General features: G+C 34.4%; 1 protein-coding gene and 1 pseudogene across 1 annotated transcript; one reads left to right on the top strand and one right to left on the bottom strand.

Annotated features, from left to right (window-relative positions):
* Positions 1-17,873: 17,873 nt before the first annotated feature.
* Positions 17,874-20,435, top strand: LOC143598694 (putative F-box/LRR-repeat/kelch-repeat protein At1g11620). Its single transcript, XM_077076869.1, has 3 exons — positions 17,874-18,989; positions 19,439-19,508; positions 20,278-20,435. Exons 1-3 carry the CDS (start codon positions 17,946-17,948, stop codon positions 20,433-20,435), a joined length of 1,272 nt encoding a protein of 423 aa, XP_076932984.1. The 5' UTR covers positions 17,874-17,945.
* A 9,927-nt stretch (positions 20,436-30,362) lies between these two features.
* On the bottom strand, positions 30,363-71,537 carry LOC143598603 (putative receptor-like protein kinase At2g23200; annotated as a pseudogene).
* Positions 71,538-72,089: the final 552 nt, after the last annotated feature.

Below are 72,089 nucleotides of genomic sequence, written 5' to 3'. Positions count from 1 at the left end.
CTAACATTCAATTTGACATACTAGATTAGATTCAATATACTGTATATATATCATCAAACATACTAGATTATATTCAACACCTTATGTAGGTTCATTGTCTTAAAAACATGAAAAACATAAGAGAATATAAATGGTTTTTTTATGCCTGGTAAGATGAAATGCAGGCCTTTAGGCATGTGGCATCAGTTAGATCATGCCATGCTCCGGGATAAGACTGGTACTCGATCTTGGGAGGAAAACAAGCTGCACTCAACCTTAGGTAAAAGACACTAAAGTGATATTGTTATGGATATAGATAACTTTTATATCAGGACTTGTATATATTTTGGTACTAAATCGGTATTACCGAAAAAAATCGGTACCGGTCCTGATTTTCCCGATCCCGAATTTTGAAAATACTTGGTACCGGTACCGGTATCGAATTTAATCGGTTCGGGATTCTCGGTACCGGTACCGGTACCAAATGCTCATCCCTAATATGGACCATGTTGCATTACATATATGCAATGTTATTGTTTGATGTATTTAATATATGCATTACTTTTGTTTTAATAGGAAAATGACATCTACACAGAATACGATGTGTTTGCTTTTCAAGATATTTTTCTTTTAGGTGTCAACGTATGCAAGCAACGAGTGAAAAAATATGCAAGAAAACACAGAAAATGGAAAATCCAACAACGTAACTAGTTAAAAGGGTGTCTTCTTCGTAGTTTTATATTGTTTTCGTGTATGATGAAATTTGTGCATCGGTTGTTAGAATATGAGATTGAATTTGAATATGAATTTTATGGTATATTTACATGGTGGTCTTAACTGATGTATGGAATTTGTAGCCAAATGTTACAGTTAACACTCATATCCATATATACATGTAATACATATATGCAATACAAAACATACATTACATATATGTAAACAAACATGTAACGTTTAGTGAGCTTTGTATATTATGAGGTTAACAAATATAGTCATTAAGCTGAAACGGGACAAAACACAGTAATACAAAAGGAAACATATTAAAATGTAGCATATAAAATGAAACGGGTCAAAAATATCAGTACAAAATGAAAACGGGCCAAAATTTAGCAATATAAAACGAAACATGCCAAAATGCATCGGTAAAAACTAATGGAACGGTTCTAGATGTAAGAATTTGAACCGAAACGGGCAAAACATATCAATATTAAATAAAACAGATCATAGCATAACACTATAAGATGAAACGAGCCAAAATATAGTAACAAAAATAAAAGGTTTGAGATATATGAATTTGCATCTTGGCTACATTTTTTCATTCATTTTCCAACAATCTAATGTGCAATTTAGCAAGTTTTTGATGTGTATTTTTGCAAAATTTTGGCAACATTTTAACTGCACATTTGCATTCATTTTCCTGCAATCTGATGTGCAAATTTGGCTGCATTTTAGCCCAACTTTCGAGCATTTTTAGTGTGTATTTTGGCAGCAGCATATCCCAATATATAACAACCGTTACTTTAGCTTATTACATCAAAAACTGAATTACAATACATTAATACAAAACTAGTACATCAACATATAAGACCTTTGAAGCCGGTTAAAAAAAATATAAAGCCTTTACAACATTTTAGGTTAATTTGGACAAGAATACAAGCAAAAGAACAACCAACAACCAACTAGAACAACTTCCCCTTTTTTTGTTCTTGCAAATGCTTCATACTTATTCATGGTTCTCGCAACCTAACAAATCCACTGCTATCTGCCAAAATGGGGCATCTCGCCACCCAAAAAATTCACAAATTTACAAAATATAACATTATCTTAGTAAAAAATCATCAACGACATGAAATTAAAGTAGTAATTAACCAGTGAATATGGCATATGATGTAATACAAAACTTAAGCTACAAATCTTAGATGCAAGTAGAGATGGGACCACTTCAAGTTATAGCATATAAGGTTCCAGTTGCATTAGCTTGTACTTCAGGAAACTTATGAAAACATTAAGAACACTAATAGAGCAAGCATTAGGTATAGCTGATAGAGTGAAATAACATTTTTTTTACCGAATTTATGAAGAAAAAACTATACTTACATATTGGTTGAGTTTATTTACAACCCATATCTAACAAATTTTATCAACCAACCATTGCATAACTTCTTCATAATTAGCATACATATGCTCAATAGCACCAGCAAGCCTCACCAAACCTTGTGTATAAAGAAGTAATACAAGTATATAACCAATTATTCACCAAGTAAGAATGATACAAAACCAAAAGGCGTGCTACACATGCCATTAATTCAATTATATAGTCAACAATTAGGCTTGCTGCAAGCTAAATAAGAAATATACTTACCAATTTTATTGAAGGGAACCTTATCAAATCATCGAGCCACTAAAGAACATGCAGCAAGTCATGCAGCATATACAATTATAAATTCAATTCTATATCCAACATGCCACAAGAGATTGTATTGCATATATATTAGTTTCATGTTTATTTTCATATATACTAATCTCATGTAACATTGTATTGCATATATGTAATGTATAAAAATAAGATATTACCTTGTTGTTCAACACCAAAAAATTGCAAAATATTATAACTACAATTGCAAAAACTTGAAGCAACATCAATATAGGAGGTCGATTAGTCAATCTGATCCAATAAATCATATATAGTTTATATTACATATATGCAATACGTAACATTATATTGCATATATGCAGTATATAATTAATATGCTACCTTTGTTGGTTACAACCAGTTTCTTGCAATAGTATATAATTATATTTTCAGAGTTTTAATCAACATCAACTGATTAACTCATTTGGGCGCTCTGATCAAACAAATTAGGGTATTTTCCATCAAATAGCACATGTTCTAACCTAGAATCGCATAAATCTGGAAATACAATGTCAATTTTGCTAGTAAAACTTTAATATGAAGCAACACATGCTTAATTTACCTAGAAAACGAATGAAACACCTTCAATTCTCATATGTAACGATTGAATTCATGGCTAGAGAGTCGATCTTCAACGATATATAGATGTAACGTCACATAAAGAATCGATCTTCAATATTTATCAACGATTAGGTTTTAGAATCGACGATTATGCTTCAATTGATCTTCAATAGTAATCAGGGAGATGGGGAAGTGGAAACACAGGGGTTCTCACGCGATGTGTGATGTTTTAGATCTAATTGGGATGCAATTTTACAAAAATAACCCCCTAATTAGGAGTTTTCTAGTTCTCTCCCTAATGATAAGTTCTCTCTTGATCCTTTCCCATATATATATATATATACATATATATATATATATGTAATACATATTAAGTAGTAAATTGATATATATTTTATTATTGAAGATTTATAAGAGATTTTTAATTGAAATATGTCTAGTCAAAATAATTATTGGTAAAATATTCTCTAAACAAATATATTCTTATAAACAAATATTTATCTTAATTACAACTTTAATATTTGTAAGTTAAATGATTGTAAACAAATAAAATGATATAAATACATTAACGGTATTTTTGTTTAAAATAACATTTAAAACAAATCTCTTTGTATAGACTATAAAGTTTTTATAAATATTTATTTAAGTATTTATATAATTAAAATCATATTATTTATGATAAAACTTTGATAAATAAAAGTGATATTACAAAATAATAAATTAAAGTGATAAATAATTTTCACAAGAACACACCCGATCATTATCAAATATTTGAATTTCTATCTAGTTTTAGATTCATTATTCAATTCGTATTTATTTTCTAAAATTACTGTAATTAGGATTTCTCGTCAGTAAATCCCGAAGAGGGTGATTTATCTCTTTCTTAACAAACAATCATGCTTTGCTTATTTGATAAGGTGAGTATTCACTCCTATTTTTACTTATTTTAAACGTTTTGGGGACATATGCGTATCGTATTATATTTATTTATTATTTACTATTCACGTTAGCGAACTATTAACCTTGTGTGCATATCAATTATTTGCCTAACTTGCTATATGTTTATTTGCTTAATTGTCTGCATTTGGAGATGTCCATCATAATCGCAGTAATAGTATAATCATACGCCCGTCTTAGTGGCCAATGCCCACTTCGCAAGGCAACAGTTTTATCGACACCCTTATTTTCTTATTAGCTTAACTATTTATCTCACAGGAACACTTTTACATTTTTTATATATTATATTATATCTTTAATTAGCTGATGTTATTCTCACTCAACCTTATGTTGACAAAACTATTTTATTTTATACGCATATGCATGTTATTGTTTGATTTGATATCAAGACTTGGTGAAGAACTTAGAGTATTAAAGTTAGAAGAATAAATCAATACTTAGTTTTAGGTTTTGAATTATTAATTATCTTGTTGCCTTATTTTTAAGTTTATGTACTTTGTTTTATTTGAATTTGTTGAATGTTTAATTTAAATAAATAGATATTGCCACTTTTAATAATTGCATGATAGTACATTGAGAGCTATGAGCAATCAGCAACCCCTAGTCATTTCCGTCTTAGCTTGGGATGTGACAAATCTCAAAATAGTCTAAAAGTTTTGTAAATTCCAATTTCAGTCCATAAAAATCATCTCCGTCGACACATTTGGAATTGTGCCGACAGATTTTGATAACCAGTGAGGTATTGACATGTGTAAAGGTGACTACATTTTTTAGTTGAAATCCGTGTGGGCCGTTATTTTTTAATCCAAATTCATCTCCTAAAATCTATGGTTTTCCACTTAAATGTGTCTGGCCGGTGAGTTTTCAAAAAATAATGATATTTGTGTTTTATTGAAATGCATATGCCCGGATGCGTTTCAGGTGAATTTAATCTCCTTAGCTGATTTTCAAAAAAAGTATGAAAAAAACGATAATTTTCCAGTCAATTTAGTCTACTCAGATGATTTTCAAAAAAGTTTGAAAAAACCCATAATTTTTCAGTGAATTTTATCTCCTTAGATGATTTTCAAAAAAGTTTTAAAAACCGATAATTTTGTAATGCTAAACATCATACAAAAGTTCAACTATACATAATTTGAACATATAAATAGAAAATATGAAAATTAGTGTGGTTGAAGGTGGTTGCCAGATCTGAACTTGCAAGTGCTTTCATGGTGGTTGACGATGGTGGCCGGAGGAGGTTGAAGATGGGGTAGTGGAGGTGCGGCGGTTGTTTCCATCATAAAAAACCAGGGAAACGAGGACCCAGGACCCATATCAACCACTTTTATCCGATCACCTCTCTTAAATTTCATTCTTGTAGTTGAAAGCAACAAACCAAGATTCTTGTTAACTTATGAGAAATGTAATTAATGAAGATGACTGATAACTGAAGAGAAAAATAAGAGAAATAATAGATCTGGTTGCATGCTTTTTCGAAAATCATCTTGGAAGTCCAAATTCACTTAAAATTCATCTGAGAAGATGAATTTAAAAAAAACGTGGAATTCGAGGTTTTTTGAAAACTTATGGCGCAAATAAATTTGACTTGAAAACTCATGGCCCAGTCTAAATTCGTGGAGATGGATTTTAGTCCAAAACAACTGGACAAGATAGACTTGAGAAGAAAACCCACGGGTAATGTTTCAGTGCTTCTGAAGCTGTTGAAGAAGCACATGGACTAGTTTTGCATATTTAGAATATGATTTTCAATAAGGGTAAAAATTATGCAAAACTAGTCCATGTTTTTGAAGTTGTGAAAGAATCTGAAGCTGTTGAAGAAGTCAAGATTGAAAAATCTGAATCTGAGCATAGTCATGTTCAAGAAGTTGCTAATGAATCTGAAATTGTACAAGCTGTTTCAGTTTTAAATGTGAAGGTTGATGTTGGTGCACCAAATGAACAGATTCAGGACAATGTGAATGATCTCAATAGAACAAATTCAAGAAGCTGTTGAAGTTTCGATCGAAAAAGAGGATCTTGGTGGACCCCAGTTGGAAAAACAATCGATCGAATACACCCATGAAGTTGTAGAAAAGTCCGACTCTATTTTGACCAAAAAAGATCTTGGTACACCAGAATTAGAGGAAAACTTAAAAGAACAGATTAAAGAAGTTGTGAAGGAACCATAACATGGTTTTGACTAAAAAGAGGATCTTGGTTGACCCCACTTGGAAAAGCAATCGAACAAGCCCTTGGTTCAAAAAGACGAAGCTGGTCAATGATGAGGCCTCGTCGCCACTCGCCACCAAAGCTGATTGAGGATGGTAAGAAAGTGAAGAAGGGTAGAAGCTCATGGGTTCCGTTCGTATGCTGTTCTTCGGTAAATGCTGTTAAGTAGATCGAATATAATGCACACACAATTACACTATTGGATAGTTTGATTGATCTTTGATTTGTTGAATTTGGGTGATGAAATTGTTCCTAGTTTTGATTTGTATTTTTTTATTATGCAGAATCCTGATCAAGATTGCTTTTTTTTAAGTGATATAGAATGGTTGGTTTGTGCTTGGACTGTGTTGCTCGTTTTGACCAATTTATGATAGTAGTTAAAATAAGATATATCTTCATGTACTCTTAAAACATAATTCAAAGAAAACATGACATTATTGTTCATGGGTCAAGTTATTCTATAAGGGTAACAAAAATGAGAAGTGTGAGAAGCCATAAATAATGTCAAGTGTGGACCAAAAGAAAAAGGGTATAAAGGTAATTGTACACATTTTCTCTCTCCACATGCAAGACATATGTTAATACCCTCATTATTTTAGAATGTTTATAACTTTTTCGTATGATATTTTTTTAAAAAAAAATCATCATAATAACAAGCGTTTTTTTTATCTTTAATATGAGTATGATTTTTGTTATATAAAATTTAAAACAAAAATCACGTCATTGTGTCTTTTCGCACACCATTGTGTCTTTTCGATTATCATTGTGTCTTTTTTCGTCATTGTGTATTTTCGTATTTTCGCACACCATTGTGTCTTTTCGCCTATCATTGTGTCTTTTTTCGTCATTGTGTCTTTTCGCACACCATTGTGCCTTTTCGCTTATCATTGTGTCTTTTTTCGTCATTGTGTCTTTTCGCACACCATTGTGTCTTTTCGCTTATCATTGTGTCTTTTTTAGTCATTGTGTCTTTTCGCACACCATTGTGTCTTTTCGCCTATCATTGTGTCTTTTCGCACACCATTGTGTCTTTTCACTTATCATTGTGTCTTTTTTCGTCATTGTGTCTTTTTCGTCATTGTGTCTTTTCGCACACCATTGTGTCTTTTCGCTTATCATTGTGTCTTTTTTCGTCATTGTGTCTTTTCGCACACCATTGTGTCTTTTCGCTTATCATTATGTCTTTTTTCGTCCTTTTGTTTTTTCATAATTTTGTCTTTCAACTCATCATTATGTTTTTTTAAATACTAATAACACCGTTGTGTAATAATAATATGTAAAAATCATGATAAAATAACAACAAATTATCTAATACATAAAACGCAATGATTAATACATGTTACACAATAACTTGAAACGTAAAACACAATGGTGAATACGTATAATACAATGACCTAAAACGTAAGACACAATGGTGAATACGTATAACACAATGACCTAAAACGTAAGATACAGTGGTGAATATATATAACACAATGACTTGAAACGTAAAACACAATAGAAACAACATATTACACAATGACACAATGAACAACAAAAAAACACAATTAAAAAACCCATTAATGATACTCAAATTAAAGATAAAAAAACGATTATCATTATGATGAATTTTTTTTTAAATAATGTCGTATGAAAAAGTTATGGACATTTTAAAATGATAGGGGAATTGACATGTGCCTTGCATGTGGAGAGAGAAAGTTAACAAATGTGAGTTATTACCTTCATGCCCTTTCCATTGATTTTTATTTATTAAATTAATCTCAACCATTCAAATATAAGATCAATGGACTGGATTATTTCTCATCCTTCTCATTTTTGTTGTCCTTTCCATATGCTATTTAAAACAAGTATGTACCCTTGTGCGAGATTATATTAATTAATAAACCTAAGAGAGTAAAACTTAACTAACTATTAAAAGTTTAAAACTACTGATAAGTGGCCCAAGCCCAACAATTATTCTGGGTCTTTCTCAAATTCTCAGTAGTTTCCATAAATAATTCACTTTCCAAATCCAATGTTGTGCCTACCTCGAGCTTCGCTTAAAACCAACAGTTTCGTTTGAAAGGTGGAAAAGGATAGGATCTCGATGCTTGTTGGTTTATCGAAGTGAAATGTTAGTGTGGGTCTAGCTCTTTGGGGAAGCAGAAGAAACTCCTACTCATCTAGTGCTACCTCCCCACATTGGTTTCGCAATTTATTAGCATTTGGTGCAAAATCTCACCTCAGGGCAGCCCAACTTTTTGTAGACCCAAAGCGAACTCCAAAATTGGGGCCTTTCTTAGATTCCCTTACATGGGTCGGTTGGGTAATAGTAATATGTTTGGTTAGGATTTGAGTAATTATCATATATCATATCCTTAGCAATAAGGATGACAATGAAACCCAAATCCGATGGGAAAACCCGAAACCTGACATAAATGGGACGGGTAATACCTGACCCATTAGGGTTTGGGACATGTTTAGGATTAGTTTGAAATTTTTCGCGGGTTTGGGACAGGTTTGGGATTTTTAATATACCCGATTACCCGATAACATAAACTCATTTACTCAATTATATACCTGATATAGCTTATTATATTATATATATACTATATTCCAAATATATTATTTGTGGGAACTTGTTTATGTCATATATTTGAGACATTTTATCTTTATGGTAACCATATTTGTAATAGTTTTTTTTTTTGCAAAACCCAGTAGAAACCTATCGGGTTTTGAGCCGGGTATACCCGACAGGTATTTTATCAAAACCCGATGGGAAAACCCGAAACCCGACAGGTAATTAACCGAGTAAATCCCAATGGGTTTGGGACGGGTTTGGGACGAAATTTCATAACCCGGTATGGGTTTAAGAATACCTAACCCGACCCATCGCCATCCCTAATTAGCAACATCAAAAGAATAAGTTCGGACTCAACTTCATCATAAATCTAAAGTAACAAACTTCTAAAACAAAATTTCTAAAGCAACCAAACCATAGTCATTTTTGTTTTATTTAAAACTGTTGCTTTAGCTTTCAATTTGATTTATATTATAAATTTTTGTCATTGCCTAATTGTTATTCTCGAAACTTGAGTGGAGTCCCAAGCACCGGCTTTGGTTTAAACAAACGACATGCCGACCCTGAGTTTTGCTATTTGGGTGTGAGATCTTGCTCAACTTAGGCTTTTCATGGGATTATTCTCACGGCTTGCTGGTGTATTTGGAAGAAGAGAAATGAAGCAATCTTTAACAACTATCCTATGAATTTAACCAAAAAATAAATGGAATACATAAAGTCTCTACACTATGTTTGGATTAAAAATAAATAGGTCTTTGTTAAGGAGTTTTTCTTGGATAGATTGGCGAATGTTTTCGTTTTCATTGTAAGTTTCGTTTGGTTTATGGTCCAATGAAATATAAACAAGTAAATTTTAAAATGAAATAAAACTTGAAACTGGGCTTCACCAGCCCATCGTAGACTCACCCCATTGCCAATGATAACTTGCTCAGTCCAAACCTATATAAGAAGCGAATTTAGGGTTACCGGTTCAAAATTGTTTTTGGAAGAATATAACCTTTGAATTTAGTCGGTCCATATAATTGTTATTCTTTTAGTTAATTAATTTCAATGTCAGAGGTTGTTGATGACGATGTGCTTGAGGAGATACTGATTTGATTGGATGTTAAGGATCTAAAGCGTTACAAGTGTGTGTGTAAGTCATGGCTTTTTTTAATCACAAGTCCATGTTTCGTTAGTCGTCATCTGAACCTTAGTTATGACAAAGATCGCTACAACAATGAACTTGGCCATAGAAGAATTATTGTGTTCCATCGTCCTTGTTTAGTTGATCATTATGTTCTTGTTGGCTCTTTCAATGGCCTCGTTTGCATCTTCTATGATATTAATTTTAAGCTTATAGTACGCGATCCGTTGACTAGAGAGGTAAGACAACTGACATATCCCACCACCGGTGTACCCATATGTTGGGGTTTTGGTTATGATTTATCCACAGATGATTACAAGGTCATTCTAGGGGTTCGGCAAAGCGTGAATCAAACATGCTTTCTGATGCAGCCGTAAAACGATAATGAAGATCGAATCACGTTAATTCTAAGAATACCCGTGATGAACTTTTCAAAACCCGAAAATCCCACCTAAAGGTCATGGAAATTGAAGAGAAAAATAATTATTGATAATATTCAAGTCTAACTTTTCATATTACATTACCAGCATATAAAAAAGACTTCCAAATATGAAATGGGCATAAAAAAGGTCATGGGCCAAACACAAACCCAAACAATAAAAACGTAAAAACTGACCGAAAAACATTAAAAGACCCATAACTTTATTTAGAAGGCATTTTTGGGCTTCGGACATGGGCAAAACCGCCATAGGCGCTTGCCATAACGTGCTCCTCATCTCAAACTTCGATTTGACTAGTAATGGGCTTGAAACGGAGCTTCGTGGGCAAATATAAGCCCGTTTTCGTGGGCCATCTTTGGAAACACGATCATGGGCCTCCAAATATAATATGACACGTTCTTCAATACTTGGGCCTCCATCACTTTCGAACATTGTGTTTGAAATCAAATGTGTGGAAAGATATTGGAGAAGAGAACTATAGAATGTTTACGAGCGTGTTGGCATCTTATATAATGATGCAATTCACTAGATTGTAGAAGATCAAAATAAAAATATGTTAATAATTTCTTACGATCATGGGCCTTCAAATATAATATGACACGTTCTTCAATACTTGGGCCTCCATCATTCCCTCCTGGATAGACAAAATTCGACCTCGAATCTGCAGTGACCTCATCATCAGACGAATCCCCATGAAACGGCAGCAAATGTTTGACATTGAAAACATTCGAACAACGAATATGGTTTGGTAACTTCAGACGGTAAGCATTAGAATTTATCTTCTGCACAATCTCCACAGGCTCGATTTTCTTTGCTGACAATTTATTATACTCCTCAACTAAAAAACGATCTTTAGTCAAAACAGCCCAAACAAAGTCACCAACTTCAAAATCAACTTGCCTACGCTTTCGATCTACAGCTTGCTTGTACTTTAAATTAGCGTGGGCCAAGTTTTCTTGCACAGCTGCATGAACTTCATGTAACCCCATCACAAAATCTTGTACCTTCTTGGGAACAGAACCCGGAACAGGAAGTGACATCAAATCGAGAGGACCCCGGGGCTTAGCAGAATAGATCACCTCAAACGGGCTAAAACCAGTTGTCCGATTAACCGCGTGATTATGAGCAAACTCTGCCTGACATGACTTTTGATCCCAAGACTTCACATAATCACCCACAAGACATCATAAAAGATTACCAAGTAACCGATTAATAACCTCCGTTTCCCATTCGTTTGAAGGTGATAGGCACTACTGAAGTTAAGCTGAGTGTTCACCATTTTCCATAGGCTGCGCCAAAAATGACTCTAGAAACGGGTGTCCCGATCAAAAACAATGGAAGATGGTAAACCATGAAAACGATAGACATCCCGAAAGAATAACTGAGCCACGTTAACTGCATCTGTCTTCTTCTTGTAAGGAATAAAGTGCACAATTTTAGAAAACCGATCAACAACAACAAAGATCGAATTGTTTCCCCTCTGAGTCCGAGGTAACCCCAGCACAAAATCCATACTAATATCAGTCCAAGGCTGTGAAGGAACAGGCAAAAGAATATAAAGACCCGCATTAGTAGCCGCGCCCTTTGAGACTTGGCAAATTCGACACCTTTTAACATAACGATTTACCTATTTCCTCATAGTAGACCAGGAGTAAGAAGACTGCACCAACTATAAAGTACGATCACGACCAAGTACCAACACGACCCTCCCCATGTAACTCAAGAATAATTTTCAACAGAAGACTGGATTCAAGATTGCATAGCTGATTCCCCTTGAACAAAGACCCGTCATGCAACATAAAGTCTGATTTCTGACCCGCTTACACAACCGAAAAATATGGTTCAATGGTTAACTTCTCAAGAATAACATCCAACCCCGTCACATTGACGCTCATGGATACAAGCAGATTTCCCCTTCGGCTTAAGGCATCAGCAACTCGGTTTGAAACACCAGTTTTGTGTTTGACCACAAAAGTAAACTTTTCAATAAATGCTAACCAACGTCTATGTTTATGAGATATCTTTTCGTGTGTGCGAATATGCCTTAAAGAATCGTGATCAGTGAATAAAACAAACTCTTTATGAAACAAATAGTGACAACAATGCTTTATAGCCTGAACCACTGCATAAAAATCCAGGTCATAAGTACTATATCTCAACTTTGCCCCTGTTAACTTCTCGCTGAAATAAGCAGTAGGTCGACCCCCTTGACTTAGAACCCCGCCAATCCCAACCTTCGAGGCATCAGTATGAAGTTCAAAAACTTGCGAAAAGTCAGGCAATACCAGAATTGGTGCGGTAGTGAGCTTTTCCTTTATAACTTGAAAAGCTAACTCTACCCCCTCTTTCCATACAAACGTCTTTTCCTTCATGCAATCTGTAATAGGGGCCATAATGGAACTGAAGTGTGGAATAAATCGTCTATACAAAGAAGCAAGCCCATGAAAACTTCGGACTTCAGTAATGGTGGTAGGAGTTGGCCAGTTTTGAACAGCTGCTACTTTAGACTCACTCATCCACATGTATCCCATCACCAGAAATAAAATACCCCAATAACAAAACCTTAGGGGTCATGAACACACATTTCTTTGTTGTTGCATAGAAATTGTCTCTGCAAAGTAAGGCCAAAACCTTCCTGATATTTAGACCAGTTTGCAAAAACCAAACATTTTCTGGCTATAATTCCGGCCACAGATTCAGCCTCTGTATGAGAAAAGGCATAGAAGTCCGAAGAAGATGAAGATAGTGGGATGATTGAGTCATAAACTCTCATGTGATGAAGATAGGCGGCGGCGCGACCTGTGATGAAGATAGGCGGCGGTGATGATGGTGTATCTTAGGGTTAGGGTTTAATAGAGATGGGAATATGAGAAGATGGAGAGCAGGTTGAAATGTTGACTGCCTTTAGGTTATTAGTTATTTAATTTATTTTTTAAGTTACATTTTTTAACCTTGAAAGTTATAGTTTTATAAATTTAACCTTAAACTTGTTCTAATAGTGTGGGTATTTGTTTTATTTTTATTGTTTTTTAAGTTAAATATATATATATATATATATATATATATATATATATATATATATATATTATTTATTACATCATCCAGGTCAAAGACCGGTTCGACCTCCCGGGTCGGTCCGACCTGTGACCCAGTAAGGTGTCCGGGTCGATGTCCGGTCCGGGTCTGAAAACATTGGCTCATACTTTCACGAACATGATCCTTAGAAATCAACTCCTCAACCTATCTACGCAACTCTTCATGCTCTCTAGGGCTCATCTTGTAATGTGGCCTATTGGGCAATTGTGAACCAGGCACCAAATCAATATGGTGTTGGATGTCACGCAAAGGTGGTAGCCCATCCGGCAATTCAACAGGGAAAACATCATAAAATTCGTCAAGTAAAGGAATCACAACTTCAGGAATCTCAACCTCCTCAGGCACCGGTTTAACTATCAAAATAAAAACATTGTCTGTCTCCACCAACTCTTCTTCAAACTAACTAATGGTCAACAGGTTACCCGAATGATTTGTGGTTACCTGCTTGGGCTTTCTAGGAACAAGCGTTATCTTCACCCCACCAAACAGGAAGCTATAAGAATTGGACCGCCCGTCATGTTCTATACTTCGATCATACTCCCAAGGTCTACCCAACAACAAGTGACACGCATCCATAGGAACCACATCACACACAATAGCATCTTTATATGTGGCCCCGGTAGAAAAAGAAACAAGGGCCTTCTTAGAGACCGTTACCTCTCCCCTTTTATTAAGCCATTGAAGCTTTTAAGGCTTGGGGTGACTCTCCGTCTTCAAGGCCAACTTTTGGACTGCCCCTTCAGAAATCAGATTGTCATAACTTCCAGAATCGATAACAAATGTGCAAACCTTCCACATAATGGTACATGTGAAGTGGAATATGTTATGCTTAAGACATTCGTCCCCATCAACCTTTGGTGTATAGCAAGAACGCCTAACCACCAAGTTCACCCCAACATCACCGGTCACAACCTCCTACTCATATTCGGGTTCTTCATCATACTCTGGGGCCTTTTCATACTGCTCATCCTCATATTCAACAAACAAATGCCTCTTACCCGCTTGTTTACAATCGACTAGTCGATGGCCTGACTCGCCACACTTGAAAAACTTCACCTCGCTACTACTAGCCCCCTTAGAAGATGAACCGGCATTGTTAAACCCCGGCCTCTGTTGAGTAGGCATGATACGAGGTCCTCCACCACCCGACCCCGAACCTCCTCCAGTAGGGGCTAGTGAATATGAACCGCCCACCCGACGATTTTGTTTTTCAAAAGCCAGTGCTCGTTGGTGTGCCTCGGGGATTTTTAACGGATCAAAAAGATTTACCGAGTCCAAGATCTAAACCCTTAAACCCCCAATATACCAAGCAACGAGTTGTTCATCTGTTTCTTGAATATCGTTACGAGCCACCAATTGGTAAAACTCGGTTGTATAATCATCAACTAATCTGGATCCCTACTTCAGATTCTGCAAACGTTGATACATCAACCGTTGAAACTTGTGAGGCAAAAGGCTAGACCGCAAACATTTTTTCATCTTGGGCCATGTCACAATCCTTGACTTCCCAAGCCTGTTTCGTGTCACCTTCAATTGTTGCCACTATGTTGATGCCCTCCCACGTAGCCTGGTAGTGATCAAAGGCACCCACTTATTTTTAGGCACCTCCTTGAATTCAAACACCTCCTCTACTGTGGCCGGTCAATCATTGAACCCTTTCGAATCCAAACTAGTCCCATCAAATTATGGAATATTGATTCGTATTCCAGCATCCCAACGTTGGTTGCCATCTCTATGTTCTCGCCTTGGTTCCCACTCATGAACCTCATCGGTAAACGAACCATCATCACAAAAAAAGGATTATCAAAGACATGCCCATCCTTGTTTTTAGGTGCCTGCCTTCTACGATTCATCAAGTCAGCTATTCGATCAGTCAGTTGATCGACCACTTGATCCAATCGTTGTTCCACCCGTGTCATAAACTGTTGTTCCAATTCTCGTTCATAAACCTCATCGATTGGTTTCCTATTTCTCCTTGGAGGCATTTTGAGCCAGGAACCTGGATCTGATACCAGCTGATGCATCGGTTAAATGATAATGAAGATCGAATCACGTTGATTCTAAGAATACATGTGATGAACTTCCCAAAACCCCCCAAATCCCACCCAAAGGTCATGGAAATTGAAGAGAAAAATAATTATTGATAATATTCAAGTCTAACTTTTCAGATTACATTACCAGCGTATAAAAAGACTTCTAAATATGAAATGGGCCCAAAAAAGGCCATAGGCCAAACAAAAACCCAAAAATAAAAACGTAAAAACTGACGAAAAAACATTAAAAGGCCCACAACTTTATTTAGGAGGTGTTTTTATACTTCGGACAGGGGCCAAACCTCCGTACGCATTTACCACAACGTGCTCCTCGTCTCAATCTTCGATTTGACTAGTAATGGGCTTGAAACGGAGCTTCGTGGGCCAAGTTATGCCCGTTTTCGTGGGCCACCTTTGGAAGCACGATCATGGGCCTCCACATATAATATGGTACGTTCTTCAATACTTGGGCCTCCATCACTTTCGGATATTGTGTTTGAAATCAAATGTGTGGAGAGATATTGGAGAAGAGAACTCTAGAGTGTTTACGAGACGTGTTGGCATATTATACAATGGTGCACTTCACTAGATTGTAGAAGATCAAAATAAAATGATGTTAATTATTTCTTATGATCTATGTAAAGAGGAATTTAAAGAGATACCCAACCTGATTATGATGCAAGATATAAATGTACTTGGGGTAGCCACATGGGTTTATGAAAGAATGTTTGTTCATAGTTGGATATTCTGGCGATACATGGTTGATGAAAAAGTACCATGTAAAAGAGTCGTGGGAACTAGTAGAAATCCTGTATGATGATATAAAGTATAATATTTTACACTTGTTGAGATTCGGATCACCCAAGAATGATGCATTATGCTTTAAAATATCACTATGTGATGTATAATGCTGCACCTGTATTTGTGGAGAGTCTTGTGTCTCCCCATAATAATGTTAGAGGAGTGCCAAGGTATATTTTTTTTTCTTTGATTATATATAATATTAGAGGTTTGCCTTGACTTTTATTATTTATTATCATAATTCACTTACTTTTTGGTATGTTCTTCAGCTTCTGGACCAAATGCCCTAGTTTGATGCCGTTGAAGGAATCCGACAAGGTTTTGACTGAAAAAGGGGATCTTGGTGAACCCCAGTTGGTAAAACAATCAAACGAACCTCGCTTGGAAAAACATTCAAATGAGCCCGGTGTTCAGAAAGATGAAGACGTCGTCAATGATGAGCCGCACTCGACACCAAAGTTGATTGAGGATGGTAAGAAAGGGAGGAAGAAGGGTACAAGCTCATGGGTTCGTTTTGTATGTTGTTCTTCGATAAATGATGTTAAGATTTATCATGTTTCGTATGTTGCTCATGCAGTAAGACTACTGGATCATTTGATTCGTTAAATTTGGGTGATGAAATTGTTGGTAGTCTCGTATTTGTATATTTTCAAACAAAAGATTGATCAAGATTGTTTCTTTTTAAGTGATACAGAATGGTTGGTTTATACACAGGGGTGGACTCCACCCTTCAACAGACGTTTGGGGTGCTAATGTGTTAACGAGAAAGGGGAAAGAGGGGTGGCGTCCACCCTATGGCGCCCAATTTTGAATCACCTGGCGTGGTGTTGGGCAGTAAAGCATCTGATGTTGCCTCTTGACGCCTGTACGTGGCATGTGACCACAACAAACAGTCTTAGAACGAGCTTTCTGATCCAACCTCCGGACCAAGCTCTGAATAGGCGCCTCTTAACCGAATCATCAACACCTTCAAACTTATAGAGCAAAGCTTGCATACCCTTGTGAGGTTGCACATTCTTCTTGTGTGAAACACGTTTTTTAATCCATTTCTCACAGCCGTTTTAATTAGTTAAAAAGTATAAAAATGACACTTATAAATATAAGGTTGTATGTATTCAGTTGGTTCATGTATGAATGCCAAAATCTAACTCTTAATCAACTCCCAATCAGCATATATATATGTTAAAAATTGACAAACAGCCAAGAGTGCGTGTGTATGGCCCATGAACTAACAAGGATATATACAAGGCTTAAACCTGCTGCTTGAAACTAATTCACTAAAAGTTCCAATCATGTCGAGCTTAAACAGCTTGAGTCGTCGAGCTCAACCCTTCGTTTAAATTCATCTGATTCACTCCAATCACTCTAGATGCTTCCCTCTTCAATCTTCCCTTTCACTTCAACTTCATGGATGTGGTGTCAAAACCTTATGAGGTGCGTTCAGGATTAAATTTCACATATACTGAGAAAATAAAACTTTAAGTACCCCATCAGATCAACCTAGGCCGGCGATTGTGGTGGCCATAATGATAGATTTCTCTTTATTTATGATTGCTTTGTCACTCAAATAATTTTACATCCTTTCAGAATCCGGGATCTATGTCTAAGTAGTCTGACAAGACAAATATAAGAATTCCCGGAAAGACCAAAATGGTTCAAACCTCCTGGACCAAAGCCCATAAACGTAATTACTGGATTAGACTGTGGTGTTGGGCTTGAACCCAAAAAACACGCGGGACATTTATAAATCAGCGAGCGAACTAGGGTTATGATTCCTGTTATGGATTCAATGGCAGAGATTGATGTTCATGACGATATACTTGAGGAGATACTGGTAACGTTGGATGTTAAGGATCTGAAGCGTTACAAGTGCGTGTGTAAGTCATGGTTTTCTTTAATCACAAGCCCTCGTTTCGTTAGACGTCATATGAACCATAGTTGTAACAAAGATCACTACAACAATGGATTTGGCCAGAGAAGAGTTACTTTGTTCAAAAGTTTAGATTTCTTTAATCGTCCTCGTCTTGTTGGTTCTTCCAACGGCCTCGTTTGCATCGAGTCTAAGTGTAAGCTTACGCTATGCAATCCGTTGACTAGAGAAGTAAGACAACTGCCGTCTCCCCCTATTTTCGGTTTAACATCATGTTGGGGTTTTGGTTATGATTCATCCGTAGATGATTACAAGGTTGTTATAGGGACCTGGAACTGCCTGGATAAAAGAGATTTTATTTTATTGAGTTTGAAATCAAATAAGTGGAGATTTGTTGGAGAAGCCAAGTTTAAGCGGTTTGATGATCCGGCCGGTGTCTTATGCAATGGCGCACTTCACTGGATGATTAGCAACGATGATGGAAACACGAAGACATCAATTATTTCTTATGATTTATCTAAAGAGGAAGTTAAAGATATCCACCTACCTAATGATGAAAAATACATACGTTGCCACCTCGGAATTTTTAAAGAATGTCTGTGCATGTTTGGAAATTATTCTTTTTCTCCTGCATACGTATGGTTGATGAAAAAGTACAATGTAAAAGAGTTGTGGGAGCTGGTAAAGATTTGGCATGATGATGAGACAAAATATGATATTGTACACACTTTGGGATTGAGATTGCCCACGGGTGATGATGCATCGTGGTATTATAGTGCCTCTAAACGTTTCTGTTTGGAATATATGGCTGCCCCTGTATTTGTGGAGAGTCTTGTATCTCCGCATGATATTGCAAGAGGAGACCCAAAGCTGATTGAGGATGGCAAGAAAGGGAGGAAGAAAGGTAGAAGCTCATGGCTTCATTTTTCATGCTGTTCTTCGGTAATTATTTGTATATATATTTTTTTTTTCAGAATATTGATCAAGATTGTTTCTTTTGAGGGATAATGGTTTGTTTGTACTTGCAACCGTTTTACCTGTTTTGATCAACTTAAGATATTTGTTGTTAAAATATGATATATCTTCATGTGCTAATAACTTATAAGATCTTCAAAAATAATACAAATAGGACATGAAATTAGATATCATAACTAAGCTAACTGTTGAAAAATTGGCATATGTGGGTAATGCACGATAACACGTCTAACGACTGCATAACGCCATAACCAAACAACCACACAAGAAAGGAATAAATACAAACCAATATATCACAACACACAATTCAACAATTTTTCAAATATTTGAATAGAAACATCAATTATCAAAACTAGAGAATCAAGTTATGATCCCAAACACAGTAACTTTTTATGTAGTCATGATGTGTTGGTTAGATGAAACCAAAATGCATAGGAGCGTCTTTAACCATATGGGATGAACAAAGGAATGAATCTTTGGCATACAGTTTGTTCTAACGAGTGGTGTAAAGCTGAAAGCAGAATTGCTCCTCTTGAGTTAGACATCAATTGACCATAATGTGGTCAATGGTTTGGACCATATTGATGAAATAAAGTTGAATTGTACAGGGGGGCGGTTGAAAATTTTATTGGAAAGGAGTTCACATGTACAGTTGCTTGATTTTGTGTTTATATATTGTGGAACTTGACAGCAGGGCAAAAACAGCCATCTTGTTGAGATGTCCTCGTTCACATTGCGTGTTTTGAGTTTTGCATACAAGGAGGACGCATCATGGTAAGATGTAAAAGCAAACAGAAAAACTCCTCTTATATATACAGCGTGTCAAGAATAACTTTTTGTCTCAAAACGGTATTGTGGGATTTTTCATATCGTGGCAATACCGACAATGTGGTTTCACAAACTGTTGGATTCGTGAACAATACCGGATATGCTAACAAAATTCTGATACAGAAACTGTTTTTTTTTATCATTTAAAGATGTTGGTGAGCATTTGTTTTCACTTGATAATTCTTATCAAACTACAGTTTTTATTTTCCGTTGAATGTTTGCAAAAAGCTTTAACATCAAACTAGCATTTACATTTTTATTCTCTAATGCTAGTTTTATTCCTAATCTACACGTACTAATTAATTAATATGCTCCAACTGAGATCAATACTAGTATTGAAGTTTCTGAAACTACAGATCCTCGTGTAGAAACACTTTAAGAAATTAGTTAATTTGTTATGAGTCAAACGTTGAGTTGACCGGTACAGGTGATCTGGTCAAAGATGGAGTTGTGGGACCCACACTTGAGCCGGGCCATGTTTTCCGGTTACAAGAGGCTATGCTATATCTATTGATTGATGTCATGGACGAAAAGGGTCAAGTAAATTACACCTCTGAAAACAACCCTGCAATTGTTGGTGGATAATGTTAATTAGGAAAACTTGGATCGAGAAGCTTCACAAGCCGGTCGGTTCCAAATTTGAAGGATGTCAACAATGAATATGAAGGAAGAAAGAGATATGAAGAAGCCGTGGTAAATGTTACATACTGGAGAGCACTGGGAAACACTCTACACATCTAAAAAACTTGCTCGGTGAAGCCGGATCACCAAGTGGCAAACAACTTGATCGCATGGGTCAGAAATTAACGGTTAATGATGTTTCGTGGTTTCCCTGTTAAGTAGAATGGTTAATTTCAACCATTCAATTTGTTACACAACAAATCAAGTTCTTCTAAGCTGCAACAGTAATACTATTGGATTGTTTAATTGATCTTACTGAATTAGGATGGTGAAAGCGTTGCTAGTTTTGTATTTGTATATTTTTATACAAAAATATTGATGAAGATTGTGTCATTAAGTGATACAGAATGGTTGATTTGTACTTAGCATATATTGTATTACATATTTATTTTTACTATGAGTGTTCGCTACTTGAAAAGTCACAATACCCGATCATTAATTTGCTAACCAATAAGATAAGGTAGTAAAACATACTCATACTACCAAAATATTTCTTAGGAACATTTTTATGTTCTTGGTTGAGCTTTCTATTTTTGAAAAAAGGTTATTTGTGAGTCTTGGACTAAATAATTTATATTTAAAATATAGGTGAAAGGCAATATCAAAACCAAATCTTGATTCTTAATAAAAATACTTGACTATCTATGAAAAAAATTATTGAATGTATGATGCACAAAGGTTATACGAAAGGAGGGCGGTGAAAGACAAAAAATTATCATTAAATACCTATGAATTGGAGAGTATTTTAAGAGAATACTGACTGAAAACAAAAATTAAAAAGTTTGTTTCAATTTCAAAACATACATTGTTAGAAGAGTAGATAAAAGCGTAGTAAGTTAAAATAAAAGTATGATCTTTTAGGAAAAACAAGAAGTAATCTAAATTATTAATTTTGAATTTGAAGGGTTAAGATTAGTTTGGGAAAAAATTAAGTATAAAACAAGAAAAATGATAAAAAAGAATAACACATAATTGTTAACTTTCTCTCCCCGCATACAAAGCGCATGACAATACCCCATCGTTTTAAAACGTCAATAATTTTTATATACATCTTTTTTTTCTTAAATCACCTTATTAATAATAAGTGTTTTTTAACTTTAATACGAGTATCATATTTTTATAAAAAAAAATAAAAGAATTTAGTGGGCTTTTTATACATTGTATTATAGGTTATAGGCATTGTGTTTTTTATTCATTGTGTTTTATCCAATTATGTTTTAGCATGGTGTTTTTTTTCCATCGTGTTATACAATTGTGTTTTTGTTAATGTGTTTTTTTTCATAGTATTTTTTCCATTGTGTTTTTTACATTATGTTTTTTTTTCATAGTGTTTTCCATTGTGTTTTTTCCGGGGGCCGTTTTCCAATGACCTTTTCCGGTGATTGTTTTCGGTGATTTTTCCGGCGAAATTTCTCGGAGATTTTTTACCGATGACTTAATGGACAACTTTTCCGGTGAAATTTTCCGGATACTTTTCTAGCGAGGTGGTGGTGGTGGTTGTAGGAAATGAGTGAAGATGTAAGTGCGTTTTTGAGATTAATGTAAGTGGGTTTTCAATTTAAAGTAGCAGACTAAAATACTCTTCTTCCTAGCCTTCTTAGGAAAATCAAACTTCTTATTTGAACATAACCTACAAAAGCAATTAATTACAACTAAATAGACGAACATTGTTAGAAGAGTATATAAAAACCCACTTTTCAATGCCATGGTTTGTTTTTAGGCATACGTGATTTATTAAATAAATGAACTTCCCATCTAAATGTTGGACGATATTTCCGTTGGGCCGACTCATCAAGCCTATGATAAGTTGAGCACATAACTTGGTTTACCTAGAATAAATTACTTGGTAAACAAGTTGAGCCAATGACTTGGATAACAAGAAATTTATTTATTAATTATTATTTATTTGTTTATACTAACTAGTATTTGAATATGATTATGGTTTTTTTATTCTAGTCTAGTTGGGTTTATATACCCGAGCTTGTGGGTTATATAATGAAGATTGATTATTGTAATTTTCGAGGTAATGAGAATTACAAAGATTGAGCTTATGATCTAAATATTTTTTTGCTCATCGATTTTGGTTACCAAACTTCATCAAAGCTCATAAACGTAAGTGGATTAGGCTGTGATGTTGGGCTTGAACTCAAAATACATTGGGGTGAAATTATATGAAGATGATTTGGGCCTGAGTAATTAACTCACATCAGTTGGGCCACAACAAACCCGGTTCCTGTTAGTTTCAATGGCAGATGCTGTTCATGACGATGTACTTGAGGAGATACTGATGCGATTCAATGCAGAGGATCTGAACCGTTACAAGCGAGTGTGTAAGTCATGGCCTTCTTTAATCACAATTTGTCTTTTCGTTAAACGTCATCTGAATCTTAGTTATAACAAAGATCGCTACAACAATGAACTTGGCCTTAGAATAGTTAGTTTATTCAAAATTTCTGTTTTCTTTAATCCCCATACTCTTGTTGGTTCTTCCAATGGCCTTGTTTGCATATGTACTTTTAGCTATAAGCTTATAGCTGGCAATCCGTTGACTAAAGAGATAAGACAACTCTCATATCCCCTACATATCGGTCTACCATTGTGTTGGGGTTTCGGTTATGATTCATCCACAGATGATTACAAGGTCTTTATAGGGACTCAGGAAGATGGGAATAATACGTGTTTTCAATTATTGAATTTAAAATCAAATGTGTGGAGAGACATTGGAGAAAGGAGGTATAGATTTTTTGATAATTATAAGGTTGGTATCTTATGCAATGGTGCACTTCATTGGATTATTAAAAACCTCGATGAAAAAAAGATTATTTCTTATGATTTATCCAAAGAGGAATTTAAAGAAATCCCTCAACCTAGTGATGCAAGTTATAAATATATTTATGGTAGCCACTTGGGAATTTTAAAAGAATGTTTATGCATAGTTGAAAATTTTTCCGATGTTTGGTTGATGAAAAAGTATAATCATGTAAAAGAGTCGTGGGAGCTGGTAAGGATTTTACATAAGATAAAATATGATATTCTACACTTCTTGCGTTTGAGACCCAAGGATGATGATGCATCATGGTTTTGCCGTGTTTCCGAACATCTCTGTTGGGAATATATCGATGCTTCTATATATGTCAAGAGCCTTGTATCTCCCCATAATGCAAGAGGAGTTCTAACATCGGTTCTATTTTATATTCTTATTTTCTTGGATCACATAAGTTACTTATCTTCTCGTGTCCTTAGTTTGATGACGACACCTCATGCTGTGGTATGAATCTATTTTCAAATTACTTGTGAATGATGATTATTTAAGGAATTCTTATCATTATATGAGGTTCTCTAGCAACTTTATTCTTTGGTGGCAAAACTGAAGGTCTGTAGCAACTTTGTTCTTCAATATCAAATTTGTTCAACCTCTGCAATATGCTAGAAAATTTGTTCTTCCGTTGCAATATGTTCATTGTTAGCAAATTTGTTCACTAATAGCATTTTTGTTAATTAGTGGCATAACTGATCGATAGTTAACGTGATATAGCTGTCAGGTGTCAACTAACAATTATAACCGTCGATGGTCATGAGGTTTTATAAAGCGTTGGATGATTCATTGCATCTATCTATTTTAATAATCATTGCATCTATCTATTTTAATAAAAGCCTATCATTTTTGCCACTTGTCAATCCTATAGCCATCCTCATCTTTTTTTTCAACCAAGTTTCATATATGGTCTTTATTTTTTAAGTCATTTCAATACATAACATTAAAGTTATAGGTTTATTCCAACTAAATCTATCATCTATTACTACATATAATAAATATTCTCCATATGGTTTGACAGTAGATGATTAGTGAATTTTGAAGTGTTAACTAAAGTGTTTATTATGGTTTATATTCAAAATAATAAACAATAAACATTCGACTCATAATATGTGGAATGAGAACAATTGACTTGGACTAAATCCTGATAACATCAGCGGCTAAGGCTTAGCCTTTAATACCTAAAAATACATATGATTTAAAAACTAAAAGTTTCCGGGTTGACCCGAAACCTAGAATTCGGACCCAAGAACCAAACCGAATTACTTCGGTTCAGGTTCGGGTTAGTATTTTCTTGGGTTCGAGTTTCTCAGGTCGGGTTAGTTTTGGTTCAGGTACATGGTTTCATGGGTTGAGTTTCTGGTTACAGGTAAAAGTGACAGCTATACTTCAAGTTTAGGTCATAAACTTGGTGTTTTTGATCTGTTTGTGGTTAGCGGGACCATAGGAATCTTGAGTGCGATTAATTATTAAAATTCAATAGTTTCACCTTCCTTGCGACCGAGAGGTAATAGGGAGTCGGTTTGTCTCGTATCTTTATTCGGTTAGGTTAGAATTGCGCGAAAGCAAGTTTTGGTCTTATCCGGTTTAATTTTGCGTGCAAATAAGTGTCTTAGATCGAATTAGATTTTGTTACCCCTTTATCTCTATAATTGCTAGTACCAGTTTTAAGCGGGTTTTGTGTCGTTGAGTCCGAGAGGAGATGCGTCATTAGGGTACCTTAGTAATCTTTTTCCGGTGCATTTATCCAATCTTCTTAGATTTGTGAGGTTAGTTGGTGAGACCGAGAGGTGATCTAGCGAACTTTAATGAGCCTTTGTTGGTTATTTTAAGATCCCGGTGTCGTGTGATTTGTTAATTCCGTTAGCCGTTAAACTGTCAGTAGGATTTTTTACTTAGGTAGTCGTTTCTCCATATTCGTTAAGAGTTCCGTTAGTGCCGTTAAGTTTTCTTGTTATTGTTAAGTTTCACCGTTAGTTAAGTTTCACCATAAGTTAAATTAGTTTTAAATAAATAAAATAAACAAATATATTATTTAGGCAGGACTTAGATTAGGGTTAATTATCTGAGCCGTTTTCACGTGTCTTTGTATTCGACGTCCGAACTTCCATTAAACTGCGCTGCTACGCGACCGGTACACTTGCCATTTGTGTAAAGCTTAGTTAGGATTTTTGATTTTATAAATTTAAGACTTAGTGTTACTGATATTTATATACAGCTTTTCGCACGTCAATATGCTTTACACGCGTCATGTGTGTCTCCCAACTGCATTTGCTTTTGACTCATCACCCACTTTCTCTTATAACGAGTATTCTTCAGATTCCGTTGCTGTAAATTGTCTCAGATTTTGATCCTTCCCAGGTGTGTTAACATTTGGAATTACGTTTAATTATTTAGGGATTTGTTTGGATTTACCTACTTTTACCTGATCTCTTATGCAGAGAACTCAAACGGAAGCACGATTGCTGCTTGCATCTTTGCTGTAGTTTGCTCTCTGATCTCGATTTTAATAGGGTTTGTCTGTTGTGTAGTCGTTACCGGCATGAATCTAATTTGTTTCTGTATTCTTTCTAATTAGATTGGCCTAAATGCAATTCTTTTAGTTTTGCTCATAAGGTGTTTAATGAAATGCTTATAGCTAATTTCCACATAAAAATTGGAGTTGGGTCGGCTTAATATTAGGTTTCTAGCGACCAACAGGTATATAGAATGACTCTACTAGATTGTGCATCCTGAGACAAGTTGAATTGGTTATCAACTACAAAATTTTATAAACAACTTTACTTGGCATGTTCAACACTTGTCGGGTCAAACCCGACACGAAACCGAACCCAAAGATCATGTGTGTGTGGGTGTGTATAACCTGAACACACCGATCCAGAACCCGAAATGGACACGCATATTTAGGAGATGACCACAGCCCGTTTGATCTATTTTTTTTAATAATTCACGTATAAATATACTTCAATAGCATCATAACAACTTGCATACTAATTTGAATTCAAAATTGAAAGGAAAGCAAAAGATAATTGAGAGATTCACATTTCTTCTATAAAAAAAATATATAATATCAGGTTGCAACATATTTCAAAAGGATCACTAACTAATTTAAAACTTTATTCTACAGCTGATATTTCTCAAAAATGTAAATATATCTATTTCTTAGCTGCATTATAGTGTGTTTTGTCCTATGTTTCTAAATGATAGGTGTGGTTATGTAACAGTTTTTCGACGTTCTTGGTGTTATATGATGTGCGGTTATGGTAGAAGATGGTTGCTGTCTTTGTCATATAAGGTATGTATTATGTGGTTTCAGTTACTACATGCGCACGTTGTTATGTTATCGTTCTTGGTTAGTATAGTGTCGACTTTGCTTTTGCTTTCTTCGTTTAATACGCATTGGTGTTTTCAAACTTTTGTTGTCAGGTGTGGTTTCATTTGTTTATAATAGTGTCAGCTCCTAACTGCATGTATTGATATGTTAGTGTTTTATTTTAGGTGTAGTGTCCACTTTTCTTTAGCTTGCTTCATTAGGTACACGTTGTCTTTTATAAACTTTTATTGTGAATTTTCGTCTTCGTTTATAAAAAGACCTTTATTTTGCAACGTGAAACACAACATTCTTATTCTGTTGAGACGCCACAACGTAAGAGACGACACTCTGACTGTGATACCTCATATACATTACTCTTACATCATTCTGTATCACACATTCACTAATAATGGCCGTATTGTTAATAAACACATGGCTCTTACATACGCTTACATGAGTGACACTTATGCAGATACCACAACTGATATACATGCTTTCAGTCGACCTCGCATTTATACTGACTTTTGCCTCTAATCCGCGAATTGTGTATGATGTTTGTAAACAGTCACAAATAATCACAAAGCAGGTGTAATTCACATTGTAGGTAACCGTCTTCTCCAATTATTTGATTTCGTCCTTTTTCCAATGTGATATTTTGATATGTTTGGTAGTATTTGGGGGTTACTACTGATTCTACTTATAAATTGATGTGAAAATTGTATCATATTAGTTCAACCATTTAGAGAAATGTGGAAATTGAGAAGGAGAAGGTTATGCAGATCCCTCACACCTCCTATTAAACTATCATTGATCAAATAAAGGTAAGAAGTATATATTATTTGGTTTTAGTCTTTTAGAACCCTTCTGTTTATTTGACTACAAACTCAATGAATATGTTTTGCAAAACGTTGGATTAGGCCGTCACCAAAGGGAATCAATTAATTTCCGAAACTATGATACAGTGGGAAGGGCTTCTTATTGATGCAGGCACTTGGGAAGATAATTAGGCAATAACATCTCCAAAGAGTCATGTTAGGTAATGTTAACTTGTCGGAACAAAAACACAACATTCTTAACATAAACTTGACCACATCACTTTCTAAAAGCACATTAAAACCTTCGTTTGGAGTTTGTTTGTTAAAAAGATTTTGCCATGGTCAAAATTTTAATTGCAGATCATGACTAGAAGCAAACGGTCAATTGTGTAGTTGTGGAGCTAACCAATAATTTTGTCGGGTCTCTTGCATGTGCGCTGTTTGGGATTTGGGATTTTCTTAGCGATCGCTTTGAGATTTTGCTAAAGACAGTTAGTTTAGTGGTATTCAACATACTCTAGAAATGGAAATAATGTGTGTATTTATTTGAATCTTATATAGAAAAATGGTTTCTGTTATTTGACTGAATGTGCAACACCATTATATTAATTCTTTTTGTCATATTGAACAATGTAAGATATTGGCAAGCTTCGGTTACAGTCACTCCCCTCCCCCGCAACGCGGGGGGGGGGGGGGGGGGGGGTTAAAATACTAGTTATAAATAAGAATCACTAGTTACATTCACTTTATGCAACTTTAAATCTTATAATATTCTTCTAACTTAGAATAATCACTATTATTTGAATATGATTTTAATGTTAGTATGTATTTATCATTTTCATGACAATTACATTCATATGAAATAAACAAATCATTTTGTTATTTAAATTTTCAGTTTTTATGTTGTTTGATTATACAAATTTTAATTTTAAAATATAAAGGCAATTAAAAATATGCCATGTATATTAATGACAGCAAATTTATCATGATCAATAAATTTCTAACTGTAAAGATTCTAGGAATGATTATATCATTAGAGTTTAGGTATATTGGTTTCTGGGATAATCATGTTTTTTTTATAAACATGAGCAGATGTTCTCAAATGACATCATATTAATTAATTAAAAGCTATGATATTTTTATATATTATATCAAAAATGTAGTGTAAAACGTAGTTTTTACCTATTTGTAACATATTTGTGTAATCTTAGTTATGCAATTTCTATAATTTTAATTTAATTGTAATTGTATTAACAATATATGATCAATATGTTGACTGTATTTCAGTTAATGGTCGAAGTTTAAAATTTTCAACAATTATCCGTGTAATAAACGAGCCCAAACTAGTTAGCTTATAAATAGAAATCGATTTGGTTAAATTAGATTCGAAAATCTTAACAAATTTCACACTCATTCTTTCTATCTTTGAAAATTATCTAGCGAAATAATTCAACCGAAAAGTGTTCACAAAGATTTTCAAAAATAAGTCATGTAATAATAAAGGTGCTGCTAAACGTACCTCTCTCTATATGATTTTTACTAAATATACACCCCCTTGAACTTTGTAAATCAATTACCATTTACTCATAACATTATTTACATACATATTAGTCTCTCCAACATTTTGTGTCACTTAATAGTCTTCACTAAATATATCAAATTTAAAACTATTTTTTTATTATTAATTATTTTTATTATTATCATTGTTAATATTATCATTATACATATTTTTTATTTTAATGGTATCAATTTTAGTACCAGTCTCTCTCTCTCTCTCTCTCACACACATATATATATATATAAAAGTGTATTGACAATGATATTAATAAATAGTATTATGATCAAGGACAATAAACACAAAAGATAAGAAATAAAAAAAATAAAACTTTTAAAGAGAGGCCACAAAATTTAAAAATTGTTAGAGGGTAGTAATATGCCAAATAAAATTGTCAAATTAAATCAAGGTTCAGGGAGGGGGGAGTATGACAAGTAAGAGAGGTGGGTACGTTTAGTCTGACCCTATAATAATTGTACACCTAGTTTTTTAAATGACAAGCTTGACCAATTAGTAACAATCAAGAACTGTTCCTTCTACTTAGGCTATGCGTAGTGAAGGGGCTACAAATTGGGCGTTTTGCGTCGTGTGGCGCCCAGTTAACAAGGGACGAGAACATATTAATAAAATAATAACATTTTTCTTCTTCTGGCGATAAAAACAATCCCCCCCCCCCCGCCGCCCCTTTTCGCCCCAATATCGCTGGGGGAAGGGGGGGTGTTCCTCAATATTGTCACCCTTTCTCGCCCTTTTCCTCGCTCTATTACGGATGACCTTATCAGACAGACATACTGCTATTTTATAGAAACGGTTCTGAATTTGTAGATGTTATAGTCAGAGCCGCCCCAATGGAGGGACGATGTCGGTGATTGCGGCCCAAGTTTTTTTTTTAAAACTTATATATTTTAAATATTATACATGGTTTTTACATAGACCCATTAATTATTGATCAAAATTTTGTTAGTGCAATTGGGAAAACCATCTCAAGGCGATGCAGAGGTCTCGAGTTCAGGACATGGCAGCGACGCCCATTAATCTTTTAGGTGCGCTATTTCTTCTCTTCTTTACTTTTCTATCTTTACAACGTTGCCCCAAATCGCTCAGGTAAGTAAATCCACCATTCTAAATTCCTTGTAAATAGCTGTTTCAAGTTTTATTTTGTGACTGAAAAGTTAGTAGTTGGAACTTTTATAGTAGAATTTCTATAATTAGAGTAACTTATTATACATTTCTATGTATTAACTTAACTAGTATGAGAGGAAATCTGTTCCCATCTAGTTTATATAATTTCCTTTTCGCTGGACCAAAAAAATCAACGAAACGTGTAAAGTTTGTTCAAATCAGCATACATTGACATTTAAAAAATAATAATACTATCTATACAAAGTTTCACATAAACACATTATCCTGAATTAGAGCTATGAGTACAGTTCTTACCTTTGGTATTTCACATTTACTTGTACCCCAAAAACACCATCTGCAACATATCACATGTATAAAAAATAAAAGGTACTAATAATTACAAATGACCACCAACATTTTGTAACGCACCTCTATTATATACTCACATGTCCTATCTAGCTTCATCCATGTTCAACTGAGAAAATACTTGGCTTTCGCTCATATAATTCATGGCCCGGCTATGACCATTCACGTCCGAGTCATCGTCGATAGTATTAGACGGCAAGTGATGAATCATCGACATTGGCAACTGCAACGACGTGTTCATTGTGCTATCTTCGTACGGCTCTTTCTCCACAAACATTTGTTGAAGCTTCAACGAATATTCTAAGTCCCATAGCACATCAATCATGCTCGGCCTCTCATCTCCGGTGTCTTTCAAACACCTCTCGACCGTCTCCAAAAAACTTTCTTAATGAATTCGGGTTTATTGTACCTACAAGATACGGATCCATTATTGCCTCCACCTTCCCGTTCTGTATATGTTTGATCCCCCAGTCGGCCAAATTTGCTTCCTTTTGAGGAAGCGTGTTATCCAGTGCTGGCCTAGCGCATAGTACTTCAAGTAATACGACTCCAAAAGAGTAAACGCCTGATTTTTGTGTCAGTTTCATGCAGCTAATGTATTCAGGATCCAAATACCCAAAACTGCCTTTGATATACGAAATCTCGGTTTCATCAACATTATCTAACCTCGATATCCCAAAATCGGCCACTTTTGCAACGTACTTTTCGTTAAGCAAAATGTTTGTTGACTTGACGTCTCGGTGGATTATTCCTCCATCTGACCCCGTGTGAAGGTAATGCAATCCTCTAGTCGCGCTAATGCAAATCTCGAGTCTCTGTTTCCATGAGAGTTTCGGGTGCGCTTTGTTCTCGTATAAGTGATCTTGAAGTGTCCCCTTTTCCATAAACTCATACACGAGAATCATCTCGGACTTCTTGTCACAATACCCTATCAATGTAACAAGATGACGGTGTCGTATTTTCGACAGCACCAAAATTTCTGTCACGAACTCAGGTCGACCCTGCCCGTGTCCTTTTTCGCCCCGTTTCACTGCAACTACCATACCATCAGGAAGAGTTCCTTTATACACCTTCCCGAACCCGCCTCTTCCGATCAACAACTTCTCGTCGAAACCATTCGTTGCGTGCAAGATATCGGCAAAGGGAAACCGAAGGCTAAGATTCAAATTAGGTATCGGTGACGGGTGATTAATAGTAAAGTCCATATTTATGCTCGTGTACGAACTCCGACCGTAAGAAGGCACCACGTTAGATTCCGGTTTTGCTCCAACCACTGGCTTCGCCCTGCCACATCTCGACCCGATGAAAATACCAACCAACAACACCAACACAAAAGCCACACCTCCAAGAACACATCCAACCACAATAAACACATTCTTAGTCTTCTTCCCACTGCCTCCATGATCAACCACACCCGAATTTGACACTAACTCCATGATCTCGAGCCCGTTCAAGAACGGGGCTAGATTCGCACCATCAACCGCACCAATACTAATATTCACCAACTCCGAATCACCCGAACTCACCACAAAATCATTATAAAACGGAACTTGAACCTTGTTCATTTTTGCGGGTTGAATCGTCTTCTTGTACTGGCTGTAGACGAACAGATTAAAGCCTGCATCAACGGGGACCGAGCTATTAATGTCACAAAAATGAGCTCGAACAAGGTATATGGTGCTGTTATTAACCCCAAAATTCCATGTTATATTAACCGAAGAGTCTATCAGTTGCTGCGCGGTTTATAAACATCATCCGGAGCATCGAATGGGGTAGAACCCTCAATATTATACTCCGGCTTGCCCTCGATTGATATGTTTCTTGCTGGTTCACTCCTGAATATGTAACCATCATCAGGTATCCAGTTTCTTCTTAAAGTGTCACGTTCTGTATCAATACTATGTCCACCAACATTAATCCTATAAACTGGGATGAACGCATATGATGTTGCTAAGTTATCCATATCACCATCATCACCCGCAGGTGAAACACGCTTTACACTCACACCATGCCGAAACAGTTCGGGCGGTGTTGTGAAAGCTTCAATGGCGGATACGAAAGCCGGAGACGAATCACTGGTGGGTGTGAATTCAATATCGAAATTCTTTTTGGGTCCAATTGGGATAATGAACTACTGGTTTGAAATGGATAATTATTTATTGGTTTAAGTGGGAGGAAGAAGACGATGTGGGACAAGGAGTTGACGAAGACGAGTGTGTAGTGGTTCTAAATGGATTATTGACTTGTTCTTTGTGTTTTTCATACGCGACATTAGATATTCGAAATATTATCATTTTTAATTTGCATAATTTTATGGAGATGTACGTTATCCTAAACACACTCGTGGCAATTAAGTGATTTGGAATAGAGATGAGTAATGAGTTTTATTTTTTCTCCATCAATACCCATTTATCTTAAATTTGATATCCGTACCAGTTCAAAAATATAGTTATTACTTTTTTTATAATGGTACATATATACACACCTTATTTTTTTTCTTGTTATTATGTAGAAATTGATACAGTTTTTTGGAACATTTTTTATTTTTTAGTTTTGATATTAGGGTTTCTTAATTACAATGGATATGACTAGATTTATTATTTCTTAATTACCCACAGTTACAAATAAATTTAATATGCTTATAAGAGATTAGAAAAATAAACTAAAGTAGGTACCATACCGATACCAAGCAGTTTTGTTTAAAATCTGTATCGATATCGATTTTTCGACACCGTTAGGACATCAATTGTTAGGTTCCCGTGGTGATCAGTCAACGGTTTAACAATTAAAACCGGTTTAATTAAATTGGTTTCATAATTATTAATCAATACGCAGCGGAATATAAAAATCGAGTAATCATCATTTAACGGAACTGTACAGGATCCGGTTACATTCGATACGAGTATGAGTCAAAACAACCAAGTTAAATATAAATCAACAACGACAATATTTAAGTTTACCTCGGTTAATGAATAACCGGTTGAGACACCGAGAGTTAACGAGCGATGCTAGGTGACGAGACGAGACCGGTGGTGGCAGCGGTGCTCAGAGACGGTGACGGCTGGTCAGCAGCAACAGCAAAAGACGGCATAGACTTCGCGGCGGCGTTCGGTGGTGCCCGATGACTTGTAGTGGTGGTGTTCCGGTGGCTTGAACTTGCTACGGGTTCCGATGACCGTGTAACTTTGAGTGCTTTCCAAGTTTCTGTTTGGCGGCTGAGGTTTTTACAAAAGAGAATTAATTATGATTCATCTAACAATACTATTAAAGCAATACATATTGTCCACATGGCATTCAACTAGACTCTTCACATCAATTGTCCACATGTCATTCAACTAGCATCTTCACATCAATGCCACATCATTGCCAAGTCATATATTTCCTTTCCTATCTTGTATATTATTAAATCAGAAATGATGTTAATGATGGGAATCGAACCCTGGCACTAACCCGAGATGGAAACTTAACAAATGCAACAATGGCCAACCAACCAAGTACTACTGATGTTCAATTATTTGAAATACAAATCCTATATATTGAAAGAACCATTGTAAATGGAAGGTTTTTGTAATTATGGCAATGGCTGAATTTCTCAATACATTATCAATAATCATTTGAAATTTGAACTATTAAACGACATTATTTATTATATATATATATATATATTAATTATGACGTCATCCGGGTTAATGTCCGGTCCAACCTCTCGGGTCGATGTTCGGTCTAGGTCTGAAAACATTGATTTAAACCTGGAGATTTTCCACCCTAATCATTTTAATCTCTCTCTCTCTCTCTCTCTGTAACATCCCGAAATTTCCAAGTAATATTAATCATATTACTTAATATTAGGGAGAAAGTTTACCCGGGTTATTAGGAAATAAATAATAGAATATGAGTTGGTATGGGTCGGGCTAGTGTTGGGTAATGGATGTGGGCTGTGGACTTGGATTAATTGAGATGGGTTAAATAAGAATGGGATTTCAGGGATATAAATACCCCCAAAATCCCAAAAATATCTTCATTTACATCTATTTCTTCACACACTCAAAACACACACATTCTAACCGATCAAGATTCGAAGCCGAGACCCGAGATTTTGTTGATAGATCTGAGTTGGTGAGGTAAGAACAAATCCAACAAAGCTAATATTACTGAAAATGGTTAGGATTGGATGGGTTAACCGGACCCGAAACCCAAACTGCCCAAATCGGACCCCTAAAACGTCGATTTTAGGCCGATTTGATGGTTGGGATTTGTAGGCGCCGATCATACGATTCCGTGGGTACCAAAATCGAGTTATTTGGCTAAGAAACGAAGGACTTATGGGCAAACAGATCTGCAGCGCGATAACTTCGCCTGCAAGATTAAGTTCGCCTGATGAACTTCGCCTTCAAGCGTAACTTCGCCTTCAAGCGTAACTTCGCCTTCAAGCGTAACTTCGCCTAAGGATAACTTCGCCTACGGCCAAGTTCGCCTAAGGTTTAACTTCGCCTACGGCCAAGTTCGCCTAAGGATAACTTCGCCTGAAGCCAAGTTCGCCTAAGGTTTAACTTCGCCTGAAGCCAAGTTCGCCTAAGGTTTAACTTCGCCTGAAGCCAAGTTCGCCTAAGGTTTAACTTCGCCTGAAGTGAAGTTCGTTTAGAAAATAAATTAAAAGCGATAAGTTAAAGTAAGCTAATACTAGGCCACCAGATTAGGTCAGGCGAGTATTGATATGTGTAACTTGTACAGTTAGCCGAGCTCAGTTAAAGAAGGGATTTACAGCTACCAGAGGAAGAAGCAGAGTCCAGGTGAGTTTCTAGCCCCATTCTTTGTTATGTTTTCGGGGCTGTGTGCATACTCGATGTGAAGTGTGAATACACTTACCTTAAGTGGTAAGTGTATGCTATAGATGTTATACGAGGTATATATTTTATAATGCTTGTCGGTACGTGAACGATCTTCGGATATTGCACGTATCGCCAAGGATAGTAAATTCCAAGTGGTTGATAGTGTGTACGAATGTTATGATATGACTGGGTTATTACGTAAATACCGAACTGATATGAAGTGTGATATAGGCAGGTAGAGGTAGAGTGTGTTAAAAGTGGCAAGAGTCTAGCAAGGGTGTTAGTGGCATAACGTGAGCGCGTGATAGGGAAAGCCTGTACGTGCCATCGTTATTATGTGTGTATGATTGTTGATGTGACTTGCTTATTATGTAAATGATATGAAGCGTGTTGTAGACAAGTAGAGGTAGAGCGTGTTAGAAGTGGCAAGAGTCTAGTAAGAGTGTTAGTGGCATAACGATAGTACGTGGTAGGGTAAGCCTATACGTGCCTTCGTTATTAAAGTGGCAAAGTGGCATAACGTTTTACGTTATTAAAGTGGCAAAGTGGCATAACGTTATACGTTATTAAAGTGGCAAAGTGGCATAACGATAGTACGTGGTAGGGTAAGCCTATACGTGCCTTCGTTATTAATGTGGCAAAGTGGCAAAGTGGCATAACGATAGTACGTGGTAGGGTAAGCCTATACGTGCCTTCGTTATTAAAGTGGCAAAGTGGCATAACGTTATACGTTATTAAAGTGGCAAAGTGGCAAAGTGGCATAACGATAGTACGTGGTAGGGTAAGCCTATACGTGCCTTCGTTATTAATGTGGCAAAGTGGCAAAGTGGCATAACGATAGTACGTGGTAGGGTAAGCCTATACGTGCCTTCGTTATTAAAGTGGCAAAGTGGCATAACGTTATACGTTATTAAAGTGGCAAAGTGGCATAACGTTATACGTTATTAAAGTGGCAAAGTGGCAAGGTGGTAGGTGTAAATAAGAGGCTAAGTGGTAAGTTAAGCAGGTTAGATGCGAAAGTGTGAATACACTTACCTTAAGTGGTAAGTGTATAAATGTTATACAAGTAGCTATTATGTAATGCTTGTCGGTACGTGAACGATCTTCGGATATTGCACGTATCGTCAAGAAGAGTGATTGTCAAGTGGTTGTTAGTGAGTATGTATTCTATGATGCGACTTGCTTATTATGTAAATATTGTATTGGTATAAAGAGTGCTGTAGACAAGTAGAGGTAGAGTGCGATAGAATTGGCAGAGTCTAGTAAGAGCGTTAGTGGCATGACGATAGTACGTGGTAGAGTAAGTCTATACGTGACTTCGTTATTAAAGTGGCATAAGTGGCTAAGCTGTAGGGGTAATTAAGAGGCTAAGCTATAGGGGTAATTAAGTGGTTAAACAGTGGCATGTTAGACAGTGGACTATGTGTCTTCGGATACGTATATATTGTATGAAATGGTTGTATGATAAGTTGCTTGATTAACTAGAACTCACTCAGCGTAGCTGACTTTTAGTATGCACGCAGGTGAGCTGATTAGAGAGTTAGCATGAGGATGACACACGGCATGGATTGAACGGCTAGCATCTGAAGAAAGAAGTAAAGATGTTTTAAATATAAAGTTTTGTGTTATGGTATCAAAGAAAAGATTTAATGTTTTGTAACAAATGATTGATGTTTTATATTCCGCGAAAAGTTTTAATAAACTCTGATTTGAAGGACTGTGTTTATGAGTAAATCCGACACGAAAGTAGGGCCACCGGGTTCGGGGCCTTACACACACTCTCTCTCTCTCTCTCTCTCTCTCTCTCTCTCTCTCTCTTTCTGCTTACTAACTCCACCATCCATCATCTTCTATATTACGGTAATGTAGATCGTGATTAATCGTTTTCGGTAAGGTTATATATTATACTCTAATGGTCAACAATGTTATATGATTTTTCGGCAAGGTTATATCTTTTTCCTGTAAGGTTTTCCGATATGATTTTTTATTTATTTTAATTGTTATATGATTTTATAATAATCTCTTTAGGTTGTATATCAAAATCCAATATTGAATTGATATTTTGAAGTTATTACGGTTTTCCGGTAAGGTTTTCCGGTAAAGTTTACGGTAAGATTTTTGTTTGTATTTATATTAATTATTATATGATTTTCTTATAATCTCTTTAGATTCTATATCAAAATCGAAGATACAATGGAGATTTTCCCTATTTCGTTTTTCCGATAACACGATTCAAATATTATGGTTATCAATTAGAACATCAATTTTACATTTGTTTACATAATTCAAATATTCCATAATTGGTAATTTGTTTATTATGTGATATTAATATTAATATTTAATTTTCTCATTTCAAGTTATGTTCCGAACTTGATATAGCTAATTACGTGGGTTGAAGATTTGTTGATAAGATATCTTATTTTTTTGTTTAATATTGATGTATATTTTTGTTATTATTCATGGATTGTGAAAAATGACAAGGTTTTGTTGTCCAACTCTATAGGTAGATATGTATGTTTATTTAAACTTTTGTAATTGTTTATAACATATGAATCCAATTTGTTTATAACATATTAATTGTATTAGAGTTATACTTTTAATTCCAAATGATGCAGTCATCATTTAATTAATATTTGAATAATTTTTAATTACACATAAATATCAAGATTAATGTATACAATTAAAAAAAGAATTATATAATGAAGTTGATTTTAAATAAAGCAATGATGTTAACTCTTCCTTAATTTAAACTCAAAATAAAATAACATTGATCTTAAAATTAATTAGCATTTATACCTATTTTTATTTAAATGAAAATTAACAAAAATAACCTTATAATATTTAATGACTATATAAGCAACATATCAGTCATACATTCTTTGAATTGCTCAAATCATCTATATCTTCACAATTTCTCTACAACTAATTTAACTTTTGTATGATATATATTTTTTTTGTTTCCCAACTTATTAATTTATTTCCAACTTATCAACGATGAAATTCGAAAGTTTGACCATTCTTATATATTAATATTTAAGTAATAACAATAATGTTAAAACCATGAATTCTAAATGTTCCAACTTATGATAATTTAAAGAAAACAATATCTGATGGTGATACATGTGCATAAAATTATTTTTCACAAGACATTGTGATGAAGGTTCTGTTGCAAATTGTTATGGCTATTATATTACTGAATGTTAATATTACTTTTATTACCTAAATATTAAATATATAATTATGGTCAAACTTTGGAATTTCAAGTTAGATCAAATTAAATTCTTGATTGTGTTTATAAACTTATTTTTGTTAAATGTTTGAATCATTTATAATTACAATAATTTGTTTCCAAAATGTCCACATTTAAGTTATTCATTCACGTTTATATTTATATTGTGTATATATTATTTTGTTGTATTTTGTTTAAGCAATTTTACTATGTTTTAATTTGTGGTTAAAATTTTGAAATTCAAATAAGAACAAATTAAATTCTTGATTGTTTTTACAAACTATTTTTGTTAAGCAGTTAATAAATTAGTTTAAAATGGATTTGACATTTCCATAATAACAAATTATATTTCAAAACTTTTTAGAGTTAAATACATATTTTTTAATGGGTATATATATACACTTATTTAGCAATCGATTTTATGATAAAGACACGAAAATACTATTATCACCCCCTATATTTACTAATATGTTTTGTAATTTTTCAGGTCTCGAACTTCTTGTATGTTGAAGTATTCCTTATAGATTGCAATTTTTGGATGTTGATTTAATTAGATGCTTAATTTTTAATTAATATGTGTTTTTTCCTCATGTTATAAGTTATACAAGTGTTTTAACTTTTTGTTTATCTTTGTTAGTGTTTGTGTGTGTTTGTATTTGAATTTACATAACAATTTAATGTCTCATAATTTATGTTAAATTATTCTTTTTTTATATAAATATGACATTTGCATTTTACTAAATTTATAATATATACATTAACCTAAAATATTTTCCAGTTTAAGGTTAAACATCCATTATAATACAAATTAATGGTTACATATGTTATTTGAAGTTAAAAATCCGTCATTAAAAATATTCCAATATCAAAATACTATCAATATTTTTTTTAAATTCCATTAAAATACCAATTAATGGTTACACGATTCTAATTGAATTTGACTTCAATATTATATTATAATAATATGTTAATTATGTCAAAATGGATGCTTAAAAGAAAACTCGCATTAAAAGTTTTTAAATCTCAAAATACTTTCTAGGTTAATGTTTTTTTAATAATTCAATATTATATTAAAGTATTTTAATTATGTCAAAAATGTTGCTTAAAATAAAACTCTCGGATCCTTAATTTATGCATAGTTATGAGCATAATAGTAGTAAAATGATAATATGATGACTATCTTTATATAATTGTTATCATTAAATTCATTCTTTCATTCCAATGATGTACATAGAGATTTATGATTTGTTTATAAGTTTGTGAATTGTATTTGTACCTTTATTTCTCTTATTAACAATGCATTGAATTGATTTTGTAGTGATTTTAGTTTTCTTCTTAGTAAGTATAAAAAATTACAACACATTTCTTTCTATTTCGATGATTGTTTAATAAACAAGACTTTATGACTTCATATATCATGATGTAGTTTTTATTGATATATCTTTTTGGCTTCAAGGATTAAGTTAAAAGATGTTTTAAGTTGGTATTTTACGTTATTTGTTGTTGTATGTAATTTTATTTCAATAAAAACAACAATGTAATACCTTATAATGAATGTAAAATTATTTGTTCTTATAAATATTACACTATCAATTCATTATTATTATTATTATTATTATCATTGTCGCTATATATATATATATATATATATATATATATATATATATATATATATAATTTCACGCGCATGATTGAGGTTACTAACCATTGAAAGATATTGAAATTTTACATTGTTGTTTAAGTCTTCGTCTACAATTCTTCAAACGTTATAAAAATACATTTTTTAATATGTGACAACATTTTGTTCTAAAAGTTATTTTTAGACATTAAATGTATAATGATATCGGTATTAATGTTTTGTTTTAAAATAAATCAAACACCGATATTTGGTTTGCAAATCATACTTTATAATTAATAGTGTATAAATATATCAAAACCTTATTATAAAAGTCATAAATAAAAATCATTATATAATATAAATCAATTTACGTATTACATGATATATTTTTTTTACTTTTATTATAACTTCCATCCGTGTGTAACACGGGCTTTCATTATTAAACATGTTATTATTTTAATAATATATTTAATTTGGATAATATTGTTTTTTTAAATTTTCAGGTGGTGAAACAAAATGAGTTTTTTTTGTTAGAATATTTGAAGAAGTTGATGGTGGTTTAATATGAAAGAACATATTTAGATCTTTTTGTTGATGGTTTTTTGTGGTTTGGTGTATACTAACTTATTGTAACTTAAAATTTTTAATATCTAAACATTGTGAATGATTAACGTTTTGATCCGAAAGTTGAAGAAGTTTTGTGTGCTTGAATTTGTTATATAAATTTATTATGTTTAGTGACATGTTATTTCACCCGCGTGTTTCGCGGGTATATACCCTAGTTAATCATAATAATTCATCTTATATAATATGTTTCCGAACTCCATATTCGATCAAGCCCGACACACGTTTAAAAGCCCGTCTCAAGTTTATTTAACTAGTAAATAAGCAATATCAATATTATTATTTATATCCAATATAGATAATAATCCCGTTAATTAGTCGTCAATGCCGGTTAACTAATTTAAGCGGATTTTGCTCGTTACCCAAGGTGTAACTCTTTACGGGTCATAACCCGGTCGGTCATGTTGACTTAAGCGGACCGGTTCATATTTCCAACACCAATCTCATCCTTATTTATTGAACCAAGGTTGAAACGCCTCACATTTTAGTCTCTCTGCATCAATTAAGTCGTGGTCGAACAACCCCCCTCTTCACAACTAGGACCACCGAACATTGTTAAAGGATCTTTCAGACTTACCTATAAAGGCTTGAGTGCATGTGGATCTATCAAGATGGCAACGGGGCATGTATTCATAGTTATCGTCTCATACATGATTATGCATGTCTCATACCTGGTTTGATACTCGTCTGATATTTTTCGGATACCATGTATAGTCACTGGAATCAGATATACCATTTAGTTTGTACAACGAAAACAGTTAATTCCATGTACATTCCTTTTCTTATCATACTAATGTTACATAATTTTATATTTAACAGCTATAACCAAAATTGAAAGAGTAAATTGCTTGCATATTATTTACACCATAAATTGTTTGAAACATTTAAATTTAGAAAAAGTAAATAACTTGCATACTATTTACACCCTAAATTGTTTGAACATATAAACTTAATCACTGGATCTGAATATATATATATATATATATATATATATATATATATATATATAACTTAATACTCATAGGATACAATGTATATATATGATCAATTCAATTGAAATTGCAACACCCTTTTTTGCAATTCAATTGTTGATTCTTTGTTCAGTTCATCTTGTGAATAATTATAGGGCTAATATTCTATATTATTAATAGGATTGTGTATGTCTTTCTATTTGCTTATAGTCGGTGTATTATGTACTCAGTTGGTTTATTTTGTACCCATGTGAGAAACCTATTACGGACGAATCGATTTAAATACATAACTACGGATCTAGTTCTATGATTTGCTATAGGTGATTTGAGTGTGTAATACGTTATATGTGAAGTGTGTCAGTGTGTTGAGAGAGCAATTCTGCAGAGTAATGACACTCAGAGAATAATTAATCCACACTTGTTAAATTAACATCTGCATACAGACTATATATAGAAGATGGAGTCACATTCGTTATACATGCCATAACGAATGGGGATCATTCGTCTTCAAACTCTAACTTAACTTAATAGTATAGCGAATGACTCATTCGCTATACCTCATTCGTTAACATTCCATAACGAATGGTACATTAATAATAACGATTAGGCTCATTGGTTAAACATCCTTCACGAATGGCCATTTAACCTAATGTATGGGTTCATTCGTTAAACATACTTAACGAATGACCACATATACATAACGAATGGACTGGTGAATTACCAAAATGCGCTTTTACATTAATATGAATAAATTTAAGATAAACAAAGATCGAGACGACAAAACAATGCACTAACAAACTCCCCCTCGTCTCATGCTCTTTGTCTTCGATCATTTGAACCTCTTTGTCTTCCAGTCTGCCCAGCTATGAACTCCAAACGCGTTGCAAACACGCACGACACGTTGGAATTTAATAGCACTCTCATAATCTTTAACATTAGCAAAAAGGATCACATTCTTAAATAGCACGTCGTTGTCCGACTCTGATAAATTAACCAACCACATCGAATCGATCACCCGTATGAACTCCGTCTTTAATCCTGTACCTAGTACGATAACGGCTTCACCGGTGCGGTTGTCATAATACCACTAGTTGAATGTATTGTAAAGACTTTGGGGGGAAGGCTTTACAGGCACTCGTTTCATCGTTCGAGGCAGCTTTACCGTCAACACAAGCTTCCTCCAACATGTTTTTGGATCGATCTCGTCAATGTACTTTCTTGTCGGAACATGTGGCTTATAGAATTAAAAACCGTGATTTACCTCAAATAGCATGTGCTGACGAAACCATACTGCCAATTGATTATCACCACGTTTCACGAACGACCGGTTTGCTAGTGTTCATATGTAACATTTCGGGTTTTTCTCATTTATGAATTCTTATAATTATACCTGACCCATTTAAGATTTCGGGTCACTCTTTTAATAAAAACGTCGCATTTATTGAGTATTTAGTTTGTTATAGCTTTACTATTTATTAAATTTACAAAACTTGTCAATTTTCACCCAACACCAAGCTTTAGCCCAAAACTGATTCCATCCTTATACTTCTGGGACTAATATTGTAACTATATTATTATATTATTAATATTTAATAAAAACCAAACTCTAACCCACCTCCCAGGTCCGACCAGTTGACCCAAACCCGACCCAACGGCCCCAAACCATTCAAAAACCTTCAAATTTCCGCCCGTTATAATCTATTAAGTTAGGCAATTGGCATATTCCACCAAATAAATGCGTAACCGACACTTAATTATAGTAAACACGCGTTAATTCGTCCGTAATTTGATCAATTAACCATTTTAAGCCAAACCGAACCCTAATTTTGTGATCTTATATAATCCCTTCGTTATGGATCAATTAAACTTGCAAGAACCTTCTCCTCCTTGTCGCCAACCTTTCCCTCATATCAGTTCAAGCTTACAATCTCATCCCGTCACCTAAATTAACCCACTTCTGGCCGCAACTCTCTTGTCAAGTTCACCATCTTACCGGTTGTTATAATCCAATTAATAGGTATGACTTGAATCACGATATCTAGTAGATTAAAAGCCCCTTATTGAATTTAACAAACTTGGATCCAAAATCGTGATTGAAACCTAGGGTTCATATGCTCATATTTTATTGTGTTTATATTTTTTTTCCAAAACTGTTTAATAACCAAAGAATCATGTAGTCCAGTTGGTTATGTGTGTGTGCCTCAAAACGTAAGGTCGCGTGTTCGAAACCCGGCAGACCCTTTTTTTATTTCTTGTTCTTCTTGATGTTTATGTAATAAAATATTTTTTTTAATCATTTAATTAAATACTTAAACCTATAAAACCGACAACCTTAAGTCGTGTTCTCGTCATCTAAAACCCGGTTTTGATTAACTATTATTATTACTATTACTGTTAATATTTATTATTATTATTATTATTATTATTTCCACAATTATCATTATTATTAATAATAATAGGGATAACAACAACATTAATAAATGCTCTTATAATTAACGAGAATGTATCTAGTAATATTTTAATGTTACACAACCATATCGAATATCAAAACCCGTCATAAATCTTAGTATTTCGCTATGAGTATATTTAATTCTTGTTATCATTAACATCTAGGAATATTTTTCGGTGAACCTCGAGGAGCTTGACTGCTTTCATTCTAGTTCTTTTATTATCTCGTCCTTAATCACTTGTTAAGGTAAGTAAATTCACATCCCCTTTTTACCGCTTTACAAATTTTGGGCGCGTTATGCGTTCAAAATCAACTTCTTGTTTTCACTACAATTCCGTTATATGCATAATTGTAATTGCTATATTAGTTGTTATGTGCGAATATGACTATGTGTTTATTTTATGTTGGTTGGTACCTCATCCTAATCCTCATCCTCATCCTCATTAGTATGATCACACGCCATCGGAGTAAACCTTTATCTATGTGATTCGGTTGAAAAGACAACTTTTATTTATTGTTACACTAATTGAAGTGATTTGCGATTATCGCATGGAATTGTCATTTTATTATTATATATACTCAAAACCGTGGTTTACTTGCTCAACTTTATGTTGACAAATATATATATTTTCACGCATGGCGCAGGTAGCTGTCTTGGATGATTTCAAGAATGTCGAAGTAGATGATACCATAGGTTGCTCGATGATTTGAAGAACATTAATATATTTTAAGTTTAATAATGTTGAATATTTTGTTTGAGAACAATGTATGATTGTGCGTTGATGTATGGTTTAATTGAAAGAATAATTTAGATATTGACACGTGTAAATGCATATTGTCTTCTGAGTTATGATACAATCAATGTTGTTCCCCCGTATGTTCTGCTGTAGGTTGGGGTGTGACAGATTGGTATCAGAGCCGAAGGCTATAAGATAGGTGGTTAGACGTAACGACCTAGTAGCATGCTTAGGGTCCCGATACGTGTTCCTATACGTACACTCTACTTGTTTAAATTTTTGTACATAGCTTATCATATTTATATTGTTCATCATATACAATTGTACACAAAAGCACACACCTAATCCGAGGCTATGCCTCACTCTCAAAATTGTTTTCAAACTTTAGGACGATTTTTAAAAAAATGGGAAATTCCTTAAGAAATCCCGCCTTTTCACTCCCCTCTCCTTGAGGAATATTCATGTGACGGATATGTAGTAAACTGTAAGAGTGACACATTTGTTTACTGAACACTTGACACCAAGGCTTGCGAGCCTAAGAAAGTGCAATGCGCATAAATCTCAATCAACCACGAGACCCGGTTTCCTTCCTGGAGTGTTCGGTAAGGGTGTGAAACTTATTAAGCCAAAGCATATCACACCAAACGAAATCGAATCTACTACCCTCATTGTATCAAATGTGGTCATGTGACGATCACACTCTCAAATTATAAACCGAATTCACGGTGACACGTGGCTAAAGTCGGTTTTTTTCCATATTGTGTTTTGTTGAAGGTGACGGGAGAAGTATGTAAATACGGGGTGGTTCCCGAATTACTTCAACCATCTACCTCAACACCCCCTCAATTCGATTTTAAATGATTTTATCTGAGTTTTCAATGTTTTTCATTTTGTTGGAAGGACCCATGGTGGTTTATGCAGCCCTAACCAACAAATGAACCCATTTACATTTTAAGATATGTTTTCATAATATTATAAATGACAAGACTTGTATAATCACAACTATCCCTAAGTAATGAAATCCAAACCTCAAACTACTATTATAATATACGAGTATTAATTTACATCAAATACTTATTTACTAAATCACTTTTGAATCAAGATCTATTGATTCGACCTATTCTTACACTTAGAAATATTTTTTTTCGTCCACATAATTAGATACAAATTCCTCATTCATTGAGACTTGACTATCACGAGTCAATCAAACAATTTAGACTCTATTATTGAGTTGATCTACATCTATTTATTTTATCACATTATTAAAACATCAACAACATTATTGCATAATTTAATAATCGAATGACTTTCTCATACTCATGGTATCACACACATAAACTATTTTCAAGTATTCAACCTGAGATTTTTTTAAAAAAATTTGTTAAAACTTATCAATTTATCAAACTTTGATAAAATCCATTCATCAAAATTATCCGATTAATTCTCCATATAGATTCTAACTTATCCTTAAGTTAAGAGTAAACGCTAGCTCAACATATTTCAAAATTCAGTTTTCTTAATAGTTCATTTGTGGTTTACACAACTCATCAACTCATTTCTTGAAATTCGTGTCATTATTAATCATAAAAGGTTTTAAGCAAGAAATCCTTGTACTAAAAACTAATCAACTGTTCTTCTATGGTCACTCACATAGTAACTTCAATTTAAAATTTTGAAAGCAATCAAACCCAATCTTGTGCGTTAAGCTATTTTGGAAATATTGACTCATTTACCCACTGCTTATCCTCACCACCAACATTGGCAAACATCATTAAGCTATACTGTTTATCGACAACCCACCCCAATCTTAGTGTCTTAAACGAGAAGATTTTATGTCAAAATTCACCGATATGCTCCTTTTGTATCTACCATCATCCCATTTCATCTTATGTTCTTATATGATACTTTCACTAAGAAAGCCAACGTTTCATCGTCGTTTGTCAGATTCGCGAGACCGCCTTATGGCTGCTATGATCACTAAAGAGCTTGCAGCTACTATACTAGAAATCGTGACACGATTTCAGAGCCTCAACTCTAATTGTGCTGCTAAATCATGTGTTCCCGAAAGGACCAAAACCGACTCATCCGCTAACGCTAAAGCCGAACCAAAATCTGCTTCAATTAACAACAACCACAACAACAAGCGTAAAGTCAATCGCGAAAATCTTGTTATAAATCAAACAAACCCTCAACCTTGACAACAACCGAATCGCATTCAAAAAGGAAACCGTACATCGGTACTCACCCGTCATCACCCTGCTCAATCCCTGTGCCAGCTATGCACAAATTTCAATCATTATGGCCATTTTGCTAGCTTTTTTCGTGCCCTGCCTAGTGCACGAGCCATCCCACAACAACCTACCGCTCATACTCAAACCGGTGTTCTTGACACCCGCACTTGTTACCAATGTGGAGACCCAAATCATCTTCGTAATATGTGTCCCCAACTTGCCATTGCTCATCAAGTTCAAACCTATCAACCCCGCATCCTTCAAGTACCTTTAGTAAATCAAGATCCTCATTACCTAATCCAACCCTACCAAATTCCATACCCGCAAGCTCAAGTTCACCGATTATAATCTATTGGAATTCCAAATTGCGCAACCCCTTCGAGCTCAACCTATTCAAGCTATTCCGAGATAATTAACCTACCCCGACTGCTCAAGCTTTTATGAATTCAATTTCTCTTGGTGCTTCACATCACATCAGCTAAGCTACTCAAGAAATCCAAAGACTTGTGTTGTGTCCCTTAGTCGGTCTTAGTTATTTTGGTCTTTTTTTTTCAATTATGAATTAGTACCGCCTGTTTATGGCATCGAATTATTTCAGTTTGAACTAATGATCCTTCGCGTATCGTATAAATAAAGTTCCTTTTATTTAAGTAGATTGCTTATTAAAGCCTGCATTTGCCTTATTTTATCATCCTCAATCATCATAATCCATTTTTTTGTATCTTAACTACTAATAAGTTATTCCTTAACAACTTTAAGGACTTATATTTAAATAATGTCTTAGAAACTTCTGTACTTTTTCCTAGTTTATAGTTAAACATTTTAAAACTTAAGTCCTTTCATGAAATAATGTTTTCAAATGCTTGGTAACCCACACGATGGGGAGTATTACGTGGACCATTCGACGACCTAAGTAATTATGGATGCATACATAATTACCCAAGTCCTCACATGGAAATCATGATGCGTACAATCGTGTGTCATAATCCTAGAACCGATGGTAGTTTGGGATAACGGTACAATGTTGAGATGATAAGAACATGGTGGATACGCCGTTGGTACATCCTATATATTTGTAGCGTTATTTCTATTACTTTAAGTTCCAGGTTATGATAAATTTTAGTTTTTCCTTCCGTATTACGATTAGTTTTAGATTTCAACTATTCAAAGTTCTGCATTATTTTAAATCATAATAAAAAAAAATCTTTTATGGTGTAGATATATTATTCCTTAATTTCGGGACTAGTCGTAAGAGTCACATTAAATCCATTTTGCTCAAACTGTGTCACCATCCAATCTGACCTTCAATACTGCATCCTCGACGCACAACACGTCTTCGTCACCGAGGATTAACTACATGAAGAGATGTCGTGTGGCGTCGAACTCCAACTTGAAACCAAACGTAATGGCTTACTTTATTATTTGGACAATTTATGGGTACCCGTATTGATCTAAGCACCGCTTATCACCCGTAAGCTGATGGTCAATCCGAGAGAACAATTCAAACTCTTGAAGATATGCTCCGCTCTTGAATACAAGATTTTCGTGGAAATTGGGATACTCACTTACCACTTGTAGAGTTTTCTTACAATAATAGTTTCCACACTAGTACTAGCATGGCACCATTTGAAGCTCTCTACGGCTGAAAATGTCGTTCCCCAATTAGTTGGAACGAGGTTGGTGAATCGCAAATCATCGGTCCCGAGCTTGTTCAAGAAACTTCCGATCGAATCGCTCTCATTCGTAAAAATCTTCTTGCCGCTCGTAGCCGTCAAAAGAGCTATGCCGATAAGAGTCGTAAGCCTCTCGAGTTCAATGTTGGTGATCGAGTTCTCTTTAAAGAATCTCCTTGGAAATGAGTAGTTCGTTTTGGCAAAAGGAATAAACTATCTCCTCGTTTTGTTGGCTCGTTTGAGATCGTTGAAAGGGTTAGTAGAGTTGCTTATCGTCTCGATCTACCCGATGAGCTTTCCAATTTTCATCCAACTTTTCATGTTTACAATCTTAAGAAGTGCTTAGCCGAGGGGAATCTCCACATACCCCTCAATGAAGTACAAGTTGATGAATCTATGCGTGCTATCGAGAAACCGGATGAAATCGTGGATCATATGGACAAAGAAACCATACGTAGCCATATTCTGCTTGTCACCGTTCGTTGAGAATCTAATCGTGGTTCCCGAGTTCACTTGGGAACATAAAGACCAAATGGAGTCCAAGTACCTGCACCTTTTCGTTACGGCTTAATTTCTAATTTCTGGACGAAATTTCCTAAAGTAGTAAATGCTGTAACATTTCGGGTTTTTTTCATTTATGTATTCTTATAATTATACCCGACCCGTTAAGATTTCGGGTCACTCTTTTAATAAAAATGTCACATTTATTGAGTATTTAGTTTGTTATGGCTTTACTATTTATTAAATTTACAAAACTTGACAATTTTCACCCAACACCAAGCTTTAGCCCAAAACTGATTCCATCCTTATACCTCAGGGACTAATCTTGTAACTATGTTATAATATAATTAATATTTAATAAAAACCAAACTCTAACGCACTTCCGTGGTCCAACCAGTTGATCCAAACCCGACCTGACGGCCCCAAACATTCAAAAACCTTCAAATTCCCGCTCGTTATTATCTATTAAGTTAGGAAATTGGCATATTCCACCAAATAAACGCGTAACCGACACTTAATTATAGTAAACACGCGTTAATTCGTCCGTATTTGATTAATTAACCATTTTAAGCCAAACCGAACCCTAATTTTGTGATCTTATATAATCCCTTCGTTATTGTTGGGTCCATATTTGGTGGTTTGTACTTAGTTCTATGCTTGTTGGGTTTCTTGTTGGACTATGTGTGTAAACCGAGATCACTAAGGGATCTCGGTGGGATTTGGGCTTTACTTTGGGCTTGATAGTTGGCTACCTATAAATAGATCTTAATGTATAGGGTTTAAGTGTTGAACACTTTGAGAGCCACCACCTAGAGAGCATTCTATGGTTTAGCAAAGTGGTTTATGATCTGACGATTGATAATATAATCGTATGCATTGAAACCATATTACGTGTTTATTATATTCATACTGTTCATCATTGTTCTTGAATCACCACGTTAACTAGATTCCACATATTTGACGTGTGTTGGTTGATATCATATTGTAGTGATCCAGATTCGGGACTTACAATTGGTATCAGAGCCTTAGACCTTATTCAGGCTCGTTATTGTGATATCAAAGATTCGAGAATAAGTTTTTCCGGTGGTTTTTGCGTTTTTCCGGCGAGTGATTGATCGGAGAAGAAGATTGCTACTATTTTGGTTATTAATCTGTTAATCTTGGAAATAATTTGAATTCCATAAATATCAGGTTAATTTGTTACCAAATCTGACTGATCAGACTTACTTTTGGGAGTTCTCGGCGGATCCTTTGTGTTTTATGCCTTAAAAAAAGGAGTTCTCGGTCCTCTGGTTCTCGGCCAAACATTGTTCTCAGTTACTGATCGTTCTCGGCTAAGTTGTGTTCTCGGTTCTTGCAGTTCTCGGTCAACTAAGTTTTTGCCAACTTTTGTTCTCTGTCAACAATTGTTCTCGGTCAAAGTTTAAGTGTTCTCGGTCTAGCTTTGGGTCTTCGGTCAAGTGCTTGAGTTCTCTGTCTAGTGTTCGGCCAGAAGTGCAACAAGGGTTTTCGGTAAAAAAAAAATCCATCCTTGAAAATTTTGGCGAAAACATTTTTTTCGAGTGAATTTCGGTGAAATTTTGGCGGGGAAATTCCGAAAAATTTGTCTTGAACGAAATTTTCCCTAGACACTCTCTTTATTGGGACATTCTTCTTGAGAATTTTGGCGATCATATTTTTTTTTGAAAAATTTGGCGGGAAAATGAGTTCGTCTGAGATAAGGTTTCAACCATGTTCTTTAAATTGTTGTGAAGAAATAGAAATGTTTAAGCTTCATAACGATAGCCTAATTAGAGACATGGAAAGAATAAAATCTGAAAACTTTAAACTTAAGAAAAATGAAAAAAGTTTTCTAGATAAAATAGAAGCTCAGAACAAGGACATTAAAAAGCTTAAGTCTGATTTTAGTGTAAAGTCTTGTCATCATCTTGATACCAAACAGGAAATCGTTGAATTGACTCTTAAACTGGAATCCTCCAAGTTAGAAATTTTAAATTTAACTAGTAAATTTGAAAGGGCTGAACTAGATTTTAAAAAATTCGATGGCTCCAGTAAAGTTGTCAACTCAATGATTGAAAATCAATTGTGGTGAAAAGAGAATGAAGGTGAGGGAATAGGATTCAGTCAAGTTCCCCCACCCTACAATCACAATTATCTCCCTACCCCTGTTACCAAAGAACATGAGGAAAAGATAAAAGACATGAAGTATGGTAAACAGGTTCAATCTTAAACTGTTGGATCAGGATCCCTAGAGGAAATCAAGCCTGTTTTTAAATGTGTGAACAATTTTAATGCTTCTACTTCATGTGCAGATATTGTAAATGATGTTACTTCTGATAGTAAAGGGGTTCAGGCTAGTGAAAATGAATCTCATTCTAACGTGTCATCAAACTCAGATGACACCACAACACAAAATTGTACTAATAATAATACACAGAGTTGTGGCAACAAAGGGAAGGAACATAAGAAATCAGCACAACAAGGACAGTCTCGTCCTCATAGATCCTCCGGATGTCCATGTGTTGATAAATCATTGGGTGCTTTTTCTATCAAGAGGCAAACATGTTACCACTGTGCCGCGCCAGGACATATAGCAACAAATTGTGTTCATCGTCTATATGTTCCCTATTACAAGCAAAATCAGAAGGATGTGCCAAGGGGCAAGAAGAATGGAAAAACCTTTCCTAAGAAGGAATTCCAACATGAAGCAAGTGCTTCCATTGACATTAGAAGAAGGATGAAGGCGTGTTTCGTCTACGGGAACGACGGGCACTTGGTAAAGGAGTGTCACTACCGTGTTGTTAATAGACAAGCTCCTCAGGTGAAAGGTAACAGGTTTCAACCGAATCCAGTGGTTAAACAAAATGTTTATTTTACAAAACCACAAGTATCTGTACAACAGGTCACAGATACTCAAGGATTCAAAGTTAATATGACAAGTTTGAACTCAAATGATTTAGAAACTGTTAAAAGAAAAATAAATTTTCAGAAATCAAAGAGTGTTGAGAGTTCTAAGAATTCGAATTCGAATTGCTCCACTCCAAAGTATGCTATTTCCAATTTCACTAAGCCAAGACAGACTTGGAAACTTAAAACTCAGCAAACAGAATCTGTATTAACAAATGATTTTGTTAAAGATGGGAAAGATATGAGTTGGCAAGAGGTCACATATGTTGATGCTCAAGGGAACCCCAAGACATTTATGACTTGGGTTCCTATGTCCAACTAATCCCGCTATGCGTGTAGGAATAACCACAAATTCATTGTTTATTAAATGGGTTGTTCCAGGCACACAACAGGGAAAATATCCATTGTTTTTAAATCTTTAAATCATGAAATGGATTATTTGTTGCCTGGACGAGATTTTAGGGTGATAGAACGTTTTTAATCTGCTCTTTAAGTGTGTAGGAACAAATCAGGGAATACATTGCATATTAAAAGGCTTGTTCCAGACATTCAACTCGCAAGGATGCAGAATCTCAAAACAAGCTTATTCCTAGGGGGAGATTTTCACAAATGAAAAATGATGTCTTGAAGATAAAAGGTAACCGTATCACTTTGGTATGAAAGATTAATCAATCAGAAAGATTTTAAAATTTTAAATTTTTTTCTAAATACTTAGTTTTTTATTAGATACTTCGTTTCAACGATTGAGTCTTTTTAGGTTAAATTTGTACATAAAAGTTTTTGCACAAATTTAGGGGGAGAAAATTAAAAAGGATTCAAAAAGAGTGTGTGTGCGTTTAATAAAAAAATCTTATCTATGTCTTTCAAACTTCACTCTCGCTTAAAATTATGTCAGCTGCTCAAGTTTGAAGAACATATACTTGTATATGTTTGGTCCGGTGATCTACTCGTAGATTCACAGGATAGCCATTTATCTAAAGACTGAAAGCATCTGGGGCGATTGTGATGTGTTTTTGTGTTATTGAATTCTTTCACTTAAAATTATGTCGGTAATTCCAAGTTGGAGGGACACGTATTCTCATATGTGTTTGGTCTGGTTAACCACTAGTGGTCATACGGGATAGCCATTTACCTGAAAACTGAAGAGTGACCGGGGTGACTGAGTTCTTAACATGTGTGTCTTCTATAACTCCCTGGGAAGTGATATATTTATTCAGTTAACAGGTTTTCAGAAGCTTCAAAACATTTTCAAATGAAAATTGATCCAACCTTTGGAAAATGATAGATAAATTGTTTCTGTGTGCCTAACGGGTGAAGTTATTAAGCTTAAAAGGCTCTAGAACAGTCATTGATCTGTATGGTAGCTTTCCATGATGCGTAAAGTTGAAGTGATATAAACTAAATATGCTAAACTTACTGTGGAGAGTCATTTTGAAGACAGGTGCATGTCTCCAGATACATCTCTCCGAATGATAGGTAGAAAAGCAATTACCCAGTCATACACGAGTCCGATAGTGTCTTGATCACCAAAACTATTGTGCTATTATGTTTATTATTATAAAATAAACTTATTATGAGTATGTATATAATTTGTGTTGTTAAAAACTTGGTATTTCAAAAGCTTACAGGGTCAAACTAGAACTACAGAGATGGGGGCACACAAGTAAGTCCTGTCATGTATCGAATTAAAGGCTTGTCAGTTTACTGGCATTCGAATACATGTCACTTGGTAGATTGATTGTAGTCTAATCAAATGGTCATTCGATCACATGGTCCTTAATCAATATTGATATTATTTCTAATTGAATGGTTCATTCGATTAAATGGTCCTTAAGATATTTTCCCAACTTGACTCTTCCAATCGAATGGTCATTCGATTACTTTTCCCTGAACCCTTTTCAACATTTCTTTAATCGAATATTTATTCGTTTACTCAGTTCAAACATTCACATCATCCATTCATTAACCCCTTCACAATTTTCTGGGTTCGTGCCCTCCAAATATGAAGTAATGGGCAATCATAACAGTGGCATTCGTCATTTTCCGATTCGATTGGTATTCACCCTTGTATTTGTTTTTCTTATAAAAACAGACCTGTTTTGTATCCCGAACCTTTAAGTAATTTAAAAATGATGAATTTTATGATTTTATGTTACATATTTGTTTTATGGTTGTCGGATCTCAAAAACCTCTTTTACAACCCTTAAAATGGCCCTAAAACGCTCAAAACGAACTTCAGGGACTAAAACTGCCAAAGTTGAAAAATCATATTTTTCCCTCCGCGACCTTAGCGCCGCGCTAAGGTCAAGGGCAGAGACCTTAGCGCCGCGCTAAGGGACTCTGCAGCAACAATAATGTTTTTTGTTGTTTAATTTATTGCATTGTTTGACATGTTTAACCAATTAAAACACATGCAAGCTTGATAATAAACCATAGAAATAAACCTTGACCATTACCCTATATAAACAAGCTTATCTCCTTCATTACAACTTGTTCATTCACTTCTTTCTCTCTCAAACAAAGTTCTAAGCTCCAACTTTCAAGTTCTTACTTGTTTGACTTTCAAGAGTCAAACAAGAGTTTCTTTTGATTTCTAATAACTCCTTATGATTAAGCTTGATGTTGCAACATATATATATAATATATACCCTTGTTTCCTTCAGTTTTCACTTCTTCCGGTCATTGGTCGGTTGTGGTGGGATACTATAAGGCAAGGCTACATGGAGGACTATTATAGTCCTTGTTTATATATATTTCATTAAAGCTTACTAATCTTGTGTAGTTTCAGTTTATTTAAGTTTGTAAGCTCATTTATGTAAGTTCCATGGTATTGGGTATGTGATAACTAGCCTCGGCCTCGTCCCGAGTCGATAGCCGAACCAAAACCGAACTTTCTTTTAAATGCTTTATTGTTGACTTATTGTTTGCATAACTTGAACATTATCATTTCTAAGTTTATTTAATAAGTTCTATGGTATTGGATATGTGGCAACCATCCTCGGTTTCACTCCGAGTCAAGGACCGAACCAAAATCGAACTCTTGTTTAAACTCTTTATTATGTCTTTGTTAACACTTTAAATTATGTTTAGCTTATTATTATTGTTTAGTTCCTAACCATTTTAGTTTCCAAATCATTTTAAATAGTTCAACGGTATTTTGGTATGTGGCAACCATCCTCGGTCTTATACCGAGTCAAGGACCGAACCAAGACCGAACTAAACCGAGTTCACCCGCTTAAGACACACCAGTTGTGTTTTGGGCCACCAACACTCGTAGTTTTCTTTAAACTAAATTATAAACCCATTTTAGCTATTTCTTAACATTCTCGGCATGTCGGCTCCAACTTGATCTTATAACAAGTTTGGATCGATAAAACCGAACACTCGCTTAACGGACGTTAAGGTTCTTCTCAATAGAAATACAAACTTGGTTAAGTTTACTTTTGATTTTATTGAGTTATATCATAACATTTATCACTTTGGAATGTCGGCTTCGGACTTGACTTATTATTCAAGACCCGAACCGACTAATCTGAACGCTCATTAAATCCCGTTTTGGTATCTATATAACAAAGGGTCTTGCAATATTGCATTCTTACCCACATAGTTACTTAACATAGGTTAAGTAAAATTAATGAATAGAATACCAAGACTCGATCTCGAGCAAACTTACTTTTAAAAAACCGTTACTTCAAGTTCCTAAATATTTACGTTTTAAACCTAAAACTTTGATTAATTATTTAACTTGTCATTTTATTTTACTTTAAAGTCTTTCAATACCATCTTTTAAACCGAAACCCTTTTAACCTGGACCTCACTCGTTGAACTTATTATCCCGGTCTATCTCAAACAACCCTCCAAGTTATTTATTTCATGTGAGTACTTTTTCATCCCCCGTTTTCCATCTTACGTTTTGGGGGTGACATTGCTAACTTATTGAAATACAAATGATTTGTACTTGTTTCTCAAACCACAAACTCTTTAGTATATTTTACTTAAATAAATGCTCGATTTGGTATTATATGCTTTACATGATTACATGCTATATGTTTATTGCTTTAGACGGGTTGGCCTCTATGAAACTATTAAGTATGATCATACGCTCCCCTAACTATTTTAGCTTAATTGCTTGTAGCATAAGGCAACTATTATCTGAGTATATTTGGTTGTTACCATATAGAAAGGTGTCTCAAACTATTTACTATTTGCATAGCTAAATTGTTGTTATTATTTATTGTTCCATATACGATTTGTGGATTTCATCTATTATATACTTATAGTTAAAAATTATGAAAATTGCCCACCAACATTCGTGTTGACAAAGTTTATTTTTTGCAATGTTACAGGTTATTTATTGCTTGAATGAAGAATCTAGGAACGTAGCTTGTTTTAAGACCATTAAGTTATTAGTCGAATGAACAATATATATTTATATACTTGTACTTAATTTTTTTGTACAAACAAGATGTGTTGTTTATTGATTTATGAAATTAATGAGTTAATTAAATATTGTCACTTAATAGTGTCATAGTGTTCTTGAGCAATCCGTTGCACCCCGGCATGTTCCGCCGCCTTTGGTCGGGTGTGATAGATTGGTATCAGAGCCATGACTATAGGATAGGTGGTTAGACGTAACGACCTAGTATAGTTTATGCTTTAGGATCCTTATACGTGTTGCCTATACGTGTTTACCCTACTCGATTGTTTATTACTCTTATTTATTTATATACTTATTTCATCAAATCGTAAATACACACCTACACACACTCTCATAATAATCTAAGGTATCCTTACCTTACCGCAAAAACATTAGTTTTTATATTGTGTTTTATGGATCACAAGCTTAACTTGGATCCCGTTGTTTTTGATCTCCGTAAAGATTGTCCATATGAGACGACCATTTTAAGTTGTCGAATGCAAGCGTTCGGTTGCCTCCTTATATTTTGATGTTAAGACATAAAAGCCACGGTGATACATGGACTAGTGTTTTTAGCATATCGTTGTATCTCAAATTTTATTGGTTGTTATTATCGTGATTTGAGTCGCAAACATGAAAGACGCGGTGATACGTGCATATGTCCGACTCCACATTTTATCTCATTTTTATTTAATATTTATCGTCGGGAAGTCAAGTCATGGTGATTCATGCACGACTTTTCCGCATTATAAATCTTAAGACATTATTTACAAATTTCAAGGATTTAAACATTTTTTCCTTTTATTTTGTCATATTAAATATCACCACAAGTTCTCATTTATAAATTTTATTTTTCATTGCGAATAATTCTTTTATATCTTGATTTCACATGGTAAAGTTTCTACACAAATTTTTTTGTTTTGATTCACACCACGATTTTTATTAAAAAAATTCGTTTATTGTGATCTCTTCAATGTAAGTTCAAAATATTTTGAACTAATCATAATGTTTTTTAATATGCTATCTTTGTTCATTAAGAATTTTTATAAACAAAATTCTATCACATTAATTTCATCATATTAAATTTTTTTTTATGATAAATTTAACTTTGATTTTTCAAGTAAATTCCCGTTATATATATATATATATATATATATATATATATATATATATATATATTCTAAATTATCTTTAAAGTTCTCATACAAGATTTCATAAAAATTTTATTTTTTATAACAATCCCGTTTATTTTGAACTATCATTTCACAATATTGATTATTTAAATTCTCATGACATTTTAATTACACTATATTATATAAAACATATGGTAGAATTTTCATTACCAAAAATTTATTCTCATAACAACTTTCATTATGAAATTTTTGGTTCATTATAACTTTTCATAAATAAAATTTGCATTATACGATTCAACTCGTTTAAATTTCTTATGATAGTTTTGCCTTGATTTTTTTCAAGAAATTTACAAATTTATAGCTTGTAATTGTCTTAAAATCCTCATGCCAAACCACATAGAAATTTCTATTTTTAAAGACAAAAATTCGTTTAATTCTATTTCTCGATTCACAATACTGGTCATTTTAACTTACCATAATATTTTCGTTACACGATATTAAACAGGGAATATGGTAAAAATTTTCATTACGCAAATTTTTATTCCAAAACAACTTTCATCATTCATATTAATACCTCATAACAAAATTTCGACATTCAATTCACTTATTTTAATTTCCTCGTAAGCAAAATTTTATTTTGATCTTTATAAAAAAAATTATTTTGCTTCCTCATGACAATCGGCTTTTATTTTTACAATAAACTTCAAAATACAAACCTTATTATCTTAGTTTCTCATGATATTTTCTACTACTTAATGTTAAGCATTTCAAGAACGATTTACGTTACGCGGGCTAATTTATTTCAAGTTTTCTCGTAAATTATTTTACAACTTAAGCCACCCGACATATCGTAACAACTCTCGTAGTGGAAAATTTTTAGCAAAGAAATTGTTGTGATCCACAAACTTGAATCTCAATATTTTTATAAAAACTTTACGTTCCAAACATTTGTAGGAACCTCCTAAATAACTTTCTTTAACTATTATAACAACCTTTTCACGAACATGAGTTTGCTAAAATGCGAACAATTCGTGGTGGTTCACGAAAGTTCTATTTTCGCGCAAAAATATTAACTTGTAATTTTATTATCAAAAGTTTCATGAATGTTTCAATCATTATTTATAAATTATGATATTTTCAATTTAAAACTTATTATTAGTCAAAATTTCTCTAAATGCAACCACAATTTTGCAAACACCCGTGTTCCATCTCAAACTACCACCTTAAATCAAACCATCCTTCCACTTCAAAAGTTTTCCCACACAATCAAATCTTTCCTCAAGATGAACGAAACCTAACATACCAAAGTTATACCCTCACCAACTCAAACAGATGTACAAAATCAACCCAACAAAAAGCCCTAAATACCGACACTTTTACGCTATATAAACCTATAAAACTCACTATCCTGATACTTCGAAGACACCGACAAACACATTCACAAATGCCTTGAACATATACAAACCAAAGTTTACCCAACTATGACTCAATCCATCGACCCATGCTATGTCAAATCACAAACCATGTCGCCACACCGTTTCCATCCAACCATAGAGTTTGATATCAAAATAGTAACCCATACATTCCTTGCAAAATACATGTATAAACCGAATCTCAACCCAAACTAGTCAAGGTCGACTTATCCAACCCATAAACTTAACCCGAATTCAAATAAGCAAACCTCATCCAAATAGCCCAACCACTACTCACACAAGTCATCTAAGCCTAAACCACTCAAACGATCTAAACTCAACAAACCCCATCAATCCAACTCAAGAAAACCCAACTACGCAAGATACCTGAAACACACTCACTCTTCAACAAACTTCCAAAACATTCACCATTCGGAGCCTAAACCTCCCCATACACCCGCAAGCTTCATTTTTCTCCTAAATGTTTTTTATATATATACAACTAGTGTATTTATAATGATCTCATGTGCTCAAATATTCATTTTTTAAATTATAAACTCTTTCAAGAATAACGATTTACGTATTATGCTCATATTTTATAAATCATCTTTGTAGAATATAATATTTTCATGACAACTAAATTCTATTATGAGGATTTGTTTTCAAAGATTATTAAAACAATTATATACGTGTTTTCAAGATTATAAATATTGTCACCTTAGGTGATAATCCCATAATAACTTTATAAATACGAGGTATCATCTTGAATGTTGAATTCGAGATTTATTCAATAACAAATTACTACTTTCTTTATTTTGCATAAGCTCAATGATCATGGCTTTACAAATCCTTTTTGGGACACATTCATAAATGCTTCATAGACTAGGTTTGTAACATGAATTTTGTTCGATAACGATTGATGTGAATTAATACTTCTTATTATCGCAAGCATCATTTCTTTCATGATTTATTATCATCACAACAGCTTTACGTATGCAAAATTCCTTTAACATTTTAACTTACAAGATTTTCGTTTGATAGCAATTTAGATGTTTCTCTAACTACGCGTTACCGCGATGCTTTGTTATTATATATATTTTCTTGGAAACGATAGAACGACTTTACTTGAGATTTCCTCTTCGATTTTATTTTTATATTTTCAAAAGAGTATATGATACGCGATTTACATATTTCGTCATTACTCCGAGTCTCACTATTATTTCGATTTTCTTTTCAATTGATGAGATGTTTCGATGGTAATTTTATGCACATGAGATTTCGTTTTGTGTTTTGATTATTCATGGCCGAATTCAAGTTATTCAATAACAATTTGTGTACTACTTTCAAATCCTCATTTTCGCTAAAAATTTCGTTTACATTTTTAATGATATTTTCATGACTATGTTGTTCATGTTTGAGTATTATGTTTTTCAAGCAAAACACAATTCTATGCATTTTTCAACATCATATAATTTACTCAATCAACGGCCTATATGTGGTTGTCCGCAAGTATTGGTGCTATTGGAAACCGTTACTATAATCATGATTATGTAAATGGTTTCACAATAGAAGGCGTGTTCACATTTTATTACATTTTTTCAATGATTTTTCAAAGTTAACTAAAATTTTTATTGTGATTTTGTGATTGATACATGCTTACGTCACCCCATAGAACTCACCTCATTCTCATGTTATTACATTTCACGCAATCATACTCACAAATGTTTATTTTAACCTCAAATTTGTATTCATCAAATTCTCATTTTCAAATGTTTTGTTTTTTCATGCCTCATTTAGCCCCTCAATGTTAGACCTCCATATTCCTTTTGATAACTTCCGACTTCGATTCACACCTTACTATTGCTTACACGATCATCTATAGTTAATTAATCGAATAATTAAGATTTGCAAAATTCTCCTTAAAAACGTCTCTTGAAAATCACACAACGAAATGAACCATGGGGACCGAACGACGACCTAGATAATTATGGGTGCACACTTAATTACCGAAATCCTCGTATGGAAGCCATAGCAAGTGCAGTTGTGTGTAATAACTCATAACCAAACATGATTTCGAACAACGATATGAATGTGATATAATAAGGACTTGGTGGATACGTCGCTGGTAAATCCTATATATAAGTGTCCTTATTATGTTCACATTTGTGGCGTTTTTTGGGTCATTTAAGTATTGATGTTATTCTTTTTACTTATAAACTTCTAGTACATTTTCCTCTTTTCAAACGACACCCGATCGCAGTTTTCTTCTTTTTTCGTTAGCTTATTTAATTTCGGGACGAAATTTCCAAAAAGTTTGGGATACTGTGACATTTGTCATTTTCCGATTCGATTTGTAATCGCCCTTGTATTTTTTTTGTTATAAAAACCTACCCATTTTGTATCCCGAACCTTTCAATAATATAAAAATGATTAATTTTTTATTACATATTTGTTTTATGGTTGTCGGATCTCAAAACACCTTTTACAACCCTTAAAATGCCCCTTAAACGCTCAAAACGAACTTCAGGGACTAAAACTGCCAAAGTTGAAAGATCGTATTTTTCCCTCCACAACCTTAGCGCCGCGCTAAGGGGCTCTACAACAACAATAATGTTTTTTGTTGTTTGGTTGCATTGTTTGACTTGTTTAACCAATTAAAACACATGCTAGCTTGATAATAAACCATAGAAATAAACCTTGACCATTACCCTATATAAGCAAGCTCATCTCCTTCATTATAACTTGTTCATTCACTTCTTTCTCTCTCAAACAAAGTTCTAAGCTCCAACTTTCAAGTTCTTACTTGTTTGTCTTTCAAGAGTCAAAAAAGAGTTTCCTTTGAGTTATACTAACTCCTTATGATTAAAGCTTGATGTTGCAACATATATATAATATATACCCCTTGTTTCCATTGGTTTTCACTTCTTCCGATCATTGGTCGGTTGCGGTGGGATACTATAAGGCAAGGCTACATGGAGGACTATTATAGTCCTTGTTTATATATATTTCTTTAAGCTTACTAATCTTGTGTAGTTTCTGTTTATTTTAGTTTGTAAACTCATTTTTGTATGTTCCATGGTATTGGGTATGTGGTAACTAGCCTCGGCCTCGTCCCAAGTTGATAACCGAACCAAAATCGAACTTTCGTTTAAATGCTTTATTGTTGACTTATTGTTTGCAAAACTTGAACATTATCATTTCTAAGTTTATTAATAAGTTCTATGGTATTGGGTATGTGTAAATAGCCTCGGCCTCGCCCCGAGTTGATAACCGAACCAAAACCGAACTTTCGTTTAAATGCTTTATTGTTGACTTATTGTTTGCAAAACTTGAAAATTATCATTTCTTAGTTTTTTTAATAAGTTCTGTGGTATTGGGTATGTGGTAACTAGCATCGGCCTCGTCCCGAGTTGATAACCGAACCAAAACCGAACTTTGTTTAAATGCTTTATTGTTGACTTATTGTTTGCAAAACTTGAACATTATCATTTCTAAGTTTATTTAATAAGTTCTATGGTATTGGGTATGCGGCAACCATCCTCGGTTTCACTCCGAGTCAATGACCGAACCAAAATCGAACTCTTGTTTAAACACTTTATTATGTCTTCGTTAACACTTTAAATTATGTTTAAGCTTATTATTACTGTTTAGTTCCTAACCATTTTAGTTTCCAAATCATTTTAAATAGTTCAATGGTATTTGGGTATGTGGCAACCATCCTCGGTCTTATACTGAGTCAAGGACCGAACCAAGACCGAACTAAACCGAGTTCACATGCATAAGACACACTAGTTGTGTTTTGGGCCACCGAAACTCATAGTTTTCTTTAAAAATATATTATAAACCAATTTTAGCTATTTTCTCAACATACTCGACATGTCGGCTCCAACCTGATCTTATAACAAGTTTGGATCGATAAAACCGAACACTCGTTTAACGGACGTTAAGGTTCTTCTCAATAGAACTACGAACTTGGTTAAGTTTACTTTTAATTTTATTGATTTATATTATAACATTTATCACTTTGGAATGTCGGCTTCGAACTTGACTTATTATTCAAGAACCGAACCGACTAATCCGAACGCTCGTTAAATCCCGTTTTGTTATCTATATAACAAAGGGTCTTGCAATATTGCATTCATACCCACATAGTTACTTAACATAGATTAAGTAAAACTAATGAATAGAATACCAAGACTCGATCTCGAGCAAACTTACTTTTAAAAAATCGTTACTTCAAGTTCTTAAATATTTACGTTTTAAACCTCAAACGTTGATTAATTATTTAACTTGTCATTTTATTTTACTTTAAAGTCTTTCAATACCATCTTCTAAGCCGGAACCCTTTTAACCTAGACCTCACTCGTTGAACTTATTATCCCGGTCTATCTCCAACAACCCTCCAAATTATTTATTTCATGTGAGTACTTTTTCATCCCCCGTTTTCCATCTTACGTTTTGGGGGTGACATTGCATACTTATTCAAATACAAATGATTTGTACTTGTTTCTCAAACCACAAACTCTTTGGTATATGTTACTTAAATAAATGCTTGATTTGGTGTTATATTCTTTACATGATTACATGTTATATGTTTATTGCTTTAGACGGATTGGCCTCTATGAAACTATTAAGTATGATCATACGCTCCCCTAACTACTTTAGCTTAATTGCTAGTAGCATAGGGCAACTATTATCCGAGTATATTTGGTTGTAAAAACATTAACCCTTTAAAAAGACACCTAAAAATAAAGATTAAAAATAAGCAAACATAAAGAAAATAAAAGTAAAATTTAAAAAATAAAATAAAAGTAAAAATAAAATTAAAAGTTAATACATGCTTAAAAATATTTTTAAGATGTAAACGAAACAAAAGAAAAACTAAAAGTCAAACTAAAATAAAATTGAGGTAAAGATGAAATTGATATTATATTAATTACATTAATTTTGAAGTTAATTAATTTACATATTATAAGAGATATATGTTTTTGGTGAGAAAGATCTCGACATGGAATCACATTGTCTAATCCGACATGTTACAAACTCCATCATATATCGGGCATAGTTTGTGCTCATCAGTATTAACCCGAATTGACTCCGACCCCCTAATTATTGATCAAAACATTTTAAGCTTATTTTAAACTTTTGGCAAATTTTCTTTCAAACAATATTAAAGGTTGAACCATGGACTTACATGCCATATGGACTTACAAGCCTTCATATAAAGTGTTTAGTACTTACTTATTTGACCCACGTTACATGGTTATAATATACCCCCTTTTGTTTGATAAATTATCAACATTTTGTTGTTAATTTTAAATACTTTTTGAGCATTTTGCAGATTTTCTGCTTTAATAACTTGAATATTTGAATCTTAAGCAAGAAATATATTTTTGGTGATAAAATCAATAACGAGCTCCTATATGACTTACTAATAGCATTTTTGCCTTCATCGATATAACTTATACTGGAGTCGGCAACCGCTTCATGAGAGTGTAACCGCTAGTATAGGCAGGAATTTTAAGTTTATATCACTATGATATTTACTCATTTGTCAAGACTATCGACACATCAAACAATGATCTTGCTGGCTTTTGATCTACTCTTTTCATGTGCTAGGATCATTCAAGACAATTTCTTATCATTTTTAGAATTTTAAATTTAGAATTTTTAATTATCCGACTCCCTCTAAACGAGAGAATATCCTTTTGAAGCTTTTTCTGGTTTTCTTAATAAAATATCGACTCCCTCTAAACAGGAGCTCCTTCTAAATGAGTGAATATCTTTTTGAAGCTTTTTTCTGGTTTTCTTAATAAAATATAATTAAATATAGAATATTTTTTGGTAAGTCAAGTGACTCATTTTTGCTTTTCTTAAAGAAATTGAAAATATTTTTGGTGAGTTAAACTTAACTCATTTTCTCCCTAAAAAATTGTGACATATTTGAAAAATATTTACTATTTTATATACACAAAGATAAAAAGAAAGATATAATGAAAATAAAATTAAAATAAAGAAATAAAACAAACTAAAAAGATGAAAGTAAAATAAAATTTAAAAAATTAAAATAAAAAAAACAAAGTAAATTAAAATTTAAAATTAAAATAAAGTAAAAATTAGAAATTAAAAAAATAAATATTAAAGAAAATAAAATTAATTACAAAACTTAATTTTGAACAAAAGAGATCATGCCGAATGACTCAACAAGATATAAAAATCGGGTACGATCAAAGGCTTTTGTAAACAGGTCCGCCAAGTTGTAAACGGTGTGGACCCTTTCAGTAGTGACAAGTTTCCGGTTATAACAATCACGAATGAAATGCATTTGGATGTCAATGTGTTTTGTCTTTGAGTGTTGGACCGAGTTTTTAACAATACAAACTTCTGCCTCATTATCACAGTTAATGGGGGTGTTAAAGAAATTCAAACTGTAATCCAGCGGTTGATGCTGGATCAATATCACTTGTGAACAGCAAGCAGAGGCGGCAATGTATTCTGCTTCAGCAGTGGACGTGGACAAGGTGACTTTCTTCTTGCATTGCCAAGGGATTAACCTATCACCCAGGAACTGACATCCACCCGATGTTTACTTTCGAACAAGATTGCATCCCCCATAATCAGAATCGGTGTAAGCATGCAATACCATAGGGGAGTCTTTATGATACCAAATACCTAAGCAAGGATTTCCTTTTAGATATCGAAAAATACGCTTTACATCAATTAGGTGGGATTCTTTTGGATTTCACTGATATCTAGCACACTGACAGACAGGAAACATGATGTCCGGCCTACTGGCAGTGAGATACATCAGAGAGCCGATCATGGATCTATAGATATGTTGATCGATTGGAGTCCCCGATGGATCTGGGGTAACCACGGGTCTGGTAGCAATCGGAGTGAGGAAAGGAGTGGAATCCTTGAAGCCAATTTCAGGAAATTTTCATGAACGTACTTTTCTTGATGAATTAAAATCACTTCTGCCTTTTGTTCAACTTGTAGACCCAGAAAGAAAGTCATCTCCTCCAGTGAACTCATCTCAAATCGGTTTTGCATAACCTCGGCAAACTCTCTACACAGTTTATCAGATGTAGATCCAAAGATAATGTCATCAATATACACTTGAACCATAATCTGATCATCCTTCACCTTCTTGATAAAGAGAGTTTGATCGATTACGCCTCTTCTATAGCCATTCTTTAGCAAATGTTCTGCTAAGGTAGCATACCAAGCACGAGGTGCTTGGTGAAGGCCATAGGGAGCTTTATCAAAATGGTAAATGTAGTTCGGACGATCAGGATCCTGAAAACCTGGCGGTTGCTTGACATGGATCTCTTCTTTTACTTTTCCATACAAGAAAGCAGTCTTCACATCCATTTGATAAACTTTGAAATTCATGTATGACGCATAGGACAGAAAAGGACGAGTTGCTTCGAGCCTAGCCACAGGTGCATAGGTTTCATCCTAGACAAGATCTTCACGTTGAGAGAAACCTTGCACAACCAATCTTGATTTATTTTTAATAATCACCCCTTTATCATCTTTCTTGTTTCTGAATATCCACTTCGTCCCAATAAGTCTCTTGTTCTCAGGCATCTTGACTAGCCTCCAAACATGAAGCTTCTTGAACTGCAACAGCTCTTCTTGCATAGCTTCAACCCACGATTTTATTCCAGGGCCACTTTGTAGTCCTTCGGTTCTACATGTGAAATAAAACAAGCAAAAAAGACATCTATTAATGTTAGCATATTTGCTTCTTGTTTGGATGCCAGCAGATGGAGAACCAATTATGTTCTCTGTGGGATGACTTCGATAAATGGGTAACTGAGGAATATCATCGAAAATGGTGACATGCTCTGCTTGGATATTAACAGACAAGTTCTGTGTGGGATGTAAAATGCGAGGAGCATTAACAAGGACATCAGTGGCTGATAGAATTGAGTCAGGTTGGTCCACAATATGTTCTTGAGCAATTTGTGCATGCCAGAGATCTTCACCATATGGAACAACAATGGTATTGATGGGAGTTGATGCGGTGTTGGCGGAATCACCAGCAGCAGGTTCTTCGGTAGCAGCATCAACTTGAACAGTTTCATCTGGAGAGGGAGTTGTGGCAACAGAGTCTACCACACTAGGAGCTGCTTGAAGATTTACCACGGGTTCAATATGTGGTTGTTCCACATTGTCGGCTGATTGAAAGGAGTCATCTTAATCAGAGTCAGATACATCTTCGACTTCAACCATTTCAGTTGAATCAGCAGACTTAGGAGCAGGATTGTTATTGACTTGATTATTTTCTAGCAGGGGATCAGGTGGTGGTGCAACATGTGGTACTATTCTGTTGGAAGGCTCATCAGGTAGTCTCACTTTAGACAAACTGTTGATAATAGATTGCATCAGCAGAGGTTCAGGTACAGAAGATGGAGCTTGAGTAGTTGTAGGTGGTGGAGTATACATGCCACGAAACTGTTTGAACAAGTAGTCATAATCAAACAACCAGTCGGGTCATGTGTGAGCATCAGTGGTGTTAAGCTATTGCCAGTCAACATTGAATGATTCCAGGATCAGCTTGGTCTTCTTAGTGTAGACACGATAAGTGGTTTTTTTAGCAGTATAACCAACAAAATGACACTCATATGCTTTTTCAGCAAATTTTGGATCAGGCTGAGCACTAGTACGGAGCAAGGTGCATGGACATCCAAAAGTCTTGAAGTAGTTGACCTGCGGATTTGTCTTGTAGTATACTTCATATGGAGTCTTCTTCAAGCGTTTATTGACAATCACACGGTTTTGAATGAAACAAGCAGCATTGATTGCTTCACCCCAGAAGAAGAAAGGAAGTTTGGAGTCAGAAAACATTGTTCTAGAAGCTTCAATCAGTGTTCAATTACGACGTTCAGCTACTACATTTTGTTATGGAGTATATGGTGCACTAAAGTGACGGTCTATTCCATTTAAACTGCAGAAGTCATCAACAGTTCGGTTGCAAAACTCTATACCGTTGTCACTTATTATACATTTCACCTTCTTGTCTGACTGCCTCTCCATGAATGTAATGAACTTCATCAAAAACTGGGCGGTTTCATCCTTGTGCCCTGAGATGAAAGTCCAGCTGAAACGAGAATAATCATTAGTAATCACAAGACAATGGTTTTTTCGGCTAATTTTCAATGGATGGATAGGTACAAATAAATCCATATGTAACAACTGAAGAATGGAATCTATGGAGTTAATCGTCTTGTGTTGCTTGCAATTAGAGCACAAAATAGATATTTCAATGCAAGAGAAAGATTTAACAGGTAATCCCCTCACATGCTCACCTTTGAAAAATTTGTTTAACTTTTGTAAATTTACAAGGCCAAGACGTTTATGCCATAGCGATGGGTCGTTCTTCGAGGCCTTAGATATTAAACATGAAGCAGTCCTACGTGAGTAAGAGCTATTCATATCCAGTATATAAGCATCATTATGCCTCAGGGTCAAAATCCATTCTTCTGGGATTTTGAAATCTGGTTTGAGAATCAAGCTTTCATTCTCAGTGAATAATGTGGAGTACTGTCGATCACAGATATGTGTGACAATTAGAAAATTGTGATTCAATTGCTCCACCAAATTGACGCCATCAAACGTCAAAATCCCATTTGACACTCTTCCTCTTTTTGTCATGTTACCACCCACGTCTCCAGCGAAAGAAACGTGCCCACCATTAAACGTTTTAACGTCGAACAACAAGGACTCGTCTCTGGTCACGTGTCGGGTACAACCACTGTCTAGGTACCAAATACTGTTGACACACCTTCTTGACTGACCCTACACACATTTAACAATTAATTAGACATGTGTTCCCGAGACTTAGTTGTCTCGGGAAGGTCGACCACAGATTTACCATCTTTTATTGGTGTGTCATCAATTATGAAGTTTTGGGTCGTGTCAGAATCAAAAGAACAGTCCTTAAGAATCCATGCACGCCCAGGTTTCCTGGTTTTGGAAGATTTTCTTGGCTATCTTCTTCTTGGTTTTAAAACGAAATCCTCATACTTCTCAATATTTGGATTCTTTTTGTTGTTTCTTTTTGCTGAATTCCTTGACTTTTCAATCTTAGAATTTCTTTTGCTCTCTCCTTTTTGGTTATCCAAAAAGGTGGTTTACTAGTTTTCTTATTCTTGGGTCTCACGTCCATTTCACTAGGAGAACTATCAGATTGATCATTTCTTGTTCTTGGGCTTGGTGTAGCCTTGGAACGGAATTGATTAAACTGACTGTTCATTTCTTGTTGCCTTTTATGCCAGTTCTTGCAATGCCTTGCAAGGTGAGTTGGGTTACCACAAACATAACAAAGTCTCTTTCTGTTATCCCTATAGAACTCATCAGAACTATGATACATAGGTTATGGTGAATAAGGTGATGCTTGGAAAGGAACAAACAAGTTATCTTATCTATAACCCTGATCATCCAAAAGATTTGAGTAGAATGAATTGATATAATCTTGTTGATGACTCCTATATTAGTTATTATCAAATTGATTGTATAGTTGAGAATGATAAAATTGACTTGTTGAGTAATAAAAATTGTTATTATGTGGTGGTACATATTTACTTGAGGTACTTGGTTTTTCGTATTCAAAACACTTCTATTTAACTTAGAACTCGTCAGAACTATGATACATAGGTTATGGTGAATAAGGTGATACATGGAAAGGAACAAACAACTTATCTGATCTATAACCCCAATCATCAAAAACATTTGAGTAGAATGAATTGATATAATCTTGTTGATGACTCCCATAGTAGTTATTATCAAATTGATTGTATAGTTGAGGATGCTAAAACTGACTTGTTAATTGATAAAAATTGTTTTTATGTGGTGGTTAATATTTACTTGAGGTACTTGGTTTTTCGTATATAACTTTATCTCCCTCTACTTTACAATTACTTGATGAACAACTAGGTTTGTTTGTCTCAACATACACATTTTCTTGCACATAAATAATCTCATCAAAACAGTTTCACAATCACTATCAAAAGTGGAAAAATCATTTTCATTCACATCATTAAGAGAAGTGCCAACATCAACACTGTTACAAGATACATGATTGTTCAAAACATTTTTCAAAGTATTATTATTATAGACCAGGTTAACAACATAGGGTTTTAGATTCATACTTGAATCAAAAAGTGAATTTAAAATCTTTTGATCTCCATAACCCTTGTTCGTTTCCACACACTCACTTTCTTCTACACGACCCGTCGAAGAAGATGAACTACCATTAGGACTAATTAATGGAATAATTGGATCAACAGTCTTGGGAACAACAAGAGTAAATGTCTTTGGTTTTGGCACATGATCAATACCATAGACCATTTCATCCTCAGGTGGGGTATTGAAACTAAAGTGAGTAATGCTAGTATAATTCTCATTAAACGGAGGTGGAACAACAGTATTTTCATAGCCTATTCCAGTCTTTTGTCTCACCTCAATTTGTGCTCCAATTACCCCATTAAGCTTATCAGAAGATAATTCAAATTTGTCAACGACTATTTTCCTCTGAGCTAAAACTAATTCTAATTGGTCAATTTTATCATTTAACTCAACACGCCTTTCGTTATGCTCAGCTAGTTTTTCATTTTGGAAAAGTTTCTCAATAGTCTTAGCCATATCGTTATTATGAGTTTTAATCCTAGTGGCATAAATCTTGTCAACTTTCCTACGGTCATCATTCTGACATTTAAATTTTCATATATAAGGGCAGGATTATGAGTTCTATAGTGCATAACTTTATGAATACAATCTTGTGAGAAAATTTTGTGTATCTCGGGAATGACATAGGTAGGTGTATGTGTTTCAGCAGCAACGCTTGATGAGGTGCTTGCTTGATCATTGAAGGCCATTCCAGCAAAGGTCAGAAGATTCTTCAGCTCTTCAAATTAGTCATCCTCCCAATCTGGTTGAGTTTCTTCAGCTGTTCTTGTTATCATGGCCTTTGAGCTCGACTCGAAGTTTCCCTTGGATCCACATTTCCCTGACTAATTCTTAGGAATCTTGACTTTGAGGAGTAATTAGGAATGGGCTTATTGTCCTGTCTCTTGGCACCCTAATTGTCAGACATCTCGGTGATCTTGATGTCATTAACTACCATTGGAGGATTGGTGCATTCCCTATCAAATTGACCTGATACATTGCAGTTGTAACAACGCAGCTTGTCTTTCTCAAACCCAATGCTCTTCCCATCAGAATCTCTGAAACTATTCTTCCCATACTTTTTCATGAAGTTTGAAGCTCGGTGAAAAGCCATGGACGTTGGTACTTGATATCAATTTTCTTAAGATCATTTTTGTTGATCTCGGGAAGGTCTCCTAGCTCAAAGGAAGGAGGAAACAACTTTCCTTATAACAACTCCTCATGGATTGCCATAAAGGCATGGAACAGTGCCACATTGGAGTCATCGGCTGAAATGGTTTAAGGAGCATAGTGTGCTTTATTGTTTTGCATGTTTCTTGTTCCCATGAGCTCTTAAGGCTTGTGAAACGACTTTGTCAACTACATCTTGAAATGAGCTTAAACTTGATGATGCTTGAGGTGTAGCCGAAGTCTTGAAGGCATAAATGGTATTGTGAATAGCAGGTCGTGCTTGATTCAGAAATTATGTTCTTTTGCCTGATCCATTAGATATCCCATATTGATTGAGAGAAATGATATGATTACCCATCCTTAACTTGTCATACATCTCAAATGACTTAATAATGGAAGTCAAGTCAGCAAGGGTCGTAATTTGAAGGTTAGTGGTTCTCTTGATTGTGATCACACTACCGTTTCAGGCATATGGAAGAGAATTGGGCAACTTTTC

Source organism: Bidens hawaiensis, unplaced genomic scaffold (assembly GCF_021521415.1).
Source record: "Bidens hawaiensis isolate Kalapana, Puna unplaced genomic scaffold, B.hawaiensis_p1.1 tig00000237_1, whole genome shotgun sequence".
Classification (NCBI taxonomy): domain Eukaryota; kingdom Viridiplantae; phylum Streptophyta; class Magnoliopsida; order Asterales; family Asteraceae; genus Bidens; species Bidens hawaiensis.
Note: the sequence above shows the minus strand (reverse complement) of the source record. Positions and strands in the feature narration are given on the sequence as shown.

Excerpts from the sequence above, each read along its gene's own strand:
- LOC143598694 (XM_077076869.1), top strand. The coding sequence starts at position 17,946 with ATGATTCCTGTTATGGATTCAATGGCAGAGATTGATGTTCATGACGAT. Across the intron at positions 18,990-19,438 it reads ATTTTTCATGCTGTTCTTCG|ATGAAACCAAAATGCATAGG; the intron begins GTAATTATTTGT and ends TGTGTTGGTTAG. Across the intron at positions 19,509-20,277 it reads GAATGAATCTTTGGCATACA|GTGATCTGGTCAAAGATGGA; the intron begins GTTTGTTCTAAC and ends TGACCGGTACAG.